The sequence below is a fragment of the Megalobrama amblycephala genome, linkage group LG15 (genome assembly GCF_018812025.1).
Source record: "Megalobrama amblycephala isolate DHTTF-2021 linkage group LG15, ASM1881202v1, whole genome shotgun sequence".
NCBI classification, from domain to species: domain Eukaryota; kingdom Metazoa; phylum Chordata; class Actinopteri; order Cypriniformes; family Xenocyprididae; genus Megalobrama; species Megalobrama amblycephala.
In genome coordinates this window covers 2,109,476-2,163,527 of record NC_063058.1, presented here as the reverse complement: position 1 = coordinate 2,163,527, position 54,052 = coordinate 2,109,476, and the positions used below count along the sequence as shown (strand labels likewise).

The window sequence follows — 54,052 nt, the reverse complement described above, 5'->3', positions numbered from 1 at the left end:
AGAGTCATACATACAAACCCGATTCCAAAAAAAGTTGGGACACTGTACAAATTGTGAATAACAAAGGAATGCAATAATTTACAAATCTCATAAACTTATATTTTATTCACAATAGAATATAGATAACATATCAAATGTTGAAAGTGAGACATTTTGAAATGTCATGCCAAATATTGGCTCATTTTGGATTTCATGAGATCTACACATTCTAAAAAAGTTGGGACAGGTAGCAATAAGAGGCCGGAAAAGTTAAATGTACATATAAGGAACAGCTGGAGGACCAATTTGCAACTTATTAGGTCAATTGGCAACATGATTGGGTATAAAAAGAGCCTCTCAGAGTGGCAGTGTCTCTCAGAAGTCAAGATGGGCAGAGGATCACCAATTCCCCCAATGCTGCGGTGAAAAATAGTGGAGCAATATCAGAAAGGAGTTTCTCAGAGAAAAATTGCAAAGAGTTTGAAGTTATCATCATCTACAGTGCATAATATCATTCAAAGATTCAGAGAATCTGGAATAATCTCTGTGCGTAAGGGTCAAGGCAGGAAAACCATACTGGATACCCGTGATCTTCGGGACCTTAGATGGCACTGCATCACATACAGGAATGTTACTCCAATGGAAATCACAACATGGGCTCAGGAATACTTCCAGAAAACATTGTCGGTGAACACAATCCACTGTGCCATTCACCGTTGCCGGCTAAAACTCTATAGGTCAAAAAAGAAGCCATATCTAAACATGATCCAGAAGTGCAGGCGTTTTCTCTGGGCCAAGGCTCATTTAAAATGGACTGTGGCAAAGTGGAAAACTGTTATGTGGTCAGACGAATCAAAATTTGAAGTTCTTTTTGGAAAATTGGGACGCCATGTCATCCAGACTAAAGAGGACAAGGATAACCCAAGTTGTTATCAGCGCTCAGTTCAGAAGCCTGCATCTCTGATGGTATGGGGTTGCATGAGTGCATGTGGCATGGGCAGCTTAGACATCTGGAAAGGCACCATCAATGCTGAAAGGTATATCCAAGTTCTAGAACAACATATGCTCCCATCCAGACATCGTCTCTCTCAGGGAAGACCTTGCATTTTCCAACATGACAATGCCAGACCACATACTGCATCAATTACATCATGGCTGCGTAGAAGAAGGATCTGGGTACTGAAATGGCCAGCCTGCAGTCCAGATCTTTCACCCATAGAAAACATTTGGCGCATCATAAAGAGGAATATGCGACAAAGAAGACCTAAGGCAGTTGAGCAACTAGAAGTCTGTATTAGACAAGAATGGGACAACATTTCTATTAAACTAAACTTGAGCAACTTGTCTCCTCAGTCCCCAGACGTTTGCAGACTGTTATAAAAAGAAGAGGGGATGCCACACAGTGGTAAATATGTCCTTGTCCCAACTTTTTTGAGATGTGTTGATGCCATGAAATTTAAAATCAACTTATTTTTCCCTTAAAATGATACATTTTCTCAGTTTAAACATTTGATATGTCATCTATGTTGTATTCTGAATAAAATATTGACATTTGAAACTTCCACATCATTGCATTCTGTTTTTATTTACAGTTTGTACAGTGTCCCAACTTTTTTGGAATCAGGTTTGTAGTTCCCATCAAACAGGTCTATAATTGCAAGAGTACTATTGCTCAATTTCATCTGCTTCAGCTGTACCATATTAGAACACATCATGCATTGTACTGATGTTAAGAGTTGATACTGATGTAAATGAACAATAAGAACAAGCAATTTTTTCTCAGTGCTGACTTACCTTAATATGCTTCCCTTGTGGTCAATTAGTCCAGTGTAGCCACAGTCCAGGATTTCTTTTGTGTAGGTGGACAGGTCAGCATCTTCAATCTACAATTAAAATTTTACCTTTAATAAATATTAACAAGTTGAATTTTGGAGAAAAACTGTCAGTGGATTTATAACATGATAACAGTTATTCCAGCAAACTGCAGTAGTCAACATTTGAAGTGGATCAAATCCTTTTATCACAGTTGTCCAGAAACCTTCTTCTTAGGACAGCTTTGATGATCCAAGTTTTTTTATCCACTTCAAATGTTGACTACTGTAATTTACAAATGGGCAAGAATTAACAGAGAACTTGAATCTAATGAAATTTTGTCAACAAGACCATTTTGATCAGTGCTGATATCTCATCCCTTTTGTATAAACGTCTGTAAGTACTGTATGTTACTTCAAATAGAGAAAAAAATCTGTCATTTATTTACTCTTGGGCAATTCCAAACTTTTCTTTCTTGTACAGAAAAAAAAAAAAAAAAAAAGATATTCTGAAGAATGTCTCTGTTTTTGTGCATATAATATTCAATTGGGTTTTCTGATTTTTATTATATGGACAAAAACAGCTGAAACATCATTCAACATATCTTCTTTTGTGTTTTGCTTCTGTAGAACAAAGAAAAGTTTGTAATAACCATGAGATTGAGTAAATGATTGAGAATAAAATGTGTGAATAAGAAGCAAAACCAAAATCCAAAGGTAAGACACATACTTGAACAGCTCATTATCCAGATCATTGAGGGAGTACCTGGGTGTTTTTCCTTTCTTCCCATCACCTTCAAAGAGATGTTTTTCAATGCCAGCAACCATTGCTACATCCAGAAAAAAAGATGAAATATCATTAGGCTAGAGAGGGTCATTGAAAACACAACACAGCTGTGATCATTACAGATGCATACAGTGTATTTGTAGAATAATTAAATTGTGGGAATATTTTAAACATTTGTACATCTACTAAATGCATATTTAAAGCAAACTACACGCTCGACAGAAATTCTTTCCTCAGTGCTCCAGTATCAACTCCTGGTTCTCCAAGGAAGGTGATTTTCAAGGGATTGATAGGGCTTCCTGTTTTTTGACATTTCCACAGCTTCAGACATCTCTCAATCATGTTATCTTGTGACACACAGATTTCAAATGCTTTTGTGGTGTTTATCTGTGTTGCTACAAATCACATCCTCCTCACTGTAAAAATAAATAAAATCACAGTGAAAAGCACAGGGTGCCAGTGGCGGACCTGCCAATTCTGGTGTTCAAAGGCAAATGCCAATCGAGCTCCACGGTGCCAGGCAGTGAGCACAGGGCCACTAGAGGACGTCGGGCCCTCTGGCCACCCTCATGAAGTCTGTTTCTGATTGTTTGGTCAGAGACATTCACACCAGTGGCCTGCTGGTCATTTTGTAGGGCTCTGGCAGTGCTCTCATCATGTTCCTCCTTGCACAATGGAGCAGACACCGGTCCTGCTGATGGGTTAAGGACCTTCAACAGCCCTGTCCAGCTCTCCTAGAGTAACTGCATGTCTCCTGGAATCTCCTCCATGCTCTTGAGACTGTGCTGGGAGACACAGCAAACCTTCTGGCAATGGCACATATTGATGTGCCATCCTGGAGGAGTTGGACTGTGCAACCTCTGTAGGGTCCAGGTATTGCCTCATGCTACCAGTATTGACACTGACCCTAGCCAAATGCAAAACTAGTGAAAAACAGTCAGAAAAGATGAGTAGGGAAAAAAATATCAGTGGCCTCCACCTGTAAAACCATTCCTGTTTTGGGGGTCATTTAATTGTAATTTAATTGTTGCCCATCTAGTGCACCTGTTGTTAATTTCATTAACACCAAAGCAGCTGAAACTGATTAACAACCCCCTCTGCTACTGAACTGACCAGATCAATATCCCAGGAGTTTAGCTTGTGCGGGAGGTTGAGAGGTACCAACTAGAGATAGTCGGGCTCACCTCCACGCACAGTTTGGGCTCTGGAACCCAACTCCTTGTGAGAGGTTTGACTCTCCACTACTCTGGAGTTGCCCGCGGTGAGAGGCGGCGGGCTGGTCTGGGCTTGCTTATAGCCCCCCAGCTTAGCCGCCATGTGTTGGAGTTCACCCCGGTGAACGAGAGGGTCGCTTCCCTGCGCCTTCAGGTCAGGGATAGGTCTCTCACTGTCGTGTGTGCCTACGGGCCAAATGGCAGTTCAGAGTACCCGCCCTTTTTGGAGTCTCTAGGAGGGGTGCTGGAAAGTGCTCTGACTGGGGACTCTGTCATTCTACTAGGAGACTTCAGCGCTCACATGGGCAATGACAGTGACACCTGGAGGGGCGTGATTGGGAGGAACGGTTCCCCTGATCTGAACTTGAGTGGTGTTCTGTTATTGGACTTCTGTGCTAGTCACGGTTTGTCCATAACGAACACCATGTTCAAGCATAAGGGTGTCCATCAGTGCATGTGGCACCAGGACACCCTAGGCCGGAGGTCGATGATCGACTTTGTGGTTGTTTCATCGGGCCTCCGGCCGTATGTCTTGAACCCTCGGGTGAAGAGAGGGGCGGAGCTGTCAACTGATCACCACCTGGTGGTGAGTTGGATCCGATGGCGGGGGAGGAAGCTGGACAGACTCGGCAGACCCAAATGTACTGTGAGTTGCTGTTGGGAACATTTGGCCGAGTTCCCTGTCAGAGAGATCTTCAACTCCCACCTCCGGCAGAGCTTCGAACAGATCCCAAGGGAGGTTGGAGACATGGAGTCTGAGTGGACCATGTTCTCCGCCCTCCTTTGTCGGCGCAGCCATTCGGAGCTGTGGCCGTAAGGTCTCCGGTGCCTGTCGTGGTGGCAATCCCCGAACCCGGTGGTGGACACCGGAAGTTAGGGATGCCGTCAGCCTGAAGAAGGAGTCCTATCAAGCCTGGCTGGCTTGTGGGACTCCTGAGGCAGCTGACGGGTACTGGCAGGCCAAGCGGACTGCAGCCCGGATAGTTGTGGAGGCAAAAACACGGGTCTGGGAAGAGTTTGGTGAGGCCATGGAGAATGACTATCGGTCAGCCTCGAGTAGATTTTGGCAAACCATCTGGCACCTCAGGAGGGGGAAGCAGTGCCCTGCTAACACTGTTTACAGTGGAGGTGGGCAGCTGTTGACCTCAACTGGGGACATCGTCGGACGGTGGAAGGAATACTTCGAGGATCTCCTTAACCCCACCGACACGTCTTCCTCTGAGGAAGCAGAGGCTGATGGATCAGAGGTGGACTCGTCCATCACCCAAGATGAAGTCACCAAGGTAGTTCAGAAGCTCCCCGGTGGCAAGGCACCAGTGGTGGATGAGATCCGCCCTGAGTACCTTAAGTCTCTGGATGTTGTGGGGCTTTCTTGGTTGACACGCCTCTGCAGCATCAAGTGGCGGTTGGGGACAGTGCCCCTGGACTGGCAGACCGAGGTGGTGATCCTTCTTTTTAAGAAGGGGGATCGGAGGGTGTGTTCCAACTACAGGGGGATCACACTCCTCAGCCTCCCTGGGAAAGTCTATGCCAGGGTACTGGAGAGGAGAATTCGGCCGATAGTCGAACATCGGATCCAGGAGGAACAATGAGGTTTTCGTCCGGGTCGTGGAACACTGGACCAGCTCTATACCCTCTTCAGGGTGCTGGAGGGTTCATGGGAGTTTGCCCAACCAGTCCACATGTGCTTTGTGGATTTGGAGAAGGCATTCGACTGTGTCCCTCATGGCACCCTGTGGGGGGTGCTCTGGGAGTATGGAGTCCGAGGCCCTCTGCTAAGGGCTGTCCGGTCACTGTACGACCAGAGCAGTTGCTTGGTTTGCATTGCCAGCAGTAAGTCAGACCTGTTCCCAGTGCTTGTTGGACTCCGGCAGGGCTGCCCTCTGTCATCAAAGTTTAGCGCTTCCGGCTATGCCAGCACTTCATCTTGAACACTAGGTGGCGGTAATACTCCTAAGGAGTGAGCAGCCAGTAACAAGTAGTAGTAGAAGAAGACCGTAGTCAGTTTAGTTCTCGCGCATGCGTCATGGAGCTCTCGTGAACTAACGTCAGAGGCCTACAAGAGAGAAAATGAATAGTTGAATAAAGTCGTTCTTTTGTTTGTTTTTTTCGCACGAAAGTATTATTGTCACTTGAGAAACGTACGGTTGAGCCACTGTAGTGGCATGGACTATTTAAACATTTTCTTCACTGACTTTCTGGACGGACAAGTTTGGGCCCCCTTAAAGCCAATGGAGGAGTATTCCACCGCTCATATTTAATCACAAAAATATTAATTTGTGATCCGAAGATGAAAGAAAGACTTACATGGTTGTATCAACATGAGCGTGAGTAATTACTGACAGAATTTTCATTTTTGGGTGAACTATCCCTTTAAGGCCACTTAATATAAAGTGGAGGTCCATGGAGGTTGTAATATGGTACAACTGAAGCAGATGAAATTGAGCAAAAGCACTCTTGCAATTATAGACCTGTTTGATGGGAACTATTTATATAGACAGACTTAAACATAAATGTAGTTATTTAAACAAGGAATTAATTTCAATTATACAAATAACTTGCATTATCTGTTTTTGAATTTTGAATGCCCTGCTTTTTTTTAAATATGAAGCTTTTTTTGTCTTTATTTATTTATTTATTTATTGCCAGAGCTCTTGCTTTACATATTACAACACAACGTACCTCAATGCTGCAACAACTGCGCGAGGGCCTTGAGATATACGATCTTATCAAAGTCACTCAGAGAAAACCACAGGAGTGACACAGCCATAGGATATGATGACAAAGTATGTAGAAATACCGTTTTTAGCATGTATTTATACTGTAGTTATTTTCATTTAGTATGCCACAAATTACAAATATTAAAATCCATTTTAATGCTTTTCTTTTTGGCGTTTAGGTTGATTCCCATTACATTTTATCCCCCTGACCCCAGAGATGAGCCCAAATGGTTCGATTAAACAAGTGAAAGCATCAAAACTATTTTATTTATTTATTTTTGTTTAGCCAGAGCTCTTGCTTTACATATTACAAAAAAAAACACACCGCAATGCTGCAACAACTGTGCGAGGGCCTTGAGATATACGATCTTATCAAAGTCACACAGAGAAAACCACAGGAGTGACAGAGGTATGTAGAAACAAATGTATGTTGAGCATTTAGTTATGTTGTAGTTATTTTTCTTTTAGTATGCCACAAATTACAAATGTTAAAATCCATTTTTTTGCTTTTCTTTTTGGTGTTCGGGTTGACTTCCATTACATTTATCCCACCTGACCCCAGAGATGAGCTCAAATGGTTTGATTAAACTAGTGAAAGAGTCAAAAATCATGGAATTATTGATATCCAGGTGTAAATATGCTACTGTAGTTCCCATTTTAAAAGGGTATAAATAAACTAAAACATTAATTCTAATTTCGAAACACTGTATGGGGCAAGCTTCGACAGAGTGTAGCAAATCTGCTGAAATTATCTACTGTAGAAACCTGCAGTTTCACTGATTCGTGTTTACCAATGTTTATTTTTTTTTACAATGCTCACTTTTTACTTTACTCTTTTGAAGGTTTTTAAATGCATGCAAGGCAAAATAATAGAAATTTGTATTTGGTGTAGATTTCGGGAAAAAAAAAAAAAAATGCAATTTCTTGTGGTCGAAGCCACAAACCATTTATTGTGTTCCTTAAAGCTTATCTGTATTTTTCTCATTTTCCCATTGAAGGCAAAAAAAGGATATCTATTATGACATTAAATTTAAAGCTAATTCACATGCTTGTAAGTAGATGTCAACCAAAACGATTGGACTCAGCGGTGGGCTTCACTTGTTTCTGTAGGGCAGCAAGATTTTCAGGTGACAAGAGGCAAGGTATCTCTGGAACAATGACTTCATGCTCACAGTCAACACTCTGTGGATTCTGGAAGTCCTCAGCTTGTAAAATCTGACATTTGACATTCATAGAATGAACGTACACACAGAAAACAAGCATACGCTAGATAAGGTTTGTCCAAAAAGTCACTAGATTTGTCGCTAGGCACTTTTTTGGAAAAAAAAGACTAAAGGGGTCTGAAAAGTCACTAAACTGGCAACACTGATGCAGCCTTCTGTCTGAGAAGCACCCAGTTCCCTTTCAGTCGGTCACGTTCGACGTACGTCAGTAGTGACCGACGAATTGGGATATCGCTTAGAGAGCCCTATCATCTTCGTGTAAACTAAAACAAGCCAATGGAATTGGCGTGCGATATTTGCATAATGCGCACCGCCCCCGACAGGTGTACATAAATAGGAAGCGGATGCAATCGCACTCTGTCTTTCGCTTCGGAGCCATTCACTGGTGTCCTATTTAGAAGACTCTTTTCTTCGTTTGTTATTTATTCTAAAACATTGCCTCAGAAGAGGATCACAGCGAGCTTTTAGTGCTGGTGAAGAGGGCACGTTCAGCGAGGTCGCGAGTGTCCGAGGAGCTGAGCTATAAGCTCTAAAACTGCTGTTTTCACAGCAACACAAAGAGTGTGTGTGTGAGCGATTTGGGCCGGTTCCTCGGTGTGTCAGGGAGTGGTGTACCTGACACATCGCGTCGCTCCCTGGGTGCTTCAGCACGAGTGAGTTGACTTCCCCTTCTAAAAGAGCTTTACAGACGAACCCTGACAGTATGTCATTTCGTCTGTGCGTTAATGGATGCGGTCGTTCCCTGGTCCCTGCTGATGGGCACAATCGTTGCATCTCGTGTTTGGGCATTCTGCACGCTGAAGCAGCTTTTGTGGATGGTTCATGTTCCCATTGCGGGAACATGACCATCGCGGTGCTGAGGTCGAGGCTCTCCTTCCTGAAGTCTCAGGAAGCGGGGGTCCCCTCTCCTATGCCGCGTACGACCGTTTTTTCCGGCCCCCGGAACCGGAATGACGGTACGGCGCTGTATAGAGAGGGCGACCTGAGGATTCCGGTCAGGGCTTTCCCGCCGAGCGGAAACGCTCCTCGGGCCCCTGCCGCCTCATCAGCACCGCAACCCATCGTGCCACCGTTGGTTTCCGCTGGGCCCTCTACGGACTGTCCAGCCGTTACCTTTGGTGTGCTGGCGGCGGATCGGATGTCGACCGCTGCGTCGGAAGGTGAGCCTGAGTCCTCGGGGGAAGATCCGGACGCGCTGCCGGCCGGGACGGTAGTGTTGCCCGAATCGGATCCCGAGCTCACGGCTGTGCTCTCCCGGGCCGCCTTGTGCGTCGGGCTTGGGTGGAACCCTCCACCCTGTCCCGGCCCATCTCGGTTGGACGATTGGTACTTGGGGGGGGTCGCGCTGGTCAAATCCAGCGTCCCGCCCCAATGCCTTTCTTCCCGGAAGTACACGATGAGGTGACCAGGTCTTGGCAAGCTCCGTATGGGGCTCGTACAGGGCCTGGTCCCTCGTCCGCCTTCACCTCCCTGGACGGCGGGGAAGCCAGGGGGTACGCGAAGCTCCCGCCAGTCGAGCGGTCTGTTGCGATGCAGTTGTGTCCAACGGCCGCTGACGGGCGCGGTGAGCCGCGTCTCCCGTCCCAGGCCTGTGATTTCTCAGCCGGTCTGACTGAGAAAGCTTACAGTGCCTGTGGGCAGGCTGCCTCTGCCCTGCACGCGATGGCCCTTTTGCAGGTCTATCAGGCAAAAGCGCTGTCGCAGATGCCCCAGGAAGGTCCTGACCAACAGCTGCTTGGGGAGCTGCGCGCTGCCACTGACCTTGCCCTCCGGGCAACGAAGGTGACAGCGCGTTCTGTTGGCCAGGCGATGTCTACACTGGTAGTCCAGCAACGCCACCTCTGGCTGACCTTGGCAGACATGAGGGAGACCGACAAACATCGGTTCCTGGATTCCCCCGTGTCTCCGGTCGGCCTTTTCGGCGACGCGGTGGAGAGCTGTGCCCAACAGTTCTCCGCTGCACAGAAGCAGGCTGAGGCTATCAGACATGTCATGCCACGGCGGTCCGCTGCTGCCTCCACCCAGCCGCCCGTGGCTCAGCCTCAGCCCGCTCGTCGCCGAGGGCGCCCGCCTGCGTCTTCCTCCGCCCCTGCTAAGTCGGCAAAGCAGCAGCCTACACCAGCCAAACAGCAGGGTGCCGGTCGCGGACGTGGTGCCCAGCCCGTCTCTGCCAAGCCAGGTGGCAAGCGGTCGGGGAAAACTCGGCCCTGAGACGGGCGACCTGGAGCGGAAGGTTCCTGCCCTTCGGGAGAGTATTCCATCTGCTCTCCCACCCCCGGAGGAGGGCCGGGGGGATTTTGTGGCGTCTGTCTATCTACCGCCGCTGGCTCTCCGGAGTCCAGCGGTACCCACTTTGCCACAAAAAGAGCAGTTTCCTCAAACTCCAGGTCACAACAAGGTGTGTCTGCCAGTGTGCCAGGCCCCGCCTCGCCGCTGGCAGCACCCTCCCCATTCGCCAGCAGGCGGCAGTGTGATGGCGCAGACCGCGTTCCGTGCGCCGTCTCCCATGCACACTGCTGCCTCGCAGAGTCCGACCCCACTCGCGGCCGCTTCCAAGCCGCCCGAGTCGGGTCCCTCTCTGCTTTGCTGCCCCACCCCCGGTGCGTCTGTGGTGCCTTTGGTCCCGCTGGTTCGGAGTCTGGAGGCGTGGAGCACGCTTCCCAGCCCGTCCCGCTGGCTCATTCGCACTATCAGACTCGGCTATGCGATTCAGTTCGCCCGGCGTCCCCCGGTCTTCAGGGGTGTCCACTTCACTCAGGTGTCGTTGGACAGTGCCCCTGTTCTCCGGGCGGAGATTGCTGTCCTCCTGGCGAAGGATGCAATCGAGCCGGTCCCTCCAGCCGATATGAAGTCGGGGTTTTACAGCCCCTACTTCATTGTACCAAAAAAGGGCGGTGGGCTACGGCCAATCCTGGATCTGCGCGTCCTGAACCGGTATCTTCACAAGATGCCGTTCAAGATGCTCACGCAGAAACGCATTTTCGAATGCGTCCGTCCCCGGGATTGGTTTGCAGCAATAGACCTGAAGGACGCGTACTTTCATGTCTCGATTCTACCTCGACACAGACCCTTCCTCCGGTTTGCGTTCGAGGGTCGGGCATATCAGTACAAGGTCCTGCCCTTCGGGCTGGCCCTGTCACCCCGCGTCTTTACGAAGGTTGCGGAGGCGGCCATTGTTCCCCTCAAGGAACAGGGCGTTCGTATTCTCAACTATCTCGACGACTGGCTGATCCTGGCCAGCTCGCGAGAGCAGTTGTGCGAACACAGGGACATGGTTTTAGCTCACCTCAGCCGGTTGGGTCTTCGGGTCAACTGGGACAAGAGCAAACTCGCCCCCGGGCAGAGGATCTCTTATCTCGGTCTCGAGCTAGACTCGGTTGCACGGACTGCGCGTCTCACCGAGGCGCGCGTCCAGTCGGTGTTGAACTGCCTGAGTTCGCTCAAGCGCAGGACAGCGGTTCCACTGAAAGTTTTTCAGAGGCTCCTGGGGCATATGGCATCTGCAGCCGCGGTCACGCCGCTCGGATTGCTTCATATGAGACCGCTTCAACACTGGCTCCGCGGCCGGGTCCCGAGATGGGCGTGGCAGTGCGGCACGCTCCGTGTCCCCGTGACACCGAGCTGCCGTCGCACCCTTGTCCGGTGGTCGGACCCTTCGTTCCTGCGGGCCGGAGTACCCCTCGAACAAGTGTCCAGGCACGCTGTGGTCTCCACAGATGCCTCTGCCACGGGATGGGGGGCCACGTACAACGGGCATGCAGTGGCAGGTCTTTGGACGGGGCCTCAGCTGCATTGGCATATCAATTGCCTCGAGTTGCTAGCGGTACGTCTTGCGCTGGCCCGCTTCAAGAAGCTGTTGTCAGACAAGCACGTTCTAGTCCGCTCAGACAGCACTGCGGCCGTTGCGTACATCAACCGTCAGGGTGGTCTACGCTCCCGTCGCATGTCGCAACTCGCCCGCCATCTCTTGTTGTGGAGTCAGAAGTATCTGAGGTCCCTTCGGGCCACTCATGTCCCAGGTGTGCTCAACCGTGCAGCCGACGAGCTGTCACGGCAGCCTCCACTTGCGGGCGAGTGGCGGCTCCACCCCCAGGCGGTCCAGCTGATTTGGCAGCGTTTCGGCGAGGCCCAGGTAGACCTGTTTGCCTCCCCGGAAACTGCCCACTGCCAGTGGTTTTATTCCCTGACCGGCGGCACGCTCGGCACGGATGCCCTGGCACACAGCTGGCCCCCGGGTCTGCGCAAATATGCGTTTCCCCCAGTGAGCCTTCTCGCACAGCTCCTGTGCAAGGTCAGGGAGGACGGGGAGCAGGTTCTGTTAGTGGCTCCGTATTGGCCCACTCGGACCTGGTTCTCAGACCTCATTCTCCTCGCGACAGCCCCTCCCTGGCCGATTCCTCTGAGGAAGGACCTCCTGACTCAGAGACACGGCACCCTGTGGCACCCGCGTCCCGACCTATGGAACCTCCACGTGTGGTCCCTGGACGGGATGCGGAGGTTCTGAGTGATCTCCCGCAAGCGGTTGTAGACACCATCACTTCCGCTAGAGCTCCTTCCACTAGGAGTCTCTATGCGTTGAAGTGGAACCTGTTCGTCGAATGGTGCGCCTCTCGCCGAGAGGACCCCCGATCATGTTCGGTCGGATCCGTGCTTTCCTTCCTGCAAGAAGGGTTGGAGCGAAGGCTGTCTCCCTCCACCCTGAAGGTGTATGTTGCCGCTATCGCCGCACATCACCACGCAGTTGAGGGTAAGTCCCTGGGGAAACACGATCTGATCGTCAGATTCCTGAGGGGAGCGAGGAGATTAAATCCTCCTCGCCCTTCCTCCGTACCCTCTTGGGATTTGACCCTGGTTCTCACAGCTCTCCGGGGTCATCCCTTTGAGCCTTTGCAATCAGTCGACCTGAAACTATTGTCTCTTAAGACGGTTCTTCTGGTTGCATTGGCTTCCCTGAAGAGGGTAGGGGATCTGCATGCATTTTCGGTCGACGAAACGTGCCTAGAATTCGGGCCCGGTGTTTCTCACGTCATCCTGAGACCCCGGCCTGGATACGTGCCCAAGGTTCCTACCACTCCCTTCAGAGATCAGGTAGTGAACCTGCAAGCGCTGCCCTCGGAGGAGGCAGACCCAGCCCTAGCTTTGCTCTGTCCCGTCCGCGCTCTGCGCGTTTACGTGGATAGAACGCGAAGCTTCAGGACCTCAGATCAGCTCTTCATCTGTTACGGAGGCCAGCAGAAGGGAAAGGCTGTCTCCAAGCAGAGGATGGCCCACTGGATAGTGGATGCCATCGCCTTGGCGTATGATTCCCAGGGCGTGCCTTGCCCGCTCGGGTTGAGAGCCCACTCCACCAGAGGGGTGGCCTCTTCCTGGGCGCTGGCTCATGGCGCCTCGCTGACAGATATTTGTAGAGCTGCGGGCTGGGCGACACCCAACACGTTCGCTAGGTTTTATAGCCTACGTGTAGAGCCGGTATCTTCACGTGTACTCGCATCCACTAGTCGGTAGACGTGTTGTACCCACTCTAAGTGTCGGCTTGCAATGCCATTCCCGCCACTGGCCGGATACGTGCATACTTCTCTCCAGTCGTGTTCCCCGCTTGGCGAACCCTGTCGAGCTCCTCCGCCTCCCCCTTCGGCTCGGACATTGCGGAGTGTCTGATGCCAGGCCTACATCCGTCGCTGACGCTGTCTGTTGGCTGGGGCCCATATGTCGTGACCCCTCTACGTGAGCGGTCCCATATGTGTATTTTCCACGGTTTAAAACTCCCTACGGGCCGAGTCCGTGTCTTTCCCTTAGCAGAGCCAGCTCTGCTGTCACCTGTCAGATGAGTCTCCCCCTAACCAGGTGGAGCCATCCCAGGGACTCCATATGCGTACTGCCCCCCGGGCCAGTCCATATGTGTATTCCCACGTAAACTCCTCCCCCATTGGGTAGGTAGTGGTCTCCGCAGCGTCCCTCACGGGTTCGCTTCCCCAGTGTAGTCTAGTTTACTTTAGTGGGTATTGGTTAGACAGCAGTAGACTCTCTCGGTGTAAGCTCGCCCCCTTCACCGTCAGCCGGTGCTATGGGCGGCTGAGCTTGCGCTGGGCACTGGAAGGGGTTTCGTAACTGTGGCGTTTTAGTTGGGATCCCAATTCGTCGGTCACTACTGACGTACGTCGAACGTGACCGACTGAAAGGGAACGTCTCGGTTACGTATGTAACCCTCGTTCCCTGAATGAGGGAACCGGAGACGTACGTCCCGTCGCCACAGTTTCTGTACCCTCGCTGTAGTGCGGACACCAGTTGTCTCCTCAGCGAAAAACAGAGTGCGATTGCATCCGCTTCCTATTTATGTACACCTGTCGGGGGCGGTGCGCATTATGCAAATATCGCACGCCAATTCCATTGGCTTGTTTTAGTTTACACGAAGATGATAGGGCTCTCTAAGCGATATCCCAATTCGTCGGTCACTACTGACGTACGTCTCCGTTCCCTCCTTCAGGGAACGAGGGTTACATACGTAACCGAGACGTTTCACTCCTCCAGGTCCCAATGAATAAAAAGGTTCTGCATGTGTATCGCACCAATGTACATATCCTGTGATTAATAAAAACTATATTCAAAATAAATTGGTAGTATTATTTTTCCTAAAACTATCTAAAAAAATAATGTCCATAGGAGTAAAATATAATGATTGTTAATGTCATTTAAGTATTTAATTTTCGCAGAATCCATTTAATGACTTTTAATTCTTGCCAGTGCCCCGTGGAAACCCTGTCTACAGTAAAAAGTGTAAAAAATAGTTTTTATATGGAAAAGGTCTTATACAGTTACTTTATTCGCAATGTTCCTTTGAAAGAAAATAAAGTTCTGTACATTTTGTGGCTCTTTCGCTCGATACCTTATGAAATGTCTAAAGTATAGTCATAAGGCCTTTACTATCAGTGGGACCATTTTGTGAAAGATTTGTGAGAATCATTCAGTATAATCTGATTACCTTGATGGCCATCCATTTTTTCCCACTCCATCCATGAAAAACCCAAAGGCTGTTCTGGCTTTGTTATTTCCAGCAACATCCAGGTAAAAGCAAGCTAGACAAGATAAATGGTATACAGATTAAATAAGGGATTGATGAATAAATATTTACCTTCCTTGAAAAGCCAAAACTCCCAAAAACCACTATGTTGTACCAATCAATCAAAAAAAGAAAAAGAAAAGAAAAGTTAGCCAGCATTTACACTACTGTTCAAAAGTGTGGGATAAGTAAGATTGTTTAATGTTTTTAACATTTGGTGAGCAGTCTGTTCAGCTCACCAAAGCTGTATTTATTTGATCCAAAATACAGTAAAAACAGTAATATTGTGAAATACTATTACAATTTAAAATAAATTTGCACTTGAAATAGGTAACCCTGGGTCATTCTAAACCCCGGGTAAACGGAATCCTGGGTTATCTTGCTTCATGTTGCACACTGCTCATAATTTACCCGGGGTTAACAGTTAATCCTGGGTGTTCATAAGATGACGTTTCACATTGTACATTCCTAAACCCCGGGTTAACATTCTTATTTGTGGTGTTAGTTTCATTGATAGGATAAACGCAGCACGCGACCTGTTTACATAATCACACACTAAATTTACACTAATCAATTGGCGGCAAAATGGATGAAGACAGATCCTCGGCGCACTGCACGCATCCATGGCCAGACAGTATGTTCCAGTTTTTAGAAAAGAGTATCCACATCACAGCCAACAAAAACTCTCCATCCAACCCGCGGAAGCATAATGAGGTATATCATTTTTGAAATGGATATTGCCTGTGCTTTTAGAATCTAAGTTTCAGTATAAAATATGGTCAGATAAATGATTAATGTATTTGCCCGCCTAGTTGCCTTAGCTTTAGAGACACAGCTCACACATTGGTAATGATGTTAGTTAACACGCAAAAACACAGTCTACACCGTGTCAGACTCTCCAATGGATGCGAGTGGCGAGGTGCAACAAGACAAATCCCCAACAGTAAATAGCCTGTTTTAGAGTCAGTCATCATTTGTTTCATTTTTAATTTGTTTCAATTTAAATCAGTTGTTTAATTTCTGAAGGTTTTGTAACATTCTTAATTCCACAGACACTACAAAATGGTCTGTGTATTCATAGGTTGCTTCAGAGGCATAAGCTACTGTAAGTGGGCCTATTACAGCAATACATTGACATTTACTTTTTACTTTTGATACTCAAGTACTTCTAAAAACAAGTACTTCTGTAAAATCTGTTTTTTACAACTTTTACTTGTAATGGAGTAATATTTGACCAGTAGTATTTGTACTTTCACTCAAGTAAGGAAGTTGTGTACTTTGTCCACCTCTGCTGGACACACACACACAGTAGCCTAAAGATAAACCATTTCATGGTCTTCCTAATATTATGAAAAATGCCATTGTATTTGAAGGACAGATTTTAAGGAAATGGTAAGATATATGCACGTTTTACTTTTTAAATGTTAGTCAGTACATACAATAATTTACAATGCAAAAATTAGGCCGCCTGTCTGTTTCAATTAAAAATATATAAACATCCTAAAATATAGGCAAAATTGCATAAATTTGATTTGTATAAAACAATTAAAATTTGGCAGGTGGAAAAGAATGAGAATAACTCTTCACTGAAAACATTCTGAACAGTATTTTATATGATTGTTTTTTTTTTTTCTACAACAAGATAAGTATAGTGAATGATTTTTAGCAATGTAATGTGATGGCATTTATAGTCATATTTTCTAATGTCTTGTACCGTTAACCATGGTGTCACATGGATGGGAACTAACGTAATAGTCAGTTAGTCATAATAGTCAGTCAGATATGTTCTGAGATTAGTTTTACTTTTATTGCTAGTGTTAATAAGGGAGGCACCACTTTGATTATTCATACTACATTGAGTTTAACTGTTCTAATAGTAACCATACTTGAAAACACGTGTATTTCTCCATCTAAAAGTTGGGAAACCAGATTCCTACGTGCCAACTGACATCAAATAGTATCAAAAGAAGGGTTACATTTTTGAGTCACCGCTAGAATTACATTTCCCAGGGCTGGGTTTCCCAATAACGATGTAACTTAGCTCTTATGAGTGCTTTCTACGTGCTAGGTTACGAACGCTCGCTGCAATTCCACGTGCGTTTCCCAAAAATGCCCTTAACATGAATGCGCGAGAACGCGTTCTATGTGCTACTTAAGAGTCGCTGTCCGTTTCTCAAGTGCTGAATATTATAGTTTAATTTAAAGGTGCCTTAGAATTAAAAATTGAATTTACTTTGGCATAGTTAAATAACAAGAGTTCAGTACATGGGAATGACATACAGTGAGTTTCAAACTCCATTGTTTCCTCCTTCTTATATAAATCTCATTTGTTTAAATAACCTCTGAAGAACAGGCGAATCTCAACATAACACCGACTGTGACGTAACAGTCGGGATCATTAATATGTAGGACCCCAATATTTGCATATGCCAGCTCATGATCAATGCATTACACAAGGGCAGCCAGTATTAATGTCTGGATCTGTGCACAGCTGAATCAAACAGAAAGCAAGCAAGAACAATAGCGAAAAATGGCAGATGGAGCAATAATAACTGACATGATCCATGATAACATGATAATTTTAGTGATATTTGTAAATTGTCTTTCTAAATGTTTCGTTAGCATGTTGCTAATGTACTGTTAAATGTGGTTAAAGTTACCATCGTTTCTTACTGTATTCATGGAGACAAGAGAGCCGTCGCTATTTTCATTTTTAAACACTTGCAGTCTGTATAATTCATAAACACAACTTCATTCTTTATAAATCTCTCCAACAGTGTAGCATTAGCCGTTAGCCACAGAGCACTATCAAACTCATTCAGAATCAAATGTAAACATCCAAATAAATACTATACTCACATGATCCGATGTATGCATGATGAACACTTTGTAAAGATCCATTTTGAGGGTTATATTAGCTGTGTGAACTTTGTTTATGCTGTTCAAGGCAAGCGTGAGCTCCGGGGCGGAGAGCACGAGAATTTAAAGGGGCCGCAGCCTGAATCGGCTCATAGTTAATGATGCCCCAAAATAGGCAGTTAAAAAAAAAATATTAAAAAAAAAAAAAATCAATGGGGTATTTTGAGCTGAAACTTCACAGACACATTCAGGGGACACCTTAGACTTATATTACATCTTGTAAAAAAAACGTTCAACGACACCTTTAACGTTTAACCTAATAATTGTCACATTATGTGGATTAGAATAAGTAAATAAATAAATAAAGATACCTTTCAAAAAGATTAAATTAATGTTCTTCAGGAGGAGGTAGAGCTAGATAGATACATATATGGTAGAGCTAGGAGGTAGAGCTAGGTAGATACATATATATATATATATATATATATATATACACACATATACATATATATATATACATATATGTCACGGCACACACGAAGACAAACAGGGTAGGTCCAATTGCAGGTATTTATTGGGGAAATCCAGAAACGTAATCCATGAACCAGTCAATAGTCAAAATCCAGGGAGACAGTCCAAACAAAACAATGACAGGAACAAAACACAAAGCAAACCAAAACAGAGACTCGAGAAACATGAATGAAGACACCATGACAAAAGCAGAGACAAACCAGGTATAAATAGACAGACACTAATGAACAAACACAAAACAGCTGGGTGCAATGAAACAAGGATAATGAGTCCAGGAGGTGAGTTATGGGTAATGTAGTTCGTGGGGTGAAAACCAAAGTCCAGGATGTAAACAGTCAGGGTTGGAGTACCCTCTGGTGGCAGACAAGGGCACTCCCAGTAATGATCGTGATAATATATATATATATATATACAGTCAAACCACAAATATGACAAGATCTCAAATAACACTTTAGTAAAACATGGTCAGGTCAAAGTGTCTGAATAATTTTTGGTTCCAAATGTTTATCAATTTTACTGCTAGTCCACTGTATGAACAATTTTTGGGTATAATATGTCACAGTTTATTTTGTTATTCTCACTTACATAAATTAGCTATAGTGTCCTGCATATATATATATATATATATATATATATATATATATATATATATATATATATATATGTGTGTGTGTGTGTGTGTGTGTGTGTGTGTGTGTGTGTGTGTGTGTGTGTGTGTAAGGGTGACAGTAGCACAAATTATGTACTTCATCTAGCCAATTTCTACAGGTGTACAGACAATTTTTTTTATTGCAGACATGTTTTATCAGCACTATTTATGACATCATGTGTATTTTTGTTTTTTATTTTCTTCCCTTTTCTTTTCATATTAAATAACAAAGAGTATTTAAGAGTAATACAATCAAAACCTTAGCTATCTTATACGCATTGCACTTGAATAAAGGTGTAATCTGCCAGTTATCCTGTAGGTGACCTCATAACTCTGTCTTCTTACGATGCTCTTAGAGCTTTACGATTACTCCAGAGCACTCGTAGATCTACGATCATTTTCAAGTGCTACTTAAGTTACGATGCTTTTGGGAAACAGACCTTAATATTAAGATCACTCGTACGATCGTTTTTACGATCAGCTTAGGCTTACGATGCTTTTGGGAAACGCAGCCCTGTGTGTGTTTTTTTTTTTTTTTTTTTTTTTTTTTGACTTGTTCCAGTGTTTGTGAGAATCATGTGTCATGATCTCTCTAAAGTAGCTGAGTGGAGTCGTCAGGCCCAGGTTAGTCCTGCTAACTGTGTCATACTTAGCGGTGTTCCTGTAGATGTGAAGGACAATTATGGAGGTGCTGAACACCACGAAAGCTTTCGGACGTACCAAAATATGCGGACGACGAGGTGATACAACAGGGATGTGTTTGTTTGTGTTGATTGAAACTAGTGGTGAGATTGACACAGGCACTGTACCTCTTGAAGTAGGCATGAATCACAAAGAATAATGTGATTCTTGGATGGAGCAGGTAGCTCAGATGATTGGTGAGTGGCAGTGTGCTGAGCCTATCAAGAGACAGCGCATTGTGGAAAGTTTGAAAGGACCTGCTGCTGACCCTAACCCTTTACATAAACTTTTCCCTCATCCTTTTTGTGATGTGTTTTTTTTAATGTAGACTATAGTCTAAAAGGAAAGTGGACAAATAAATTATTTCCTGTGTCATAGCTGTGAAATAAGTGTGTTCAGGCATATTAATTTGTGTTGTACCATTGGTGTACATACAGTTATTATAACAAATAAATGTTGATTCATAACTAAATAAAGTCGTATTTATTGACCTGACAGTATTGTTAACACAGGCAAATAAGATGAGGAGGTAATTCAGCTGGGTTGAATATGTAGTGTGCACCAGATTATGCAGTGAGTTTTGGTCGCACACGTAATTTAAAGTGCTATATGTCATTTTTATGACTGTACTAAAGCACAAAAATACCATAACATGTTTGCAGAGATTTAGGAAACATGCAAAGTTCACATACATGTTTCTCTGGAAAACAATGCCACAGCCAGTTATTCTACTTTGTAATGTGAGTTATGTGTCTGTTTTTATTTATATATTTATTTATATTTTAAGTCTCTTAAGCTCATCAAGCCTGCAATTATTTGATCAAAATACAGGGAAAACAGTAATATTGTGAAATATTACAACCATTTTAAATGATGTTTTTTATATTTTAATATACTTTTGATATATCCTCTGCTGCTTTCCAATGCAATCTCCAATCTCTCCACAGTTACACCACAACCAACAACACTTCTCACCTTCAAAAGTCACCCTCACAGACATTTTCCACCGTGGACAGCTTACAGGCCATACTGACCATCGAAGAGGACCAGGTTAAGAGGGAGCTTAGGAGACTTCATCAAGGTAACAAAAGATTTACAAAAGATTTCTATTTAAAAAAAAAAAAAAAAAAAAAAAAAAAAAAAATTAAGCAGCACAACTGTTTCAAGCATTGATAATAAATCAGTGTATTAGAATGATTTCTGAAGGATCATGTGACACTGAAGACAGAAAAATGGTTCACAATGAGTTGAAAATTCAGCTTTGCATCATGGAAATAAATTATATTTTAAAGTATATTAAAATAGAAAACCATTATTTTAAATTGTAAAAAAAAAAAAAAAAAATCAAATAAATAAATGAAGGCTTGATAAGCATAAGAGAATTCTTTAAAAAACAAAGTAATGTGTCCAAAATTTTGACTGGTACTGTACATATTATTACAAACCCGATTCCAAAAAAGTTGGGACACTGTACAAATTGTGAATAAAAACAGAATGCAATGATGTGGAAGTTTCAAATTTCAATATTTTATTCAGAATACAACATAGATGACATATCAAATGTTTAAACTGAGAAAATGTATCATTTTAAGGGAAAAATAAGTTGATTGTAAATTTCATGGCATCAACACATCTCAAAAAAGTTGGGACAAGGCCATGTTTACCACTGTGTGGCATCCCCTCTTCTTTTTATAACAGTGTGCAAACGTCTGGGGACTGAGGAGACAAGTTGCTCAAGTTTAATAATAGGAATGTTGCAACGGCGAATGGCACGGTGGATTGTGTTCACCAACAATGTTTTCTGGAAGTATTCCTGAGCCCATGTTGTGATTTCCATTACAGTAGCATTCCTGTATGTGATGCAGTGCCGTCTAAGGGCCCGAAGATCACGGGCATCCAGTATGGTTTTCCGGCCTTGAACCTTACGCACAGAGATAGTTCCAGATTCTCTGAATCTTTGGATGATATTATGCACTGTAGATGATGATAACTTCAAACTCTTTGCAATTTTTCTCTGAGAAACTCCTTTCTGATATTGCTCCACTATTTTTCGCCACAGCATTGGGGGAATTGGTGATCCTCTGCCCATCTTGACTTCTGAGAGACACTGCCACTCTGAGAGGCCCTTTTTATACCCAATCATGTTGCCAATTGATCTAATAAGTTGCAAATTGGTCCTCCAGCTGTTCCTTATATGTACATTTAACTTTTCCGGCCTCTTATTGCTACCTGTCCCAACTTTTTTGGAATGTGTAGCTCTCATGAAATCCAAAATGAGCCAATATTTGGCATGACATTTCAAAATATCTCACTTTCAACATTTGATATGTAATCTATATTCTATTGTGAATAAAATATAAGTTTATGAGATTTGTAAATTATCCTTTCTTATTCACAATTTGTACAGTGTCCCAACTTTTTTGGAATCGGGTTTGTATATATATATATACTCACCCTTCACATTTGTGTAAATATTTTATCATATCTTTTCATGTGACAACACTGAAGAAATGACACTTTTCTACAATGTAAAGTCATGAGTGTACAGTTTGTATAACAGTGTCAATTTGCTGTCCCCTCAGAATAACTCAACACACAGCCATTAATGTCTAAACTGCTGGCCACAAAAGTGAGTACACCCCTAAGTGAAAATATGCAAATTGGGCCCGATTAGCCATTTTCTCTCTCCGGTGTCATGTGACTCGTTAGTGTTACAAAGTCTCAGGTGTGAATGGGGAGCAGGTGTGTTAAATTTGGTGTTATCGCTCTCACTCTCTCTGGTCACTGGAAGTTCAACATGGCACCTCATGGCAAAGAACTCTCTGAGGATCTGATAAAAAGGATTGTTGCTCGACATAAAGATGGCGTAGGCTATAAGAAGATTGCCAAGACCTTGAAACTGAGCAGCAGCACAGTGGCCAAGACAATACAGTGGGGGGAGCTTGAGTTGAAGCTGCTTCATAGCTAACCTAATACCCTAAAGATTATATGGGCAAACAAACTTGTTAAACTTATTTGGTTCATATGGTGTCAAGCGTGTGTGGCGGCAACTAGGTGAGTTCACAGACAAGTGTGTCTTGCCTACAGTCAAGCATGGTGGTGGGAGTGTCATGGTCTGGGGCTGCATGAGTGCTGCCGGCACTGCGGAGCTACAGTTCATTGAGGGAACCATGAATGAGCAGAGCATGATCCCCTCCCTTCGGAGACTGGGCCGCAGGGCAGTATTCCAACATGATAACGACCCCAAACACACCTCCAAGACGACCACTGCCTTGCTAAAGAATGTCTCCAGATTTAAACTCTATTGAGCATCTGTGGGGCATCCTCAAATGGAAGGTTGAGGAGCGCAAAGTCTCTAACATCCACCAGCTCCATGATGTTGTCATGGAGGAGTGGAAGAGGATTTTGCTTCATACCTTGCTTTCTGGGACGAGACCCCAGTTCTTTTCCTGGGGTGTTTGGTTGAGAGGGGTCTGTCTCCGCAAGATGATCATGACAGACAAGCCAATCTCAAGACAGATAGGCTATGGGAGCCCATCTTGATTGCCATATAAACTTATAAACCCAGAGAGGCTGGCAGTGTTTTTGGCTTCAGACAATCGTCACACCTGAAGGACTTTACAAGACTTCTCTCTCTCTCTGTTAGAAAATATCAGATTTTGCCAATATCTGACATTCAGAGTCAACACATTGTCATGTTAACTCTGCCTTAACTTGGGTTTGCAGAAGAGGCAGGGAATAGCAGAAAGCAGGAGACCAAGTGATGGAAACAACTGAGTTTATTGAACAATCTTAGTTGCGTCTATCATCTGACAAGCACTGATTTCACCAGTGTTGTTATACCAAGCAAAGCCACTGGGGAAAAAAAATCAGTTTTCACATATACACAAGTGTAAAATTAAAAATCACTTAATACTGAAATATAAAATGAATACACACAGGGCCAGATATACTAACAGACTGTGCCAGTGCAAACCCTCTTTTTTTTGACACCGCAGAGAACAGAGAGCATGTGGTAAAAGGGAGAAAATATTTTCCACTCGTATTAATTTATTTTGAATGCCAGAGGAAGACATTATCCGTATATTACAGGTAACAAGTTGTGCCTGTGTCGACCCGCACCTGATGAGTGCATCAGCTCTGCTTATTTGTGACGCAAGGCTACTTTGCACTGTTGGTAGATTGCGTTGGTCATTATGACCATAAATGATTTGACTGCGTCTGTGTTCTTTAATTTGCATTAGATCAGCAGTAGATCATGTGCAATACTTGCCACTCCCATCTGCACGCTAATTTGCCCCATTTAGTAAATCTGGCCCTTAGTCTCAAAGTTTCTCTCTTTTTTTTTCTATCACTTTCTCTGGTCATGTTTTATAATGTTTTCTCTGTTGGCTCATCCAGATTGATGTTGACAAGCTCTGAGTTGCTCTTTCTCATGATCTATTCAGTGTTGATGAGCGTGTCCATCTCCTGCTCCCGAGTGATTGACGCTGATGCACCGTTTTGTGTACTGCTGCTCTGTTTCTTGCCACACCATCTGAGGGTAAATAAAATACACACATTCAGTAAAACCCAATAACACTGTTAATGACCCATGGGTAGGGTTGGGAACTGAGAACTGATTCTTTTCAATAACCGGTAGTGTTTTTTTAAAAGAATCGGGCCCATGCAAAATATCTAAGTTTCGGTTCCAAAAACGGTTCTGGTATGATGGGCGGGCGAAGTGCCAGGAGCGTATCATTTAATAGGGACGTCTCACCTCATGAATATTATAGCAAGGAATGCACTGAAAAGCCCCCGCACTACTCATATACAGTACATCAGATATCAATGCAGAGAGGGGTGGCCAAAGCTGCATGATTAATCTTTGAAAGATTGCATTTTCGATTTCACTCACATGATCTAATTCCTAAATGAAAACGACTCGCCTACATTAAACCTTTGACAAAAATAAAAATTCAAATCTGCATTCATGCTGCGCTGATTTAGAGAGAGTTGTAATGTTTAGATATATACAGCTTCACAAACAATCTTTTCAAACACACAGTATCATTATTTCTGTTACAAATATTATCACAGAAGTTTACAAAAGTTTATTATTCAGAATCTAAATGCTGATGTCTATGTTACTGATCAAAACAGAATAAATCACCTTTTGAAAGTAACTGGGTGCTTCAAATTATGACTGTATTGTTATGCCACTAGGTGGCAACAAATTACTGTTAAAAATGTATCTATCACTGAATCATTCTTTCAGAAACAAGTGAAGTCTTTATGAAAATATTCAGTTTCACCTTTCTGGATCTTACATGTGTGTTCAAGCATCTTATTTGTGTTGAATTTGTGGTAACACTTTACAGTAAGATTAATTTGTTAAAATTAATGTATAAACTAACATGAACTAACCATGAGCAATACATTTGTTACTCTATTTGTTCATCTTTGTTAACATTAGTTAATAAAAATTCAACTGTTCATGGTTTGTTCATGTTAGTTCACAGTGCATTAACTAATGTTAACAAATTACACTTTTGATTTTAATAATGTATTAGTAAATGTTAAAATTAACATTAGATTAATAAATGCTGTAGAAATGTAGTTCATTATTAGTTTGTGTTAATGTAGTTAACTAATTTTACCTAATAAACCTTATTTTTTAATGCACAGTATAATAAACAACAATTTTGAGTATTAAGTATTGTGTATCGTTTGAGTTGAGTATTGTGAACGTTTTCCCTTACTACTATTTTTATTGGTTGCTTAATAACTTTAATGGAAACGGAATCGAAACCTGAATCATTAGGAAAAAACGGAATCGGAACTGGAACTGGAAAATTTCTTATCCATTTCCTACCCATGGGACACCCTTCGTTCTTGTGGACATGCACACAAGAATGTACCATAAGACCACAAATGTACCATTTATTTTCTAAGGGCTAGAAAAACTGTCCCAGGTCTGAGAAATATCAAAACTAACACTAATACAAACATCAGAGTGCTATTTAGCATATACCACAGTTCATCACGTTCAGGAGCCCACCGCCCTTCCCTCCAATGGAAGGTGTATATTTTCATCAAGATGACAACAATGATAATATTATAGTGTTAATGGTGTTGTATATGAGTATGGTGTCGCTATGACTTAAAGACAAAGTTGCCAAAACATTTGCTATATTTTTATGACTGCTCAAATGTTCTCCACACAATCTCAAGATTCACACTTGCACACAAAACACAAATATTACAAAAGCCACAGGTGTTGGTATTGTGACAGACATGTAGTATTTTAACATATCTATAGTATTAACATTAACATTTGTAATATCTGCATTACAAAAGACGTACCTTTTTCTTCTTGCTACAATAACACAGAAAAGCACAATGAGAAGAACTGCCAACATTGTCAATAAAATGACCAGCCATTCTGTAAAAGGATTATAACACATAACATGTTATTTCAAACAAACTGATAAAATCATTTCAGTGCAGTAAGTCAGAGTGCAAATAACATTTCAGCGATGAGACCACAACCTACAAAATATATTATTTTCATGATTTTCCTTTTTGAGGCTCCTAAAATATGTGAGTATAAAGTAGGGCTGTGTATTGCCAAGATCTGGTGATATGATACGCATCACGATACAGGGGTTACGATACGAAATATTGTGATATATTGCGATACTGTAAGAAAGGCGATATATTGCGATATTTCTTGTTTTTTTTTTTTTTTTTTAGAAAGAGGATCTAATTTTAGGGGAAAAAAACAGTCATAAAACACACCATCATATACATAAAACCTGACAAAAACTATTTCATTTATTCAATACAATATCACTAATCACTATTTTGTGCAATCTAATTAAAGGGTTAGTTCCCCCAAAAATGAAAATTCAGTCATTAATTACTCACCTTCATGTCGTTCCACACCTGTAAGACCTTTGTTCATCTTTGGAACACAAATTAAGATATTTTCCATAAAATCCGATGGCTCAGTGAGGAATTAACTCTTTCAATGTCCAGAAAGCTACTAAATGTAACGGGTATTATAATTTGTTTTATTTTAATTCACACAAAATCCTACTTTTTTCAATTGGGAACTAATGTTATATGTATGAGAAAAGGAAAAAAGAGGGGAAAAAAAGTATTTCTTTGAGTTTTGCGTTCGTCGCAATTGTGACGTCATCACCGCGTGGCGCGCTCTTGCTTCAGTCCGCGGGAGGTCTGAGCAGAGCAAGGTATTCATTTTGTTCACTCCGGTTAAAAAATGTGTTTTAAGTGAAGTAATCGCTAATTAATTGATATGTATTTTGCTAAGAAGTAAGTGAGTAGCCTATGCATGAGTGTGTTTATCTTTTCTTTAAATTTGTTTTATTTGCAAAAGTGAATGGTTTTGTCAATTAAATGCAGAGTGATGTATGTTGGTGTGAAAATTGGCCTGCAAAGCGTGACTGTTAATCTCTTTCTATTCAAATATTTGGCAGGAGCAGGCTGTTCACACAAAATTGTCTACATACAACTAATTTAACTGCATTTTTCAACTCATGCAGGTATGGTTATTTTCTGATCAGTTTTCTTTGTCGTGTTTTAAAATTTAACTGTTTGTATACAGCAGCGGTTCCCAAACTTTTTTTCCTGCGCACCCCCTTCTATGTCCCAACCGGGTTGGCGCACCCCCAATCCCCACTTCAAAAAAAAAAAAAAAAAAAAAAAACGCAACAAAGCTTTGTTTTATCGCCATATAAAGACTCATGTTTAATCATGCGCAAATAACCAGAACACGCATGACAATAACAACATCAACAAAGTTTCAATATAATGCAACAAAGCTACGCACAAGCTTCCACTTTTAAGAGGATGAGTGACAGACACAGGCTCAGTAACAGAAAGCATGGTTATTTTCAGCCGCGTAAAAGAAACATTGCAGCAATAGGCTAGCCTGCAGTGCATAAAAGAAGAGCAGTGTGTAGAACGGTGGTTCTCAACCTTTTTCCCAGTGGGCCGCACAATGGTCCAAGTGCAAGTCTCACGGGCCGCATATAATTTACATATGATGTCCCCAATGCAAACCAATCAGATTGAATGTTATGGTATTAGCAGATAATACTATTATTATACCTAGATGTTGCACACAATAAATAACAAATAAAAACTAACTTACTGACATTAGCTTTACAATAATAATCAGATAGTATTGCTCAATGAACAGACAAACTGTGTATACAATCACTTTAAGTTGCTATTTAATTCTGTATGACTGTATGACTCTCTTCAACAGCATCGCAATAGTCACCAAACAATCACATAAACGCCTTAATAAGCAAATGTTACTCAGCTCTTTTTACAAACAACACTGATTGTAATTACAATCTCTGACGATATCAAGCATTTTGTCATGTCGCAATCCCTCGCGCAGCATCGGATCCGCGAGCGTGCGGCCGAGTTGGGCTCATTCCAGCCGCGGTGCGCTGATGCGGTTATTTTTACTCAGTCTTTTGAAATTGTAGGTTTTGCTTGTCAAGTTAGTACTTTACTACAGAGCAAACAGGAAGGCTGCCCATCTCGCTCATTAACAACTGATTCTTCCATTCTTCTTACCTTTACTGCTGATGCTGCGACTCTTCTTGTTTGCATGTGCTCCTTCTTTGTATGTTCCACATTTAGTTTTTCTCATCTAATAACAAATTTGACCATTTTGAGGCTTAAATTTGCAAAAATGGCAACTGTTTGAATTCTTCCAAAGCGCGCACTTGTAAGTGTTCGTTTCCTTAACTGAGTGATTTCGTCATTGCCTTGTGTTTGAAAATAATAAATGCTCACCAAAATGATTTTATATGACAAATAAAGCATTATAGCTCATTTATATTTATTTAATTCACTTCAATTTAAATTTAAAAACAAAAATAAATTGTAATGCTATAATTTAATTTTTTTTTAATTGTGGTCGGCATATCGCGGGCCGCATTTACATTCGTGACGGGCCGCAGGTTGAGAACCACTGGCGTTTGATACGTTTCTATCAAAAACCAATAAATTATAGTTTTTTTTATTTAAAATAAAAGCGATTACAAAGGAAATGTTTACTGTTCATGTTTTTTTTTTTTATTGTATGGAAAAATCCCACTTAAAAAAAACAGACCGCCATTACATTTTTCCTCTCGCGTACCCCTGGGGGTGCGCGCACCACACTTTGGGAATCCCTGGTATACAGAATATGAGTGTGATGCATTATACTCATTTCTTTGAAAAGTATTCACTGTTAATATCAAGTGAGGTATTTTATATAAGACATTTTATTATATATATTTATTATATATAATAATATATCAATATCTGACATGATTATTAATATGATTATGTATATTATTTTCTTTATAGTACTTTATTGTAAATAAGATTCTGTATGTTGTGAGCTCTTGCTTCAGTCAGCGGGAGGTCTGAGCAGAGCAAGGAGCAGGCTGTTCACACAAAATTGTCTATATACCACTAATTTAACTCATGCAGATATTGCCTCTTGAAAAGAAAGATCTACTGAACCAGCAGACCGACACCAGTCTATATTTCGCACCCACAACACAAAACACAACGCAGAGGGGTAGCCGAGTCCGAGTGAGACTGACACGTGGAGCCCAAACCAGCTACATAAACACACATTTAAAACAGCTCATGTGACTACAGTGGTTCAAACTTAATGTTATGAAGTGATGAGAATACTTTTTGTGTGCCAAAAAACAAAACAAAATAACAATATCAAACTGCCAAAGTCACGTCCCCCAGTGGTGAACCAAATTTCGAAACACTTATCATGTAACAAAGCCTCGTTTACTGAAATCATGTGACTTTGGTGCTCTGAATCCCTGATTCAAAACAAACGGTCAAAGGTCTTACAGGGGTGAGTAATTAATGACATAATTTTTGGGTGAACTAACCCTTTAAAGGGAAAATAGTAAAGTGACTGCAGGATTCTTTAGATGTATTTGTTTTGAAGTTTCACAGTATAACAGTTTTTAATTTCTAAAATGTTTACCAAAGAAAGTGCATAGTCTATTCCATGACTGCATGACTGTTTTAAATATAGATGCTGGTCATATAATTAGAATATTGTGAAAAAGTTCATTTTTTTATTGTAAATTATTTTTAAAAATGAAACTTTCATATATTCTAGATTCCCTACATGTAAAGTAAAACATTTCAAAAGTTTTTTTTATTTTTTTATTTTGTTGATTAGAGCGTACAGCTCATGAAAGTCCAAAATCCAGTATCTCAAAATATTAGAATATTTACATTTGAGTTTCATTAAATGACCATCCCTACAGTATAAATTCCGGGTATCTCTTGTTCTTTGAAACCACACTAATGGGGAAGACTGCTGACATGGCAATGGTCCAGGAGACAATCATTGACACCCTCCACAAAGAGAGTAAGTCACAGATGGTCATTACTGAATGTGGTGGCTGTTTACAGAGTGATGTATCAAGCATATTAAATGCAAAGTTGACTAGAAGGAAGAAATTGGGTAGGCAAAGGTGCACAAGCAACAGGGATGACCACAAGCTTGAGAATACTGTCAAGTAAAGCCGATTCAAACACTTGGGAGAGCTTCACAATGAGTAGAATGAAGCCGGAGTCAGCGCATCAAGAGTCACCACACTCAGACATCTTCAGGAAAAGGACTACCAAGCCACTTCTGAAACAGAAACAACGTCAGAAGCATCTTACCTGGGCTAAGGAGAAAAAGAACTGGACAGTGAACAGTGGTTGAAAGTCCTCTTTTCAGATAAAAGTCAATTTTGCATTTCATGTTGAAATCATGGTCCCAGAGTCTGAAGGAAGACTGGAGAGGCACAGAATCCAAGCTGCTTGAAGTCTAGTGGGAATTTTCTGAAGTCAGTAATGATTTGGGGGGGGCCGTGACGTCTGCTGGTGTTGGTCCATTGTGTTTTATCAAGTGCAAAGTCAATGCAGCCATCTTCCAGGAGATTTTGGAGCACTTTATGCTTCCATCTGCTGACAAGCTTTATGGAGATGCTGATTTCCTTTTCCAGCAGGACTTTAGCACCTGCCCACAGTGCAAAAACCACTTCCAAGTGGTGTGCTGACCATGATATTACTGTGTTTTATTGGCCAGACAACATACCTGACCCCTGAATCTATGGGATATTTTCAAGAGAAAGATGAGAAACAGTCAATCCAACAATATACAGATGATCTGAAGGCTCAATAGTGCCTCAGCAGTGCCACAGGCTGATCACTTCCATGCCACACTTCACTGATACTGTAATTTGTGCTAGGAGCAAGTCATTTGCTGTAATATGTGCTGCCGACCAAGTATTGAGTGTACAAATGAACATACTTTAAAGAACTTGAACTTTTCTGTTTTGAAAATCCATTTTTTGATTGATCTTAGGAAATATTCTAATATTTTGAGATACTGGATTTTGGACTTTCATGAGCTGTACGCTCTAATCATCAGAATTAAAAAAAAAAAAAAAATGTTTTACTTTACATGTAGGGAATCTAGAATATATGAAAGTTTCATTTTTAAAAATAATTTACAATAAAAAAATGAACTTTTTCACGATATTCTAATTATATGACCAGCACCTGTATAGAGAGGCTTTCTTACTTAATGACATGACCGTATCTGATCCCGAAGACATGTTGATTGGGTTGACAACTCCTGAAACTGGAGTAACAAAGACAGAAGCACACAGACAGCACAGTTCAAATGAGATGTCAGATGTCATATCCTGTAACAATTCTTAAAAATAAAGGTTTCAAAACGGGTTTTCATAGTGATGCCAAAGAAGAACCATTTTAGGTTCCCTAAAGAACCTTCCAGTGGTCAGTTCTTAAGAACCATCTTTTCTTAGTGTGAAGAACATTTTAATAATCTAAAGAACCTTTATTTTAACACTATAAAGAACCTGTAGTGGTTCCATAGATGTTAAAGGTTCTTCATGGAAACATCAATGTCAATAAAGAACCTTTATTTTTAAGTGTACATTCAACCCAGATATAGCAGGATAAAACAGTATATTACTTATTATCCTTTTGTCAAACATTAAGAATGGACTGAGATTTGGCTAATATTCCTGTAATGAAATGTCACCTGTTTTATTGGCTGGTGTTCTCTCGCTCATTGCCAGCTCTGTGGTGTGTGTAGTTGGTTGTGAGGTTGTGGACTCCTCTATATGCTCTGTATAGTTTGTATCGTCTGTCTGATCGGTCTCATTGTCCTCCACTGGGCTCACTGTGGCACTGGTTTGTGTCCAGAGAACTGGAGTAGACGCTGCAAGTGATATATGAATAATTTTAACAGGCTACTACAAAACATCGTGAAAAGTCAAAGTTTTAGATCAATGCATATAGCAGTGAATAGACTGAGCACACAACTGTTTCTTACATGACTTGCTTGGCATTAAAAATAGTTACTCCTTGAGGTCTCGCGTTGTCTGCTGTCTGACAGACACACACACACACACACACACTAAAGCGCATACACAAGCCGCCTCTTGGACAGCTTGCGATCCCTACAGTTCTCTTTCGTGTTTTATTGCACTTGAACGGTCAAATACACACACTGTTATGTCAAAATTAGGTCTTAAAGTGACACCAGCCTAATACAGTAAACCTGCTGCTGTCTGTCAAACAACAATACATAAAGAGAAATCCACTCACTGCTCTTAACTAAATAACTTTTGTAGCTTTATTATGAATCTATTATTATTATGAATATATTAAGATTTAGGTTGATATAACTATATATTATTGAGCAAAGAGTTTTTGGTTTTTAAATATTTTTACAATGATGTTAAAATTACATTGTCAGATTTGTGACATTACTTTTTAAGTAATGCTAAAACACTTCTGGTCACTTTCAGAAGTTGTAGTGATGATTTCTTTTCCCAGAAAGAATACATATATATTTATATAATGAGGCATATTCAGCTTCCCCTCAGAGGGGCCTAAAAAGTCTGTCGCTCATGAGGTGAAAACAGGGCATCCAACAAAAAAATAATTATTTTTCTTTGATGTTCAAAATTATTTAATCATATTAAATGCATCTCTGTGGCCACTGGGGCTGCCATAGAGCAGCCAATAGCCCTGGCTGTCTCCTTGGTGGCCTTGAGAGACAGATTGATGGCCCAGTGCAGTTCTGGTATCACATCCAGGTCTGCCCCCTCGCCCTCATCTAGGTTTCGCAGGGAAAAGTGGAGAAAATATTCTGTACATCATCACAGCTATACATCAGTTGTATAAATGTGTTTGCCTCACAGTGGCAGATGACTTCAGTCTCTTCACTGTGCCCACATTCAAAGAACAATTTAAAGTACAGGTCATCAGGGTTTGTCTGATTGTTTGTTTCTTAGTATTTTTGCTGAGAAAAAAAAGTGGTAATAATAGTGGAGTTCCTCGGCATTACTTCCATGTTTGGCTTTCATGTTGTTTCTCTGCTGTTCTATCTGCATTTACCTTTAACTTTCACTTTTACTGACTTTTACTGAATTAGTTCACCTCCTGAGTCTCTTCTGTGGTTCAAGTCTCTTTCGTTCATTTGTCACATTGGATACAGATAGTTCATAATTTCTAAACATCTTTACAAACAAGCAGTTAGTTAGGTTTTTAGGGCCCAAGCCCTAGAAGGCACAGGGCTCCATTGTAGAGGTCTACACGGAGAACCCGAGACCCGAGGACCCGGGTCTGTTTAACATTGTGTGTAATACCCAAGTCATTCACAAGCGCTGTGCGTATGTTGCTTTGAAAAGAAAAAAAAAAAAACCTGAGCGATCTCAGAAACAGGGTAGGCAGAGTGAATGCACACGCGCGGTGATAATGGATACCTTCATGAGTGATATGAGAAAAAAGCTAAAAGAAAATGAATATAAAGAGGTTAAACCTACCGGCACCTCTTCTGTCTGGGCCTCCTTCATGCAAATTGTGGACAAAGACAAGAAAAAAGTAAGTGCCGTTAAGTGTACTGGGTGTGACGCACTGTTAAAGTTCATTCAGCAAAAACCGGTGTAATGTGAAGGACTTACTTCCATCTAGTGTAACGTTATCTCGTTTCACACACACAGTCTCGGAGCAAAGCTCCTGCCAACAGTTAGGAAAGCCATAGCTGAGGGACTGGCATGCGGAGCATCCACAGACATGTGGACAGATGACCATAGGAAGGTCAGTTACACCTGTATCACACTGCATTATATAGATGATGACTGGGAGTTTAATACTAGGGTCATATGTACATGTGCATTTCCACTTGGGTCAAAGAAAACGGTCTTAAACCTGAAGACAGAACTGCTCAAGCAACTCGGTGATTTTGGTCTGACCCCAGATGAGATCGACAGACTGGTGTTTGTCAGTGACCAAGGTGCAAATGTCCAGGCAGAGCTCTCCCGATGGGTGCACAGAAGCTGTGTAGCACACGTACTGAATACAGTGCTGAAGCACACCTTCAAGAAGTCTAAGGAAGGTGATGATGATGATGATGATGATGGAAATGAGGAAGAACTGCAACAAGTGAGAAGCTGCATTGAGCAATGCAAGACCACATTTTTTAAACACTCTGGATTACAACTTTGACTCATGCAGTCTTTGAAACAAGAATGTGAAACAAGATGGAATACTAAACTGGAGATGGTCAAATCTGTGCTTAATGCATTCAGTCCATTCTGCTTGAACGAGGAGAGATGCATCGCATGAGTCACATATCCAAAGACATTCTTCAGATGCTTGTCCAATTCTTTCAGCTTTTTAAGCAGGCAACTGAAGAGCTCAGTGGCTCAAAGTATTGTACAATCAACTTAGTGGCCCTCTGGAAAACCACACTGATGAGCCATTGCCAATTCTCCCAGTCCCAATCTGATCCAGCGCCACTCAGGATACTAAAACACAGTTGAGATATAGTCTAATTACTCTTCTAATTTCTAATGCATTGCCTGTATTTGTAACTGTGCTATATATATAAAAAAATATTATTATTATTATTCATTTAATTTATTCACTGTTTGCTATAGTTAGACCTATTAAGTGTCGTTTAATGCATTATTCTGAATTGATTCTATTATGTTCTGTTTATTTCTCTATTTCTTTTACTTTTGGCTGAATGGATAGTTTTGGGACACCACGAAAAGCTTGCCGTTCTGCTCTGGCCAAAATTCAAGCAGCTTCGGATGTTCACCACAGAAGAGAGGGAGGAAATATATCAAGGTGTACGAAGAGAGTTGGAAAGCTTCCCTAAACATGCTACAACTGAGGTAAATGCCCAGCAGATGCAAGAGAAAGATAAGGAGATTGCTGGGCCAGTACCACCACCACCACCAGGACCAGTGCCGCTCTTTAGCCAGTGGGCTGATATCGAGAAACTGGACACAGGGCTCGATGAACTAGAATAATATTTGAAGCACAAGCCCACAATGGAAAATGATAGAGACATCCTTGGTTTTTGGAAACACAACCAAAATATGTTTCCATCAATGGCACGACTGGCAAGAAAAATTCTTTGTGTGCCTGCATCCAGTGTGAGTTGTGAGTCGGCCTTCAGCATCTCTGGTCGCACATTGGAGAATCGTCGGACTGGCCTCAGCACTGCTAGTGTAAATGCTTTGCTGTTTCTGAACAGCAACATGTCGACATGAAAATGAAAGCAGCCCTACTACACCTCTAAGCACCATGTTATTACACATGGCTTAGAGAGCTGACGTTTTCATATTTAATTTCCATTTTTTCCTACCCATTAGTTCCTTTTTCATAAACTCCTATCAAGGCTTCAAGAACACATATTTTGAATTAGGATATGCTATATAATAGTAAATGACTTGCAAGGGCAGTTTAATGTTTTACTAGCTGAAAAAAGATCTATGGTTGCTAAGGGTTTTTTTTTTTTTTTTTTTTTGCAGGCAAGGTTTTATAGCCTATATTACGCCTAAAAGCAGCACTTTGTTTACTTCAAGATGGTATTTTGTGTTTGTTTAATTAAGAAAGCCATCATTAATTGCTTCTTTGTTGACATGCATGGTTTTGTGTACAGCAGGGAATCAGATAATTATTTTCTATATAAGTTTATTGTATTTCTATATTTAATTTAGTTTTTCTTGGACTCTGTTCTTGGGAGTAATTATTGATTTATAGGTGTAATTTTGAGTTCATGTTCTTATTCTGTGCAATAAATGCAAACAAACTTAAAATCTCAAAAACTGCTTGCAGACTTGCACACTCACATTTAAATAAAATATTTCAAAACAGCAACAAAATCTTAGATGAACAGTCGCATAAAATGTTTTCTATGACGCTCAAATTGCATTAAAAAGTTTATATTTTGTTACTCCAGGCAGCTAACGCGCATGTGCACATTTAATGTTTCTATGGCTACCAGTCCAAAGCTTCTGCAGTGACGCTATGACTTTACCTTTGACAACTGGCTCTTTTATTTAGAAGGCGGGACTTATTCCCGAACATTATAATTTTTATAATATAATGAATGAACTATCTTGTTGGTTCTGGGTAGTACATTTTTGACATGTTCCGGTTCTGCACGGGCCCGCGTCCAACATTAAAAATAATAGATGGGTCCGGGTCGGTTCAGTGTAGCACATTTACAGGTCTCTTTTTGGACCCGTGTAGACCTCTATTCCATTGTTCCCCTAGGGATCATTATTAGGGCCCCCCAAAAAACTCTTGAAAATGAAAAGAGGGAAATAGGAAATTTGTGAGATGCCACTCATGATCTGAGGTTGTACCTCTGCATATTTAACTCCCTGAGGTCTGAAAACGGGCCGGCGCGTTTTGCATGATTTTTTTCACATTGCAGCAAAACAGACTTAAAATACTCCGTCATTTCTTAGAGACATAAGTAATATATCAATTGAAACTATAGAATGTCTTCTTTTATTTGTGTACACTCAGAGTAAAAACACAATGTTGTGCTTTTTGTAAAATAAAGAAAACTAACATGATGCGTGATCTCTTGTCTCCCTCTGAACGAAGTCCAATCTGATAGTTCTCAAAAAATGAACTGTAACTTATGAATACTAATGACAATAAAAATGACACGTCTAAAGAAACGTTGAAATGTCAGGTTTTCAATCGTGCAAGTCAAATCGAAAACAAATATTCTGTGTTTATGTAATTAAACTAATTAATGCGGCCACGCCCACGGAGCCAGCGCTATTCAGACGCAAATTCAGAGGCAATACATGCATTCATCGTCTCAATCGTGTATTTATTGTCTTGAAAAGTGTTTATTTGGATGTTAAAGCAATGGTTAGCGATCTCTAGAAGACATGCCGTTAGTTCCTAGTTCCTTTTCTTCTTTATATGAATTTGTGGCCTAAAGGTGTACAGAGTGCGCCCTCCGGCTGCAAGTATGAATTAAAAACACCATTCCTGAAATGTCCTCTTCTTCTTTAGAATAATTTGTGCCCTAAAGGTGTACAGAGTGCGCCCTCCGGCTGCAAGTATGAATTGAAAATACCATTCCTGAGATGTCCTCTTCTTCTTTAGAATAATTTGTGGACTAAAGGTGTACAGAGAGCGCCCTCCGGCTGCAAGTATGAATTGAAAATACAGTATCCAGCACTCATAGTGATGACAATAAATATTACTTCTCAGTATAGAAAATTTACATAAATATATCCATCAATCCATCAATATTTCTCCAAATGTGCATGCTTTTAAGCTAAAAGCCTATATGAAATGCCATAGAGGTAACATAATTGTTCAGACACTTTGCATCACAGAAATACATTATATTTTAAAGAATATAATAGAATACCATTATTTTAAATTATAATATTTCACAGTATTGCTGTTTATGATGAGCTGAGACATTATTACAGAGGGTTTTTTTCACAGCCTACCTGACTGAAAGGCCTCATTAATATGCAAGTCATTTCAGGTCATTATTATGTGATTCTTTTGTCTTCTCAGGTGTAAATGGCCCATTATTCATGCAGATTCACGCCTCCACGCATACTGTGTTTCTTGACAAAAAGTGTCTTACAAAAACTAAATCAATATATTGTTTTATATGAAGGAGTAGGCAGCATAATTTTTACATAATTCTGAAGCAAAAACTCTAGTCTACAACCTCCAATACCCAAAAGTCTTGTGAACACAGATTTAATATACTTTTTTTGGCCTTATTTCAGTGACTTAAGTTTTTTTGTTTTTTCAATAACCACGCATAAACATTATTCCTTCAAAAATACAAACATGTACATACATGTTCCTCACATATTATGGTAGCCTAGTTTGTGCTGAATACAGTGTAATGACACTTTTGTCATTTATATGTTTATGAACAACTGAAAAAAGCACAAATGTCAGGGCATGTCAAAACTTCTCCAAGCCCCAAATCAGCCTCAGACTCCAGAGGGTTAAACATAAAATCAGTGTCTGACACTGAGACTAGGACAAATCATTTAGCATGCTACCAACTGGGCAGAAGTTACAAGGTTCTAAATAAAGCTAAATGTACTCATAGCCTTTGACTGATTTATATCTAAGATCACCACCGGTGGTGCTATGACCACTCAAATGTACACAACAGAACTACATGCATGCCACTGGTGAGCATGACCCCGTAATGTGGAATAAATGGCATATAATTTGGGATACGTTGTTGTGGAATTGGAAATGTAAAAAAAATTAAAAATACAATAATGATAGATTGTTTTATTTTCCAAGCAGATCACGTTATTTAGAACATAAAACACTGTGGCATTGCCAAAGAGAAAATATACTGTACAACATCACAGCTAAATATGTTTGACTCACCTTGGCAGATGACTCCAGCATCTTCTTTGTGCTCACAGTCATGTGATCCCCATCCACTTGATGAACAATTTTTCAATGTAGGTTCATTCCCATGGCAATGGACATTATTAAGCCATATTTGTCCAGAACCTTGTCCAAAATAAGCTGAACTCTTTGCCTCAATAACACTCCCACAGCCCAGTTCTCTACACACCACTGCCGCATCTGTAGAATCCCACAGATCATCACACACTGTTCCCCATGTTCCATTGTGGAGAACCTCCACTCTTCCAGAACAGAGGTTGGGTCCATTCACCAACTTGACATCTATTAATCAAAAAACAATTTATCAGTCATCAGGTTGTGACATTACTCTGGCTTAGCATTTCTCATGTAAACATCCTTTATTCTTATAAAAACAATAGCTGAAATCACATAAAAAGCATACAAACCTTATGCTGTCATAAACGTGTGTTTATTAGCTGTGTAGAAACATTTCTCTGGGTTCGTATGTTTGAAACTATGTTTGAAGCTTGTTGTAGTCCAAACGTTCGTTTTTGTAGGCATTAAACATAACTTTAAAAGACAATATCTCCGTTTGCCTTGAACTTTCAGCGCTGTAACTTTGCAGATACTGTTTATGCTAAAGCAGCAACATTACACACTAACTAAAGTTAAAAAAGTGAAATCGCAATGAACCATCCCTTTAAAAATTATTTAATCATATTTAATGCATCTCTGTGGCCACTGGGGCTGCCATAGAGCGGCCAATAGCCCTGGCTGTCTCCTTGGTGGCCTGGAGAGACAGATTGATGGCCCAGTGCAGTTCTGGTATCACATCCAGGTCTGCCCCCTCACCCTCATCTAGGTTTCGTAGGAATTCAACCTTGTATGCCTGCAAGATGGACATCATATGCAGACACAAACCAACCTGACCTTCCGCTTCATAAGCTTCTTCACTGAGGCTAAAGTAGCTCTACGTGGCTATTAGGGACAATGCTGTATCAGGAGATAGTTGGCCAGTGTTTGTTTGACTTTGTTTGATGAGGATGTACATTTGCATATTGGAACAAAACTCAAAAATCTATATATACTCGAAGCCTTTGATCAACTTTTCCTAAGATCACCACTGGTTGTTTGACTGTGTTCAGGAAATTAGTGAGCTTGACCCAGTAACTTTGGAATAAATGGTATATAATTGGGAAACTTTGTTGTGCAATTGGAAACGTAACAAAAAACAAACAAACCCAATATAAAAAAAACACAAAAAAAAAAAACTATTCATCCATTAGTTCGTTCAAGAATATTGTGTTGCCTGACACACTGTTGCATTGCTAAAGAGAAAATATACTGTACAACAGGGTTTCTCAACCTTTTGCCTACTGTGATCAACTTTTTTTTTTGAATGCCAGTCATGCGACCCACCAAGGCTGGAAATAAATAAATAACTGAAATGTCTCTTTAGACCTAGGCTACACCGTATATGCTTATAATTAATTTCACAAAAACACACAAACACTTTCAATAATTAGAGAAACTATGAAGCATACTGATTTATTTATTTTTAGTCATGTTAATGTGACATTTGAGACTGCCGCTCTGAAATGATGATACCCAGACACGATGGAATTGGGGAAAGGGCCACTCGTAGTGTCGCACACAAACTAGCTGTTGTCAGCCTATTCCTGCTTTTTGTTTTCGTTGCAGTCACTGTTGGAAATCCTGACTCGCAAAGATAAGTAATGCTAAATGGTAAAAGAAACTTCGGCAATAATGATTCAATATGCGTCATTCGAAAATACGATTAGTTGGAGGTCACTGTTTCAATGAGCCTTTTGTGAAGCGCACTTACTGGCTGTGTTGGTGTAACACCGAGAACACAGAGAAAGTCTCACGACCCCCTATAGAATGATCCGCGACTAGTGGGTTGAGAAACGCTAACATCACAGCTATACATCAGTTGTATAACTGTGTTTGACTCACCTTGGCAGATGACTCCAGCCTCTTCACCATGCCCACAGTTATGTGATCCCCATCCACTTGATGAACAGTTTTTCAGTGAAGATTCATTCCCATGGCACTGGACATCATCCAACCATATTTGTCCAGAACCTTGTCCAAAATAAGCAGCATTTTTTGCTTCAATAACACTCCCACAGCCCAGTTCTCTACACACCACTGCCGCGTCTGTAGAATCCCACAGATGATCACACACTGTTCCCCATGTTCCATTGTGGAGAACCTCCACTCTTCCAGAACAGAGGTTGGGTCCATTCACCAACCTGGCAACTATTAATCAGAAAACAATTTAAAGTACAAAAAGACTTACAATTTAAAGTACAAAAAAGACATTTTTTTCTTTGATGTTAAAAATGATTTAATCATATTAAATGCATCTCTGTGGCCATTAGGGCTGCCATAGAACGGCCAATAGCCGTATTAAGCCTTTGCGGGGCCCGGACACATTAAGTGTTAAAGTGTAAAAGTGCAGGAAGGCAGCAACTATTTCGTGCACACAGTGTGGATGAACTAAAACAGATAAACATGTCAGCTGTGTGGATGCGAACTAATCGTTAACAATTCTCATTTCTTAATTCATACTGATATGGATCTAATTCTCATTATCTTTTAATCTTTGCTGTTTTCTTTTACTGCCCAAACTTCACATTATTTGTAGAGCAGCCATCCATAACCGCAGTAACATTTGTATGTAACTGTCATCTTTAATGTGTTAATTAATTTTAGTAAATAATGAACAAACTTTTGGCTTTCAAATTCTGTCAATTTTATTTTCTTACATTTTCATTCAACATGTTGAGGTGACGATGTCCTGGTTGTATGCCTGTGTGCGTGTCCACTGTGCCTATGACTCTTGATTAGGGTGTGTGACAATGATGCGTTTTAAAATGCAAATAAAGAATTGTCTCAGGGGCCCCCCAGTGTTCGGGGGCCCTGGGCTGCAGCCCATGTTGCTCATTAGGATAATGAGAGACAGAGACAAATTGATGGCCCAGTGCATTTCTGGTATCATGTCAAGGCCTGCCCCCTCACCCTCATCTAGGTTTCGTAGAAAGTCAAACTGGTATGCCTCCAAGATGGACATCATATGCAGACACCCACCAGCCTGACCTTCCGCTTCATAAGATTTCCTCACGAAGGCCAAAGTTGCTCTAATTGGCTATTAGGGACAATGCTGTATCAGGAGATAGATAGTTGGCCAGTGTTTGTTTGACTTTGTTTGATGGCAAGCATGAACTGAGGCTGTGCCTTTGCATATTGGAACAAAACTCACAACTTACAAAGTTATAAATAAAGCTATCTGTACTCAAAACCTTTGATCAACTTAAGATCATCACCTGTTGTTTGACCGTGCTCAGGAAATCAGTGAGCTTAACCCAGTAACTTCGGAATAAATGGTATATAGTTGGGAAACTTTGTTCTGCAATTTGAAATGTAACGTCGATACTGACGTAATGGGGTCTCACTTGGGAGCCCAATCACCTCCAAGGATACAAAACAAGCCAATGGGAATTGGCCAGTGAGATTTACATGCTGGACCACACTCCCGGCATCCGGGTATAAATAGGACTGGCATACTCACTTTCATTCATATTTTTGCTGAGGAGCAGAGATAGGTACCTGGACGCTCAGCGGTGACTCAGGGCTATGGCAAGGGGACGTAACATCTCTATTCCCTCCTTCAGGGAACAGGGGTTACAATAGTAACCTAGATGTTCCCATTCAGTCAGTCATGTTCGACGTTACGTCGATACTGACGTAATGGGGTCCAATGGAAAGCACCATAGCAACTGAGCCACGTTACGAGTGTAAGGGAGGCAGATGCTGGCAAGCCGTGGCGTGCCCAAATGCAGGTGCTAGCCCAGACCCGTAACTCTCCATCACCCAGAGTAAGCCCAGGGTGTCTTCTATACCAGTGGGATGGAGAGGACAGGGTGTTACAGTGGAGATGGTCGAAGTTGCTGTTCCTTACCCCCGGGGAAGAGTGCTTCGGGACTCGATTCCCTCATTTTTCAGCCATGACCAAAACACCAGGAAAGCATTCCCCGAGGAGGGGAAGGCTACGGAGACCACACCCTGCCCGAAGGGAGGTAACATGTGGAAGACACACATGGACTGACCCGAGGGACAGTAACGCATATGGAAGATCTCTGACGTAGGTCCTACCTTCCGGGAGGAACTCTAGCGCTCAGAGACAGGGCAGAGCAGAGCCGCCCAGGGAAAGACACAGGTTTACCATCAGGGAAACCGTACCGTGGACAAACACATATGGGATTACCCGCGGGGAATCACATCATATGGGCATCTAGCCCAGTACAAGGGCAGACCAACCGGGAATACACACGAGTACTGGACCTGGCGCCGGACGCTTCCGCCGCGTCTGGCTGCCGCAGGATGTAGAACGAACTCTACAGGGTTCACCATGCGGGAAACTGAACTGAGGATCGGAAAAGGTGCTCGCATTCCCTCATCCGAGGAAAATGGCACAGCAAGCGAACACCTGTGGTTACCTACGTGTAGACAGCACACGGGTGGACACCGGGTCCACTCGGAGATTGTAATATCTCGTAAATGTGTTCGGTGTCGCCCAGCCTGCAGCTCTACAGATGTCTGCCACAGAGGCGCCATGCACCAATTCCCAGGAGGAAGCAACACCCCGAGTGGAGTGAGCTCGTAACCCGACGGGGCATGGCATCCACTATCCAGTGGGCCAACCTGTGTTTGGAGACAGCCTTTCCCTTCTGCTGACCTCCAAAACAGACAAAGAGCTGCTCAGAGCTTCTGAAGCTCTGCGTGCGGTCCACGTAAACGTGCAGGGCATGAACGGGACACAGCAACACAAGGGCTGGGTCTGCCTCCTCCGGGGGCAGTGCTTGCAAATTCACCACCTGGTCCCGGAAGGGGTCTCAGGATAACGTGACAGTAGTCCGGCCCGAATTCCAGGCACGAATCGCTGACCAAAAATGCTTGCACTGTCACACCCACCGCTGAGCGTGCCTTCCCACCAGCCAGAGAGATCCGAGCTGCAGCCACCGGAACAAAAAAACAATAAAAGCAATAAAAATTGCTGTTGTTTGGAGCTCACTTCAAGCAATTAAAATTGCTGTTTTTTGCTCTGTGGAAATTCACTCTTTAGAGGTGAAAGGATGATCCGAACCGATCGGCTCCGAAGCAAAAGTATGAATGAAAGTGAGTATGCCGGTCCTATTTATACCCGGATGCCGGGGGTGTGGTCCGGCATGTAAATCTCACTGGCCAACTTTGTATCCTTGGAGGTGATTGGGCTCCCAAGTGAGACCCCATTACGTCAGTATCGACCACACTGTGGCATTGCTAAAGACTAAATATACTGTACAACATCACAGCTATACATCAGTTGTATAACTGTGTTTGACTCACCTTGGCAGAGGACTCCAGCATCTTCATTGTGCCCACAGTTATGTGATCCCCATCTATTTGATGAACAGTTTTTCAGTGAAGATTCATTCCCATGGCACTGGACATCATCCAACCATATTTTTCCAGAACCTCGTCCAAAATAAGAAGAACTCTTTGCTTCAATAACACTCCCACAGCCCAGTTCTCTACACACCACTGCCGCGTCTGTAGAATCCCACAGATCATCACACACTGTTCCCCATATTCCATTGTGGAGAACCTCCACTCTTCCAGAACAGAGGTTGGATCCATTCACCAACCTGACAACTGTTAATCAAAAAACAATTTAAAGAACAGGTCATCAGGTTAAGTTGTGACATCACTTTACTTTGGCATGAATTATAGCTACAATTAGCCTTTCCTTGCCTTTTCTTTTCTTTTGCTGGTTTGACCTACTGCCTGTACGACTACGCTCTTATTAATAAAGCCTGCACGTGGATCTCCTACTCCGTTGTCCCGTCCCATCCGTTACAATCGTATTACATATTGAATGTCACATTATTTAACAAGGTATCACATTTTTCTTCAATATCGCACAGCCCTAATTCCAAACACTGATTGCAAATGGGAGTTCTTTAAAACAACTTTTTTTTTAACCGTCTGTCAGTAAGCAATTTTACAGATATTTACATACATTTATTTAGACAACCAGAGTTATTAACCGCAACAAAACAAACTCAGAAGGAAACAAAACACGTTTGTGAGAAATGATATGTGCTGTGATTGTGTTCAGCACATTTGAAGAAGCGGGACAGCACCACCCAATGCACAATAAATACACAACATCACAAACAAATTACATAAGGGTCATTCCGTGTCAACTCAACCAGAGGTCCCCGGCTCTATTTTGTTAACTTTTTTCAGTACTAAAACAAACATAAATAGTGATGAAAGCCAAAACATTAAATGCTACAGATGTATATTTACTGAGTAATCCACTATTTTGTAGAGGAGGGTCAAAAGAATCATTTTTTATCTAATTTGGAGCCAAATTACAGGGGTTAAAATGACTCTAGAAAGATGGAAGCATGATTATTTTATTTTTGCACAGAGATTGGTAGGTCTGTTAGTAAAATCTGCTGACTTTAGTAATCTTTGTTTAATTATATATGCCAAGTGTGACAGTTAAAAAATGGCAAAAAGCACTTCTTGTTTTTTTTTCTTGTTTTTTTTTTTGTGTCAAGTTTGCATGTTTGCAACTCAACAAGTATTAAAGATATCTTAATATCCTTTTAGATTCTGATTCTTATCAAATATTCCTTTGGTATCTTCATTTTAAAGGCCCTCGATGGTTCAATCCCAGAGATATAGAGCTCTTAATGCGGCTCTATGAGTAAATTGGTACATTTTCAGTGGTCAAAAACCAAATGTGGGTTACTTTGCATATAGCTGATACTTTTTTCTTTTAAAGAGGAATATCTGAAGAACAAATTATGTTGAAACCAGAAATGTATCTTGTGGTTTCTATCAATTCAATTGCATAGAATATTCCTTTTCCAAAGTTCACATACCTGTAACTTATATTTTAATATCCTTCTAGATTCTCATTCTTAATAAACTTTCTTTTTGAAATCTTGGAAAAAATCTTTTAAAGCTTGGCAGGTGAGAGCTGAAGTAGACGCCACAATAGTTGGCCCACCAGGGCTTGACATTAACACTTGTCCACTTGTCCAGGACAAGTGGATTATTTAAAGGGGCAAGTGAAAGAGAATTTTACTTGCCCGAACAGACAAGAAGCCTGAATAAAACATCAAAAACAAAATGAATAACTAGGGAATCACCAAAACATGAGAATGACTCTGTTGAGCTGTTGAGGCTTAGCTAGAATATTTTAATTTAAACTCACGCATGAAAGGATTCATTTCTAATTCAATTGAATTATTATTTTTATTTACTTTATTAAGTTTTTTCATACAAAGTGATAATATAATTGCACTTTTATTTTCTCTATTTGACAGTTTCTAATGCTGCTATTTGATGTTATGTTTTTAAAATGTGATGTTAATAAAATACATTGTACATACATTTTAACAGATAAATTAAAAGCCTAGTTTATTACCATTTTGTTGGGGCGATTGGGGACAGGTGGGGCTCGGAACCCTTCCCCACCTCCAGAGTGGGGAATGGCAGAAAAAGTTTGAGAAACACTGGTCTAGGGACTGTCAACATGCTTTTGAACGTGTAAAGGCGCTTCTCTGTAACGCCCGTCCTTGCGGCCCAAACCGCTTAAATTAGAGGTAGATGCCCTGCAAGTTTGTCTTGGTTTATCTTGACTTTCTTGTCTTGTATGTACAACCAGAAACTTGATGTGCTGGTCTCTGGTTGTGCAGAATTTTAACTTAAAGATCTTAAAGATCTTTAACATAAAAAAACGTGTGTGTGTGTGTGTGTGTGTGTGTGTGTGTGTGCGAATGTTTTTGTGACCTATCAGGACACAAATAATGACATGGGCATGACATAGAGAGGGTGACTTATGAGGACATTACCCCATGTCCCTGTTTTTTAAAAGGCTTATAAATCATACAAAATGTGTTTTTTTTTTTTTTTTTTTTTTGAGAAAGTAAAAGTGTTTCCTGTGATGGTTAGGTTTAGGGGTAGGGGTAGTGTAGGGAAATAGAAAATACAGTTTGTACAGTATAAAAACCATTACGCCTATGGAATGTCCCCACAATTCACAAAAACAAATGTGTGTGTGTGTCCTCATTGACTTTAATTTTATGGAAAGAAACAGTTGACACATTCTTCAAAATATTTTATTTTTTGTTCCACAAGGAGGAAAAGGAAGTCATATGGGTTTGAAATGACATGTGGGTAAATAATAACTAAATGATGATTTTTTTGGGGGTGAACTATCCCTGAAAGAGTCATAGAATGTCTTTATGTGATCTCATGAGTTCACCTGTCAAGTGATAATTGCAGATTCTGTACAATAATTGCTATTATGTGTTGTCAAGAAAATGGCAGTCATCTTTATTCTTGAATTTCTTTAAAATTAGCTGATTAAAAGTTATGTCCAGATGTGTGTTTAATGCTGTAGTTGACCATATCACAGTATTCTACATGTTGCTAGACCTATTATTTTAATGCATTTTTTTTAAGTAACCTCAGGTAATACCCCAATGGTTCATCACAATATGGCAAAAAATTCATAAAATACAACATTTTACAGCAAAATTGAAAGTGGCAGACATACAGTAGGAAAAATTAATTTTCTGTTAATTTCCTTATGCCCCAATTAATTTAAAAACATGCCAACAGCCATGTTTTTAAAGTAACTGGGCAATAAAGAAATTAACAGAAAATTAATTTTATTAAAATTAAAAATTAAAAAGTATTTTAGAGCTGATGAGTTTGTTATAATAAAATTGTTTGGGAACATTTGTGGAAAACACAGTGCCAAACCCTGTTTATATATTATATCAGGCTGTGGCAGACAGAGGTTCTAAAGCAGTGCACTTTCTCGCTAAATTGCTCCCAAACGTAAGATTGTTGTCTATCATAATAGTGTAAGTACCCCTTAGTTCTAAAATACTTACAGTATAAATAATGTGTTATTTTCCTGGTTGTTACCCTTTTATTTCCATGACTTCACATATTGTTCCCCTATATTTACACGTACTTACTTTATAAAGAAAGAAAAACAAGAAGAGAAACAAGAGGAGGAGGAAGCCAAGCAAGAGAAATGATTAAGAAGTGTTGTAACTTTAAATCTGTTTTGAAATAAGTTGTTTTTCAAATAAAGGTTTCCAAGTGATGTCAGATTGTTTGCGTTTTTTTTTTTTTATTATTACTTACCCTGTAACTACATGAAACAAGAGTATAACAAGCACCACTTTAATTTACGGCCTGCAATGTCATACTTACCCTGTAACTACATGAAACAAAAGTATATTTCCCCATGTATTAAAAAAGATTGCAATAGTTCTTTCTACTTGCCTGGAAACAACTTAATCAGTGCACTTTCTTGCTAAATTGCTCCCAAACTTAAGATTATTGTCTATAATAATAGTATAAGTACCTTTGTACTTATACTGTTAGAGTGTGAGTACCTTAGAGTGCTGTGAATTACCTGTGATCGTCGGACTGATAAGAAGACGATCTTTTTCCAACGTGGTGTTATTTTGAGTTTGAGACCTGTCCTTCACCTGAGATTTTTTTGTTACTTGTTTCTTTGTAATTCTCTTAAAAGTTATTTATTACAGCGCTGTAACAGACTCATTGCAAGTTATCGCAAACGCTTGATTGCAGTTGTTGCTGCTAAGGGTGGCCCAACCAGTTAGTAGGTTTAGGGGGCAAGCATTGAGGGCTTACTCCACTAGGGACATCACAGCCTCTTCGGCTTTAGAAAACAGTACATCTTTAGCAGATATTTGTTGAGCTGCGGGCTGGGCTACACCAAACACCAAACTTCAGAGTTCTGGATACCAACAAGAGAATTCAGACTACTGGGGTAGTGCTTGCATGTCACCTTCTCCAAAGTGATAACGTAAGCTTTCTTAGGGTTAAGTAAAGTTCCCCATGATTGGTGAACCCTGGACCACATTTCTCTGTCATTATGCACATATTGTTCAGCGGAGGAACTCATTACCAGACCCATTTCCAGTTGTATGCCCCTTTTCAGGTGAGCTCTCATATGTGTTGACTCCCTAACAGCGGTCCCATATGTGTATGTCTTCCTCTAGACGGAGCTACGCTCTGTCACCAGTCTGAACCGGTGTCTGAAACACATATCCAATCTTGGCAATATCATATTGACCGGCGAAAACCAATGACATCATAACAATGCGACCCATAAGTATATAAGGGGCGCCCAGATAACATGTCATCCTCTTTTCGTCTTCAGGGACTGTTTTGTGTGAAACACTATCATGGCAATTATGAAACGCACATGAGTTTCTCTCTGGCCATAATCCTACAGCTCAAGTGAGCTTTCCATTCCTTCCTGACCTGCATACTTAGGTTGAAGGGGCATGGAAGAATGTCAAAACATATTCTGAAAAAAATATATAATGCCCTTTTAGGCTTGAAAAGAGTGGTAGACCTTCACGTTTTCCATGGTGTTAGGTCACAGGTTGAACTGTTTGAGGTCTGGTTACTATTTAAATACTAAAGTACTGTCTTTGTCGACCACTGTTCCCTGTGTAGGGAGGTATATGGGTATGTGTCAGTGCCACGACTGATAATAATAATTATAATAATAATTTGTTATTATTTAACACTTTTCTTGTAAATGGCAGGGCATACGCACCAGCAGCTTTCAAGATGTGCATGCTGCTGAGGTCTGAGTCCTCAATGCCGTTTCGAGGCCGCTGCTCTGTTGCAGGCTGGCTCTCTTCAGGCCGCCTCTATAGCCACCTCAGGGTAGAGTAGTTTTAGTTTGGGAGCTTTCAGAAAACTCCCAGTTTACAAGCTGTAATTATGAGCTCTACGAGGACGTGAACACTTTTTACAAGCTAGAATCTGGTAACTACATGAATTACGAGGCTGCGTGAATGCACCTTCATATTATTTCCTGTCTTACGCCATGTTTTGTAGTCCTTTGTAGTTTTTCATGTTGATTTGTCTCCCCAGGTGTTTCTTGTTTCCATGTTATCTTGTTTAGCCTGTTTCCCCTTGTGTATATATATATATATATATATATATATATATATATATATATATACAGGGCTTGACATTAACACCCGCCAACCCGGGTGATTTCAGCTGTGGCGAGTAAGACAGCCACTCCCACTAGCCACTTTGGCGGGTTGAATATAATTTCAGCCTACAGCCAAATGAAAAGTAGCCAAGCTCGTCGTATCACAAAATTACAATTCAGTCACAATTCTTTATCGATTAACTTGCGGTTATGAAGGTGGGATAGGCGGAATCGCGCGAAATGACACAACAGAAGCGCTCGCGTGCGCGATTCAGTTCTCCTTGCGCCTGAATACACGCACACACAGATGTCAAAATGCATCGTGTGGAGTATCTCGCGTGAATACAGTCGGCTATAGCTTACGGCTAAGTGGACGTAAACAGGTGGGTAAAAACTGGATATGTGTCAGTATATGACGTCCATGCATTCAGCAGCCCCCAAATAAATACCCCTCTGTCATTAATGTTAATCAAACATCAAAAAATGTTAAATACATGTATACATGTATGCTAAATAAACATATGTATCTGAATTTTTTTTTTTTTAAATTACTATTTGTAATTTTCTTCTTTGTTCTTTTTATATAGCCTAACAAAAATAACTGTATACCTCATGTATAGTCTTGATTTGGGTGGTCAATCTGCATTTGTAAGTTTGAAAGGGTTTTAAATCTTGTAAATCAAGTAAAATGACTCAAAATCAAGTAATTTAAGCATGCCAGAGTCAACTTTAATCATATAAAATGTAATTTCCCAACAGCAAAATTGTGGCCAGTGAAAATGCTGAGTGGCTAGTAACTTTGGAAAACCACTAGCCACATTGGCTGGTGAGCAAAAAAGTTAATGTCAAGCCCTGTATATATATATATATATACCCCAGTGTTTCTCGTGTTCTTTGTCTGGTGTTGTCCTTCCATGGATGTTATGTGTGTGTGTGTGTGTGCGCGCTTGTTGTCAGTTTTTCCTTGCCCCATGTCTGGATTTATCAGTTTTGCCTGGATTTACTTTTATTTATGTTTGTGTGAATAAATGTTTGCTGCATATGGATCCTACACTTGTTCCTCTGTAACATTCACGCTCCTCCAACTGACCTGAGAAACATTTTCCTTGGGAATATTTCAGCAGATATTAGGTGTGTCCAGTATTTCTGTCGACAGAACCAGCGTTACCAGTCATTCATGAATGAATCATTCTTTTGTCTCCATTTTTTCTTTTCCGTGAATTGGCCAAACACGCTTGCATAATGATCTGAAACGATTTGGATTCATTCGGACCGCTCTGTCACTGAATCATCTGAAGTTGTTTTCTCGGACAGTAACAGCAAATACAGAACAAATAATGCTGTTTTCAAGTGTTTCACTAGTTTACTTTGAACTACAGAGCACGCCCCAGTGGATAACGGAAACGAAAGTTTAAAGGAGCTGAGTTTATTCCGGTCACCATTATTAAACACCATTGCAACATGCAAGTATAGGCTTCCAAGACAAAAAATTATATGGGGCCATTTGTATAAAACTTCTTAGAAATTAGGCTTTGACTTTAGTCTAAAAAATTTTTAGTAAAAAGTAAGACTTTTGTAAGAGTAGGATCTTTGTTTAAAAAAGCTGAAATCGGTAAAGTATAAGACTCACTCTTAAGCACTGATTGAGAGTTTCTCATCATTCCCTCATGACACACTTTAAAATATTACCACAGTAACCGCAGAGTCTTGTGAAAACCATTATTTGGGCAGGCTGTGAGCTTTCATTTCCTGCATATGCGGTACAACACAAAGAGATGTGCAAAAGCTTCATGTGAGGAATAAATCATCTGGAAACAACATTACACATTCCCCACCATTATATTTCTCTCACATTAATTTAGCCTGTCATTTCATTACACTGGGTATTTAAACAGTCTAAACTCCTCTGGCTCTCTGCTGGTTTGCTCTTTAAATCGTTATCTTTTTGTAGTGCTTTAAAGAAGAACACTTATTTTGATTTGTTGACTAATGCACTAAAGCACATGTAAAAAAAAAAAAAAAAAAAAATTATTTTAATTTCAACAAGTGTGTTGTCCAAAATTACATTTTTTGTTTGTTTGTTTGTTTTGTTTTGTTTTGTTTTTTTATGTGTTTAGTCTTTAAAATTTATGGTATGACTTAATGCACTTGAAGTGTCAGTTTTCTACATTTTTGACAGTGTCATTTATGAGAGGAGTACTGTATTTGTGCTTAATGTAATAGTAATGTAGCCTACTGTACTTCAATACTTTTAACTGCAGAAAAAAGGTTTGGTAGTGACGTTCAATAAAAGTTATACACAGAGTTTCAGACTTTTGAACACATTTAACTCAAAACGATGGACTTATCTACTGTGAAAGAGAGGCTATGAGAGAGAGGGACACAGGAATATTACCTGATCAGAAGTGAAAATCAGTCTCAGCCAATGGACTAAAACTGTCTCGGTAGTGACATGAAAATGATGATTTAAATGATTTAAAAATATAATAATATATATATATATATATATATATTTTTTTTTTAACTTCACTTTTCACTTCATATTATATTTTTAAAAACAACAATGGAAAAAATTGCAAAAATTATTTCAATATTTTCACAAGCTGAAATTTAGGGGTTTGGGACTATGGAAGCTTAAGTGTAGCAATATTCAATTTGCCATTCAGTTTTACATTTGCTATTTCCTACATTAGTTTTAACATTTAATTTAAACATATTTTAATGCTTTATAAGTTGCAAAATTAAAATGAAAATGTATTACAGAAACAGTTTAACAGGTTTAACATGTTCAAGCAAAAATTGTAATAAAATGATAATTTAAATGTTATTTTTCTTAATTGCATTTACACTCACAGTTGAAACACTTGCGATTGCATTTTCATTAAATGAATTTAGCAAAATTCAGTGTGGATTTGAAAATGTATTCTGAGCCGATCACGTCTCCGCCCTGCCCTGTCAATCACTTTCTATGAGGAAGTAACCTGTTGTAAAGCACCGTTCACTCGACGCGTCCGTTTCAGCACTTCTACAGACACGCGACCACGCTCACGATAAAGTGTGCCAGGCGTGTTCTCTATGAGTCGTCCTAACCATAAATATCTATGGTTTTAATAACTTTCTGGTTCTACCACTGACGGACACACATAAACTTCAGGATTATTGACATTTCTCTGTTCGTGCTCTACTTCCTCTGCCTGTAAATGCCCCTGCTCTTCATAGCTCTGCTGCCGCCATATTTTCAACACCTGGCCCCGCCTTGACGCAGTGATTGACAGGGCGGGGCAGGGGTGTGAATGGCTCAAAATGCATTTTCAAATGAATGAATGAATTTTTCTACATTCATTGCGGGACATTTAATGAAAATGCAAATGCAAGTGTCTTAACTGTGAGTGTAAATGCAATTAAGAAAAATAACATTTAAATGGTCATTTTGTTACAATTTTTCCTTGAACATGTTAAACCTATATAACCATTTCTGTAATATATTTTCTTTTTTAATTTTGCATATTATGAAGCATTAAAATATATGTTTAAATTATATGTTAAAACTAGTGTATGAAATAGCAAATGTAAATTATATTACTGAATTATCGTTTTGCTCCAAACATTGCACATATTGTATATTGTATGGAGAATGTAAATTTAAATACAGAAATGCATTGCTATTTTACATATTGCATTGCCGTTTGCATATTACATTTCAAATTGAATATTGCTACACTTAAGCTTACATATTGAAGTAGTGACACAGTAAGCAGGGAAATCTATTTAGAGCACCTTATTTTATTGATTAGAATATCGATATTTGGCACCAGCATATCGATTCTCATATTGCACAGAGAAGGATGACGATATATCGCTGTATAGATATTTTGTCCCACACCTAATAAGTAGTACCCTACATAAAAGTACACTAAAGTGCACTTCTTTTTCACAAGGGCAAGCAGCAGCACTGCTCCATTCATAGTCAATAATACACAAAGACATGATCCCTCTGACGGGTTTTCTCACCTGCGGTCGCCTCTGATCTGGAGGAGGCCAGTAATCCAGACACGAGTCCCAGCAGCACCATCCACATCCTGATGAATCTGAGAGTGTGAGCCGTGCGAGTGAAGGGCTGCTCTTCAATCCAGAAGGGACTTTGCTACCTGTAGAATAGAGTTGGGATAGAGTTTGCTGTAAGTTTGGAGTATTGTGAGGAGAGATTTCAGTGTCAGCACAAATAGAGAGGAAAGGGTAGTGCGTGTTTGAACACTTCCTTCTACTCCTCCTCAATCGCTCTCTCTCTCGCTCTCTCTCTTCTTCAGTGTGTTCAGAGAGTGAATCTGTTTTTCTGTACAACATTGACTGTCATGATTGCTGATTCATCCTTCACCTCATGATCTACTGCATCTACTATAAGGTACAGCTTTCTCTCCTCACAGTTCACATGTACTGTATGTGGAGTCACATGAAATGAAAGCAGTGCACTAAATGAAACTGAAGTTCCAGAGAAGAGCAGTCAGATTCATGCATTGTTAGTAGTTGCAAAGATGAAAAAAAAAAACGGCAAGTTAAATGTTAAAGTTTCAAACCACTGTCATCTTACAAAATGATACCATTAATCTAGAATATATATATATTTATACAACAGTTCTGTCTGGTTCTCGAATCTGATTGGATGATAGCTGTGCGATATTTCAGTGATAAC

The 54,052-nt window shown here is 40.9% G+C and overlaps 1 protein-coding gene across 3 annotated transcripts; it reads right to left on the bottom strand.

Moving 5' to 3' along the window:
* Positions 1–23,272: 23,272 nt before the first annotated feature.
* On the bottom strand, positions 23,273–53,658 carry LOC125247255 (deleted in malignant brain tumors 1 protein-like). 3 transcript variants are annotated; one of them, XM_048158522.1, is made up of 8 exons: positions 53,374–53,654; positions 43,686–43,991; positions 40,251–40,556; positions 38,289–38,594; positions 31,621–31,800; positions 31,135–31,194; positions 25,857–25,935; positions 23,273–24,048 (listed from the first exon to the last, which is right to left on the bottom strand). In XM_048158522.1, exons 1-8 carry the CDS (start codon positions 53,438–53,440, stop codon positions 23,952–23,954), a joined length of 1,401 nt encoding a protein of 466 aa, XP_048014479.1. In that variant the 5' UTR covers positions 53,441–53,654; the 3' UTR covers positions 23,273–23,951. The 3 variants fall into 3 exon arrangements, with proteins under 3 accessions (XP_048014479.1, XP_048014481.1, XP_048014480.1); XM_048158524.1 differs by lacking the exon at positions 38,289–38,594 and having other exon boundaries at positions 53,374–53,658; XM_048158523.1 differs by lacking the exon at positions 25,857–25,935 and having other exon boundaries at positions 53,374–53,656.
* Positions 53,659–54,052: the final 394 nt, after the last annotated feature.

Excerpts from the sequence above, each read along its gene's own strand:
- LOC125247255 (XM_048158522.1), bottom strand. The coding sequence starts at position 53,440 with ATGTGGATGGTGCTGCTGGGACTCGTGTCTGGATTACTGGCCTCCTCC. Across the intron at positions 40,557-43,685 it reads TGCTGGAGTCCTCTGCCAAG|TTGCCAGGTTGGTGAATGGA; the intron begins GTGAGTCAAACA and ends TCTGATTAATAG. Across the intron at positions 24,049-25,856 it reads ATTGTAGCAAGAAGAAAAAG|ATGGTGTGGCAAGAAACAGA; the intron begins GTACGTCTTTTG and ends ATTTACCCTCAG.